This window comes from Macaca fascicularis, chromosome 2, assembly GCF_037993035.2.
Source record: "Macaca fascicularis isolate 582-1 chromosome 2, T2T-MFA8v1.1".
NCBI classification, from domain to species: domain Eukaryota; kingdom Metazoa; phylum Chordata; class Mammalia; order Primates; family Cercopithecidae; genus Macaca; species Macaca fascicularis.
The window spans coordinates 53,030,342-53,093,513 of NC_088376.1; the positions used below are offsets into that span (position 1 = coordinate 53,030,342).

Genomic DNA, 63,172 nt, shown 5'->3' on the forward strand with positions numbered 1-63,172 from the left:
ACAATTATGGCAGAAAGTGAAGGGGAGCAAGCATGTCACATGGTGAGAGCAGGAGCAAGAGAGAGGAGAAAGGTGCCATACACTCTCAAACAATCAGCTCTCCTGTGAACTCAGAGTGAGAACTCACTTATCACCAAGGGGATGGTGCTAAATCATTCACGAAGGAACCTCCCCCATAATCCAATCACCTCCCACCAGGTCCCGTCTCCAACATCGGGGATGACATTTGAACATGAGATTTGGAGAAAACAAACATCCAACAATGTCAGTAAATTAGATCTTCTCTCTGTCTTATGTTTCTTATATTCATTTCTCTTTGCTCCATCCTTTTGTATCTCTGTACTTCATTTTGTATATTTTCTTCTTACCTGTTTCCAGTACACTAATTTTTCTTCAGTTGTGAATAATTGGCTTGATTTTATTTATTTTATCATATTTTATTTTTATGTTTTGCAGTCTCTTATTATTATTATATATAATATATATTATTATTTTATTTTTTATTTTTATTTTTATATTTTATTTTTATTTTTTGCAGGGTCTCCCTATGTTTCGCAGGCTGGTCTCAAACTCCTGGCCTTAAGGGATCTTCCTACCTTGGCCTCCAAAAGTGCTGGGAATAAAGGCATGAGTCACTGTACCCAGCCCATTTTTGTATTTTTTTAGTTTTAAAATTTCTATTTTTTTGTTTAGCTGGCTATACATTTTTTAATTTTGCAATTCTCTAACCATATTTTCATTTTATCTTTCATCTTCTTGAACATATGAAGCATATTTATTTTCTTTTTTTTTTTTTTTTTTTGAGACGGAGTCTCGCTGTGTCTCCCAGGCTGGAGTGCAGTGGCGTGATCTCGGCTCACTGCAAGCTCCGCCTCCCGGGTTCACGCCATTCTCCCGCCTCAGCCTCCCAAGTAGCTGAGACTACAGGCGCCCGCCACCACGCCCGGCTAGTTTTTTGTATTTTTAGTAGAGACGGGGTTTCACCATGTTAGCCAGGATAGTCTCGATCTCCTGACCTCGTGATCCACCCGCCTCGGCCTCCCAAAGTGCTGGGATTACAGGCTTGAGCCACCGCGCCCGGCCTATTTTCTTTATTTTTTTTTTGAAACTGGGTCTCACTCTGTTGCCCAGGCTGGAGTGCAGTGGTGTGATCACAGCTCACTGCAGCCTTGACCTCCCAGGCTCAAGCAATCCTCTCACCTCAGGCTCCCTAGTAGCTGAGACTACAGGTGCATACTAACACAATGGGCTAATTTTTATTTATTTATTTATTTATTTATTTATTTATTTATTTATTTATTTTGAGATGGAGTCTGTCTGGCTCTGTCGCCCAGGCTGAAGTGCAGTGGTACAATCTCGGCTCACTGCAAGCTCCACCTCCTGGGTTCACGCCATTCTACTGCCTCAGCCTCCCAAGTAGCTGGGACTACAGGCACCCGCCACCACACCAGGCTAATTTTTGGTATTTTTTAGTAGAGACGAGGTTTCACCGTGTTAGCCAGAATGGTCTCGATCTCCTGACCCCGTGATCCGCCCGTCTCAGCCTCCCAAAGTGCTGGGATTACAGGTGTGAGCCACCGCGTCTGGCCTTTTTTTTTTTTTTTTTTGTGACAGGATCTCATTATGTCACCCAGGTTGATCTTGATGTCAAACTCCTATGTCAAGTGATCCTCCCACCTAGACCTCACAAAGTGCTGGGATTACAGATGTTAGCCACCATATGCCATCAGTATATTTAATGTCAGTATCTGATAACTCCAATATCTGGAGCTTCCACAAGTCTCTTTCCATTGCCGTTATTTTTACTGATTATTGTTTATGTTGTTCTACCTTCTTGTATGCCCACTTTTCTTTGTTTGTGTGCCAGACATTGCATTTGGAAAATTATTTATTAAAATTATTTGAGACCAAAGTGATATTATATTTTTTTCAGAGAGCATTTTGGCTTGCTCTGCCAAGCATCTGAGATCCTAGCAACACTGAACTATTTGTGTGAAGCCTGCAAGAGGTCTATGAGTGATACTTTATTTCAAGCTCACTCTTAGTTCCAAGGTATAGTCTTTTTGGTCCCAAATCAAAATGTGAATATTCACACAGGCCCTGTCTTGACAAACCGTTTACTCCAACTTTTAGCCCCTTGCTCCTCAAAGTTAACAAAAGTACTGCTCCACCTCTAGGCCTACATCTTTTAAATCAATAAAAATCCCAAGGCAAACACTTCTTCTTTCTGAATTTTCATTTTCTTTCCATTGTTGAGCTAATAGGCTCTCTGATGTAATAAGGATAAATGCCCTAAAACAAATAATATACTTTGGGTATAGCCTATTAAATAAAAACATGATTAATTTTTCCTCACCACTAATACAAAGTTTGATGCGCTTGGAAATTACCACACTCCAATATAGTGGGATTCCAAGAAGACCACTTCTGGTCTAATGAGACTGACCCTTATCTGGACGGGTTTTAAGGTCTCAGGGTCTACCAGTAGATCTGAATACACTCCCTTCCATGATCTACCCAGTATCACCCAATTTATATAATAGAACAAAAGTATTCAGGGTATTTTTCTCTTACATAGAAAGCATTTAGTTGGAGGTGTGCCTAAAGAAAATCTAGTTATACAATATGGTCTGCTCTCGCTTGAATGGTCTCATCTTTCCCGCCTACTGATTAACTCGCAGCTGACGTAATGTTTATTTGAATGAGCAAAATACAGCTTACTATCAACAATTTTATTTGATACAGGAACCATTAATCTTTTATTAGATATAGATGTAGATTTCCATGTGTTCTTTTGGTATTTATAACTAATGCATATGGGAGAACAAAAACAACAAATCAGGCAAGGGAGAGTTGGCTTTAAGTATATATATTTTGGGTGTTATGCATATAAAGGAAAATCAGAATCTGAAGACCCCAAACTCATTATGCTAAAGAGAAAGTTAAGCCTGGAGACTGAGTCATGTAACATTGCCATCTTTTTCTGAATGCATAGCTGTTATTTTACAACCTTGTGTCAAAGCATTATACATTAGCCAGACCCCCACAGAAAGGCAAAATGCCGTAGGCCTAGACTGCCCTTACAAATTGTTATCTGCTGGCTTCAAAACCTTTCAAGATGTAATCCTACCATAAAACAAGGACATGTCAGTTGTATGGATCTGCAATCTAAATCTAGCTCCTAAAATTAAAGTCTATTAGATTTCACACTGATAATGCTTATCTTCTCAGGTACAAAACAAAGACAAGATGAATTATTCTTCTATCTCCCCACCTCTTCCTACATGCCTTTTCCCCTTTAAGAAAATGTGTAAACACTAAGCCTCCTGAAAACCTCTTCAGAGAAACAAAAGCCACAGAGGTCTTCTGTGTCTTGTGTTTCTCCCAGGCACACCCTTAAGCTCTGGCTCAATAAATCTCAATTGACTAAGACTCGTTTCAGTCACTCATTTTGGTTAGTACGCATAAGGTTTAGGAAATACAAATGCTCCTCAGTTTACGATTGGGTTACATCCAGATAAATCCATCATAAGTCAAGGAGCATACTGAATGTGAATCATTTTTGGACTATCATAAAGTCAGAAAGTCGTCAGTTGAAACATCATTCGCTATAAAAGAGTAAATTTGTATTATGTGCACTGATGAAAATGTAGGATTCTGTATCTACTTGCTAATAACACTTTTTAAGGGAAAGCTGCATGCCAGGTAGCCCCATGGATTATGTTCCTATTTAGTGTACTCTCTGGATTTAAATTCATATTGATAAGAATGAATATGAAAGAGAAAGCATATACAATTTAAATTTTTAAAGCTCTGTGTTTTGAAATATACAAAACAACTCCTGGAACTAGCAAGTGAGTTGGACAAGTCACAGGATACAAGATCAAAATGCAAGAGTCATTTGTATTTCTGTATGCTTTAATGAATACCTAGAAATCAAAATTTAAAATACAATACCATTTATAATCACTGAAAAAATACTTAGATATAAATCTAATAAAATATGTACTAGGCTTGCATGCTAAAAATGCAAAATGCTAGTGAAAGCAATTAAAAATTTAAGAATGGAAGGATGTACTATGTTCATGGATTGAAAGATCAACAAAGTAAAAATGTCAATTCTTCTAAATTGAACTATAGTTTTTAAAAAACTACATTTTGGACTACCTATTCTTCACAACTTGATATCAGAGACCCTGAATTGAAATGAAGTATCTACACAGCTGTCTGGCAAAGGAGGGAGGAAAATCAAGAATTTGGCCTAGCACAAGAAGTATTGTGTGCAACCATTCCCGACAGTGGTATTTTCTTCAAGGTATTTGGCGGGGGTTGTCAGTCAGACAAACTTAAAGAGGAGGTGTCTGCAAGTAAAGAGCAGGAGGGGTGGCCCTAGGGCAATAAGAAAGTTTGAGGATAACAAAGAAGAGATTTGGAAGTGAAGAATATACTCAAAAGGCAAAGTAGGGAGAAAGTGGGGAGCGGGGTACTATACATCGAAAAAAATTAAAGGATCCAAAAAGGCAGTACTCAATAAAATTATAGGGCATTTTAACTTCTTACCCACCAGACAGACATAGCTAGTCTCTGCTGTGGTTTTCATAAATCTCTGAATAGCATTTGTTGAGGTGAAAAATAGCTCCATTGAATCCAGAAATATTTGATAATGGGTATTTATTTACCACATAAATCTTAACAGAAAAAATATCCTGTTTCAACCATGTAATTGCTGCCTAATTGTCTTGTCTTTTGTTACCAAGAAAACAGAATACAAATTGTTTGTTTTTAAATTTCTATGGTGTTCTAACAATATTTGCATTACCCACAAAGAAATATTTGGATAAAGACAAAAGTGGAAAAATCTTGGGTTTTGGCAACAGACAGGACTGTATTAGAATTACAGCCTCATCACTCACCAAAGTAAAGACTACCTCCCTGAACCTCAGTCTCTTCAGATGGAGACAGTAAGACCTTCCAGTACTACTGTGGGGATTAAAAACTATATATGGAGAAGCTTTTAGCACAGTGTTGGATATACTGTTTGCATGTAGTCATTGATAAATATTATTACATCATTATTATTTGGTGAATCTTCCATGTAATATAACACTATTTATTATAAAATGTCATTTTGTGTACTTTGGATCTTTCTGGGGACAATCAATCCAGAGGATACTAGTTACTGCTATATCAAAAAAACCCTGTATGAAGCAGGCTTACTTTTATAAGGCTGTCTCCTGGAATGCATCCCAAGGAGAGAGTTATAAGGAGGTCTTGTAGTATTTATTTTGCAAAACAAATTACAAATCCTACGTAGTAATAAACTGTATTAAGATAAAATAGAAAAAGTGTACTACAGATGCTTTTCTCTTTTAGATGCCCAAATATTGTGTATCCATAATATAATTATAAAATAATTAATACATTTGCCCAGAATACTGCAGGAAGTCACAGCAAAAGTCATACATAGTTTCACTCCTCAGAAACCCAGTTTTTTTTCCCCTCTCAAATCCCCAAAACTTACCAAAGTGCTCTGAATCACTGAGATGTTTAATGAATTCACATTCCCAAATTTTTGTGGGATTAAATTGTATTGTTTTACTACAAATCTTTGAGGTGACAAGAAATGAATAAATTCCTCAAAAGAAGTAATCATGGAGGTCCTTCCACCACTAAGTTCAATATTACACTTCTAGGCATTCATCTGTTGATTATGTAGGGTCCCCTTTTTTAACTGAACCCCAAGTTACTCTCTTTGAAACTCTCCCTCACTCACTTTGTTATTAATACGCCTCAGATTCCCATGTGGTTCAGGAACCCAATGAACCCTGGAACGTTTGGCCATACTGAGACTGCTTGTCATGTTCTAATATGAATGGAAACGTTTTATATTATAATCTTAAAAAGAGAACAGCAGGGAAAGTTTAGAAAGAAGAAGTTCTCAGGGAAAGTCAGGGAAATCAAATTAGCTGGGAAGATTTAATTTTCACAAAAATATTGTCTTTACCCAGAGTTCTTCTGAGGTCTGCTCCATAAATGAACTATGTCTGTGGAAGAAAAGTGCAGTGGAATCTGACTACAGAAAAAGCCTGTTATTTTTAAGAGTTAAGAAAAGAAATCATAACTCCAGCTCTTTTCATAATCATAAATAGTGATTGCCCAGACCTATAAAACTTTACAACGGAAGACACCTCAGAGATGATAAGACCCAGTCCCTTCATTTTACTGATAATGAAACTGAAGCCTGAAGGTATTAGTGGATTTTCTCATGGTCATACAGATCCAAGCTGAAGATGAAAACCCAGGACTCCTCATGGGAGGCTCGTGTGGGCCAGGCTCTTTATACCATCCTAGCCACCACCTTAGGTCACCATATATTTTCAAATATTTCTTTTCATAGTAATCTCCTCTTGTGTGTCCGGTAACAATTTTATCAGGACTCTGGACATATTACCCCAAAATATGACCAGAGGAGACCAGAATATGCCACCCAAAAATATACTTTTAAGACCTATTTTGAGCTAGTTATCCTGAGAGACACCAGACACAGGAATAGCTCTGAAAAGCTGCCCTTTTATAATAGAAATGTTTATCAATAAAGGAAACCTACATTAGTAAAAGTATCTGCATCAGGAAGAAGGCTGCTTTTAAAGACAACATTTTTACCTGAGAAACATCTTGTCTGTGTAACAAGACAATCTTTATTTACCATACATTTCCTCCACTCACCGCCCCCCACGACCCCAATAACTTGTCTCCATCACCCCAGATGTCCCCAGTCTTTATTCCTTTCCATAGCTCAGGATGCTATGCAAGCTTCAATCACCTGGCCGTTCTTTGAGTCTCATATTGTGGGGGACTCTTGTGCTTATACACGTAATTAAATATGTTTTTTTTCTCCTGTTAATATGTCTTACGTTAATGCATAGCCTGGTCAAAGAATCTGAAAAGGTGAAGGGAGGCCATTTTTCCCTCTGCTACGACCTCAAACTTAACACAAGAGGACCTTCCTGGTTACATTTGTCATTTCCATTCCCAGTGCCTAGACTAGTGCCTGGCACTACGTAGACCATCTGTTTACCTGAAAGAATCATAGAGACTTGAATACAAGGTCTACTCTCAGAGGAAGAGCTGTCTATTATAGGCCTGTAGATCAAACTTTGTCAAAGTAACTTTGTAACCCATTGTCCCTGTGGTGGATTAACGACGGCCACAAATTCTTTGACAATACTCCCATCAAGAGTAGATCTAAGTTTCCTTGCCCTAGAACCTAGATGGGCCCTGTAACTGCTTTGGCCAATAAAATACAGCAGAAGTAATGCAGTACCTATTTCCAGACCCAGGTTTGAGAAACTGGAAATTTCTATCCCTTTGGAACTCTTTCTCTCTGGGTACCCTGAGCTACCAGGTAACATCTGACCAGCCTAAGACCATCGTGCCAGAGAAGCCACGTGTAAGTGCTCCAGTTGACAGACTCCACTGAGCCATGTTTCATAGGCTTCCCTGCCAAGGCACCAGACATGTGAGTAAAGCTGTCTCGGACCTTCCAGACCAGCCCATTCACCAGCTGAATACCACCCAGTGATCTCAGTCAATGACAGAGGGAGCAGAAAACTTGCCCACGAACACTGCCTGAATTCCTGAGCCACCAAACCAAGAGATATGGTGAAATGATTGCTGCCTGCAGCTGTAAGTTTTGGAGTAATTTGTTATGTAGTTAACAGATAACCAGAATAGGCCCCAACAACAACAAAACAAAAACAAACAAACAAAAGTCTATGCCCTTATGGAAGGTCTCAATTAATAATGTGTTTGGCTGCAAATAACAGAAAACCCTGTTTAATGGCTTAACCAGATAACAGACCTCCAGAGCTGGGCAGCCTAGAATTCGTACAGCTTCCCCACACTACCCCCGGAGACTCGATCTCCTTCTGTCTTCCTGCCTACATCCTCAGGGGATGACTACCCTGCCTGTAGCCAGGCAGTAGTGTTGAAGACAGTGAAAAGAGGGAAGGGCAAGGCAGTGCTTCTTTTGAAAAGCTTTTCAAGAGGTTTCAGTCAACCCTGACTTTCCTTTACATTTCACTGGCAAGATTTGGGTCACAAGGGCCACCTCTAGCTGCAAAGGAGTCTGAGAAGACAGGTACTTTTAGCACAGCACATCGTCATCTGCATGGTAACTGGGATTCTGTCAAAAAGGAAGAATGGCTGTTACCTAAGCAATTAGTGTCTGCTGCAGGAATTCTTCCTGTCCTGGGACCTCAAGCTGAGCAGTGGCTGTTTGCTGCTTAGCTCCTGCTTGCTGAGTTCCTACAGAGAAATGGTTCAGAGCATAAATCTCGCTGGAAGGGTAAGAAAGGGGGCTTATCTTGAAGTTGAATTTTCATGGAAAATGTGTTTTTTTGCTTAATTGTATGTTCACTGGGGATGGCTTAGGGAAGCCTATAGAAGTTCTTTTAGAGGGGAGCACCTCCTCTTCCCCCACCAAGTACCCCTTGGAACTGACATTGTCTTCTTGGGCGGGGAATCACCAACAGTCATAGTTACTCTAAGGAATAATTTGAAATTTGCTCTTCACAAATATAAAAGGCCTTAATAACTAGGTCAAAGCATAACAATCATTGCTGTATATCTTTGCATGACAAATGAACAAAGATGCAAAAATTTCAATAGCACCCATATATACAAAAACTCATTACAAAAATGGATGCTTGTCAAGTTTGGAACAAGAATAAAAAAAAAAAAAAACTCATCTGAAATCCAAATACCTCACAAGCACTTGAACGTGTAACATGGCCTAAATGTTAATGAAGCAATTCGGCTCACTCAGCAGGATGAACACAAAAGAAACCCTTTTCAAGACACAGCTGTCAACAATTACACTTGGTGGGGTGAAGCTGGCTGATATTCAGCATCTTAAAACTCATGGAAATGTGGAGCCTATTTGACCAAAAACCATTCCAGACTCCAGGCAAGACAGTAAACCCCTGTTTATTTGGCAGTCCAGAGAAAGGAGAATGAGATATTCTGGTTAGCTGGGCATTCCCACCCAGCTCAGAAATAGATAACAAGGGTTTTTTTGTTTTGTTTTTTGTTTTTGTTTTTGTTTTCAAGATTCAAAGTGATACAGAAAGCACGTAAGGATGATATGGGAGTTAACCTACCCTTTCATTGATGCGGAGGTTTGGATGGCATGTGGAGGGTCTGGCAGGGCCTCAAGGATTTCCTAATTGTCAGGGAGAACTTTTTTTTAAATTTTAACTTCCTGGTTATCTATGTTTTTGTAAAGAGAAGTTCATTTCACTCTATTATGACTGTTAAAAGAAGAGAGCCTCCATTCTGGCTGAGGAGTGCTCCTTCGAGAATTACTCCTCTTACCCCAGTGCATGCCCACACGAAACTAGCAGACAGATTTGTACATAGTGGCTCTTTGACCACAGAGAGTCAGACCAGCATTAAGTCCTCACCAAAGCGAGGTAATCAGATTCTCCTTATTGGAAGGTTGGGGGGTCCGAATTCAGAGAAGCCCTATATGTACCAGTTTCGTTGAGCAGAGAATATGTGAATTTAGTATGCAAAGTGACCATTTTTTACCTTGTGCAAAGAGAAGGAAAGAGTCAGATGGAGAAAAAGAAAAGTAGGAGGTGAGTGTGCTGAGTGAAGAACAGAAGAGAAACCACACAACCCGAGAAGGAGACTTCCCAGAGTGGCCACCTGGGTTTCCAATAGCCTCTAGTTCCTAGTTCTTGCTTCCCATGACGCATGACCTATACTTCTTGTCCTGTTTCCCTGGGGCTCCCATGTATCCTTCCTGTTTGACATACACTGGTTTGAATGATTTGGCAACTGCTATCAGTTGTTTCTCCAATCTTTATTCTCCCCTTCTTCCTACTGGTTGAAACCCAGTTTTATTCAGAGCAGGTAAAAAGACCACAAAATTGGAAGTCACTGGAATTTCCAAGAAGTTTCTTAAAGAGGGTAGACTAAGTTAGAAGGCATGCTGTTTTGCCCTTTCTCTTTCCTTCTCATTATGTGGAAAGCAGGCATGATTGCTGGAGTTCCAGCATCCACTTGTGATCATATGGCAACCATGAGGAGTGAAGCCAGTGCTAAGGATGATGGAGCAGAAGAACAAAAGGAGCTAGGCCCCTGGCAACAAGGTAAAGCTTTCTTGTGAACCCAAGACTGTCACCTTCTACCTGTTATGTTAAGTGCAGAAAAACAGACTTCTAATTTGCTAGGGTCACTAGGGTTTTGATTAGTAGCAGCCAGATGCAATTCTAAATGACACCAATGGCTGTTAGTTCCTTGCAGCCAATCCTGAACACAGTTTCACATATCTTATTACAAATTCTACCAAATATTCCCATGGATGTTGTGAGCTGCATCGTGTGCTATCCATATGAAACACTCTTCAAAGAACCAAAGGGAGATAACGCAATTTCTGTACCATCTGCATCTTCTTAGTTCAGTGCTGGTGGATGTGACCCAGGAGGCTTGTGTTGGGTTAGTCCTCCTCCTCCTCATCCTCCTCGTCCTTCTCATCCTCCTCCTCCTCCCCCCTCTTCCTCATCTTCCTCCTTCTCCCATTTTCTTTCTCTTTACAAGGAGGGAGGGCAGATCCACATGACCAGTGGTATGCCAGGCCTAGTTTAACTTCTTGAGTTATCGCCAACATCTAGAGAAACAACACTTTTCATCCTGAGGCTACTGAGCATAGTGTATTTATACAGGAAGTACAGATTACAAACTAATTTTGCTCTAATTCCCCACTTCACATTGAAAGACCCACCTTAAACTGACTTCAAAATCTCAATAAATGTCCCAACTGCCTTTCCTACTCTGAGACTCCATCAGGCTCTGTCAAGGTAGCATTCTTTTTTGTTTTTCTTTTTGTTTATTTGTTTTGAGACGGAGTCTCACTCTGTTGCCCAGGCTGGAGTGCAGTGGCTCAGTCTCGGTTCACTGCAACCTCTGCCTCCTGGGATCAAGTGATTCGCGTGCCTCAGCCTCCCAAGCACCTGGAATTACAGGTGCATGCCACCACACCTTGCTGATTTTTTAATTTTTAGTAGAGACAGGGTTACACCATATTGGCTAGGCTGATTTAAATCTCATGGTCTCAAGCGATCCACCCACCTCAGCCTCCCAGAGTGCTGGAATTACAAGCGTAAGCCACTGTGCCTGGCCAAGGTAGCATTCTCTTTTACCATAGTAAGCAACAAACTCAAGCTTTATCGACAAGTTGTTTTGGGGCTATTGTGTGAAGCAGCATTCAAAAAGATAAAGACTAAAAGGGAATAGGCAAAAATTAAATCCATTATTGAGTGACAACAATGTGACTTTTTTCTATAAAAGGCATTGACTTGGATACAACTGGGAAAAATAATGTTAGATAACTATATGAAATTGTTAATTTTCTTAAGTACAATTATGGCATTTGAATGAATGCCCTCATTCCTCTTAGGAGCAGTGTGCTTAAGCATTTAGGGGTGAAGTGTCATGTCTGCAACTTACTTTCAAATCAACAAGAAAATATATATATAAATATTTTCAAGAATGTAGAAAGAAAGAACTCGAATATGGCACATTTGCACACATATGGAGAGAAGGAGAGTGAACAAATTTGACATATATAGGGGGAAAGAGAGAGATAATGCAACTATAGCAATATGTGAACAATTATTGAAAACTAGGTGGAGGATATATGGGCTTTTACTGTTTCACCTTTTCCTTTTGTGTGAAAATATTGAGGGAATAAAACAGTTGAGGAAAAAAAAGGTTGAGAGGGAGAAAATAGCCTCATTCTCCAAATGGAGATCAAGTAATTTTGTTATTTATTTTAGAGACAAAAACGATTAACCTTTTCTCCAAATAGAGACTAAATAACTTTGTTATTTATTTCTCTAGCCTTTTCTCATGAGTGGAGACATTTCGAGTTAATCACCAAGGATACAAACTGTAATAATTTCAACTTTAACCAGAAGGAATTTTTTTTTAATGACCCTTCTCAGAACTGGTATGTAGTTACTCAAACTGTGTCCCGTTGACATAGGCAACTTTGTGAAGATCACCCCAGGAGCTGTCAAGAAGGATGACTAATGCATCCCAGTTTGCCCAGTGCTGGTCCCCTGTCCAGCATTGACAGTCCTGCCTCTACGGTTGGTCTCTGCATATGCACTGCAGAGGGCCCTGGCTGTGTTTTACAATGTTGAACAATGGTGCAAAATTTAGCCCCAAAAGTGACATCAATAGCAGGGACATTCCTCAGGAACCATGACTTAGCCTTTATTGGACACAAACTGAAGAAGCCTCCTCAAAACCTCCAATATATGGAGAACAAAAGGCCAACACCGGTAGCCCCACCGGTGAAACTTCTTGTTGATACTGCTGCCTTTCAGTATCTTTCAAAGAGGAATGAGTTCTCCTCTTAGTACTTATAAACAATTCCATCTTCCCTCATCCTTACCTGCCTCCAGCCCTGGGAATAATGTAGGAGACCTGGAGAAGTTAAGCCATTTGCCCAAGGTCCCAGAGCTTTTAAGGGCAGGGGCAGGATTTGATACCAGGTTTGTCTGAGTTCCTACTTCTAATCACTTCATTCCCTTCCAGCTCATTCATAAGCAATGAGTTCACCTTGCTAGTTTTACCCTCCCAAGGAGAGTCTGAATTTTTACAGGAATTTATAAAGACAGGTCCTTTTTTGGGACCCCAAAAAAGGAATGTGGCATTTCCAGCAGTACAGAGCCATGGGAATCTCCATGTCACTGTCAGATGGGCATCCCGCCCATGGCACAGTTCCTGTGACAGAATGGTTGACAGCCGCACTTTACTGTGAGATGATGGGTTTAGAAGCTGGCTGTGCCTCCAAAAGCAGTGATCTTGGACAAGACATTGAAACCTCCCCAAGCCATAGTTTCCCCATCTGTAAAAGGGGGATAATAATAGTACCTATATCATAAGGTTGTTGTGAATTTAAACCAAATAGATAGTCCACTTAGCATGGAGCCTGGACCACTGTAAGGGGATCTGTAGAAGAACACTCTTTCTAAGATGTCTGCAATACTGAGTGCACACTATGGGTTCCATTTTCTTCATAAGATAAACTAACATGTTTAATTTTCTTTATAAGTTAAACTAATGCATTTAATGTACATGCACCTTATTGGAGCCAAGTCCCACATGGTTTAAACTGAGAGTAGGGTAATATTTTTAACATTCCAATATTTTTAAATGAGAGTTTTAAAATTCAGTCTTTGAGTCTTTTGAAAGAACCTAAGCATGATCAAATATAATTCTGAATAATCTTTCTAGTATCCTGTTGTCTCTCCTCTCTGTTTTAATGAACCTCGGAGTCCCCCAGCCTTTCAGTAGCTCACCCCAAACCCTGCTCTCATCCCCAACCCAGGAGCTCTGAGTCATTCTCTCCCAGCTGCTGACCATGCAGATGTTGACAATCCCTGTTCTCCTCCCTTTCCCAGCCTCCTCCCCATTCCCTTCCTGCTCCTCCTCCTCCAGTTTCTTCAGCTCCACCCTCCATTGTCCATCCTCTGATTTTACAGGGTAAGAATCTAAGAGTTATATATATTTCTGAGAAACATACTGAAGTATGTGGATCTGTTTTCAAATACTTTGGAGAATAAAAGGGATAAATGAAATATATGTGGCAAAATCTTGACAGTTGTTAAATCTGGATAGTGAGAAGTTGTGTGATTTTTCTTTTTAACTATTCTCTATGCTTTTGTGGAAGTCAGAAAATTTTCACAATAAAAAAAATAAGTCTTAGAATCAGTGTGGCAGAAAGACTCTCCACAAAGTGGGAGGTGAGAAAGGGGAGACGCAGGAGAGAAGCAAGCAGTTGGCTGGTTCAGTAGATGCTTAAGAAGCAGGGGAAGGAAGGACATTTGCCACCATTTCAACATGAATATATTTTGCCTGAAAGGATCTGGAAAACCTCCCAAACTATAACCTGTGGTTCCACCTGCTGAGTGAGTTTGGGGAAAAGGGAGAAGCTCTGACTTTTTACTTAGTACACTAATATGATAGTATTTATTTAAAAAAAAAAAAAAGCAACTAAAAGCTTTTGCACTGTATCATGAAGTCTGTCTCCTGTAACTTCTACACACTTGGTCTAGTCCACCATCAGTCAAGAACTCTTCAAATAATTGAAGATTATTATGGAATCCTGTGTTGAATGAGGAGCATTTAATGGACACATGAGGTCCAAGGACCTTGCTTTTAAGTTCTACTTAATAACATACGCTTTGCATGTTGTACAGGTTCAATAAATGCTTTAATGTAATCATTGCCCTTTTCAGGGGATATTTTTCTAACTTGGTTGTTACCTTTTAAAAATGTGATTCTAAAAATTGAATAGAACAGTTTATATCAATGGTTTTTAACTTGGCGTGGCAGGGGGCAGGGGCGGGGATTTTGCCTCCCAGAGAACATTAGGTGATGTCTGGAGACATTCTTGATGGTCATGACCTGAATGGTGGGGAGGGTAAAGTCTCCTAGTGGACAGAGGCCAGGGATCCTAGAAGGTGCAGGACAGTCCCCACAATGAAGAATTATCTGCGAAGTGTCATTAGTACCAAGGGTGAGGAACTGTGCTCTATGTTCCTCTCTGTCCACAGTCCAGTAAAACCATTGTATTTTAAGATCAGGACACTTTCTAAAATGCAATCCATTTTGCTGCCCATTTTCTTGACTCTATCACATTCTTGCTTCATATCACACTTGATGCTGAACACAAACTTCCCCGACGAGGAATGACCCTGGTCCCCTCCACCACCCTACACATATAACATGGATTCTTTGAACTAAAATGAAAGCTTCGTTTCTTTCCTTAAATACCACCTTCCACCTGGGATATAAGTTTTTCCTTCATGCTTTCAAGCCATAATTAATCAGATAAGCAGTCTAATGGTACCGTGTTAAAACTGACAGAAAAGTATTGACTAGAAAAGGGCCAAGGTTAGGGGTTTTGTGGCATATCAAAAATGACCCTCAGCAGATGGACAGACATGAGTCACTCCATTGCATGCACTATGTCCAACCAGAATTGACAGGAAAACTGCCATTCAAGTGAGGGACCATCTCACTGGCAATGGTATCTGCTGTAGACAGAATTGTGTTCCTCCAAAATTTCATATGTTGAAGCCCTAACCCCCAGTGTCATGGTATTTGGAGATGGGGCATTTGGGAGATAATTAGGTTTAGAAAGGGGCGTGAGAGATTAGTGCCCTTATAAGAAACTAACGGGCAGCAAAATGAATTGCATTTTAGAGAGTGTCCTGATCTTAGTGCCCACTAAGAGGCCAAAGAACTTGCTTCCTCTCTCTTGCTGCTGTGTGAGGATACAGGAAGGAGGTGATCATCTGCAAGTCAGGAAGGGAGCCCTCAACAAGAACTAAATCTGCTGGTACTTTGATCTTGGACTTCCCAGTCTCCAGAACTGCGAGAAATAAATGTCTGTTGTTTAAGCCACCCTTTCTATGGTATTTTTTTAATAGTAGCTAAGCTGATTAAGACAGTAGTCTTTGGCACTCTGGAAACATTTTCCTGTTTCTGCCATTTGTAGATCTAATAACCCTATCAAAATGTGCAACCTAAGATTTCTTCACAGGGCACTTCTCACTCATTTAAATTTCAGGAAATGTCCTCTCCATGGCTACCTTGTCTGTTTGTAGTATCTCATTGAATCCATGCTACTGTTGATATAAGACACACCATTATTTTGTATGCTATGAAAGAAAAAGAGATGCTTCCCAATGTCTTAATATTAAGAGATGTACAAAAAAATCTCAATTTTAAAGTTGTTGAAATTTTTTATGTGCATTTTGGAATAGAGGAACATAATGGCCCTGAGTACAAGTTGTGGTTCTAGGAGGGAGATAGAACCAAATATTTTTAGATAATTGTATTTGTCATAAGCCTGAAACTCCTAGTCCTACTCTAGTTCACGTTTAGAGTTACCCTTTCCTCGGTGGTGTGAATGGGGGCAGAGAGATCACTCTGATATTCCCATCTGCTGGGGAAAGGATTGCTGTTGGGCCATGAAAGTAGTGCCCAGTGAAGTTTCAACACGCTACTCATCTTGCTTTCTGGACAGACAGATGCTATGAGAGTTGTCTGTGTCTGATTAATGAATTTAATGAAATAGGGCCCTTCTCATTCCCGGCTTAAAGCAGAGGGTTCTCTTGTAAGTAGCTTGTAGCTTGTAGCTACAAGAAAGAGTATGGAAATAGGGAGCAGAGGTGATTCATGATGAATGGGAACCAGCACAGAGCTCTTATATATTGTAAACCTCCCAGAACAATCCACACCAGAAACTGAGCTCAGAAGCTGCATTATCCCCCAGATTCTCTCAGGCAGGAACTAACACTCAGATCCAGAATTCAAATTAACAGGAGCTCGGCCGGGCGCGGTGGCTCAAGCCTGTAATCCCAGCACTTTGGGAGGCCTAGACGGGTGGATCACGAGGTCGGGAGATCGAGACCATCATGGCTAACACGGTGAAACCCCGTCTCTACTAAGAAATACAAAAAAAAAAAAAATAGCCGGGTGAGGTGGCGGGCACCTGTAGTCCCAGCTACTCGGGAGGCTGAGGCAGGAGAATGACGTGAACCCGGGTGGCGGAGCTTGCAGTGAGCCAAGATCCGGCCACTGCACTCCAGCCTGGGCAACAGAGCGAGACTCTGTCTCAAAAAAAAAAAAAAATTAACAGGAGCTCAGAGGTTCTCTGTCCTGGATGGAAGCACATCTTGAGAATGAATTAATTCTGCTGCTACTGGGGAAGCAATGAGCCTTCCTGCTCAGTTTTCTTCTGACACGTAGTTAAAAACCAATTCATGATTCTGAGGCCTTATGTGGTGAGGAAGCCTCTGCATTGGCTGGTGAGCTGTTCTATTCTCAGCTTCCCCGCAGGGGCTGTAGGAAGCTGGGATTCCCAGGAGGAAAACCCTCCTGCGGCTTTGCTGCAATTGGAGCCTCAGGAAGCAGGTTAATTTTTGAGCATTCTCCTAGAGTCTCTCACAAAAGAATTTAGTTGGTGCTGTTTTGAGAGGCCCAGGCAGGACCCAAGGATCTTTCTTCCCTGCTGCTCAGGCCCCCTCAGGTTGCATGGGCAAGGTCCTCCCACCTGCAGCAAGTGGGAACAGTCTCACTTCTGAGCCCTCATTTTGGGTGGCAGCGGCCTCTTGCTTTCTGAGAAGCACACTGCACCTCACCATTTCATCCCCAGGGCAGCAGAAGAAATCAGCATCATGAAAGCCTCATGTCTTCTAAACTCCCAACTTCACCTTGACACTAACAACACTGGCAGCTGCAAAAATCCGTGGTCAGGAGCTTCCTCCTGCTTCCAGGGCTCTGGTGTGCACGTGCAATCTCACAGCTTTGCCCCCACACACATCTCTGCTGGGAAGCTGCCCATGGCACAAGGCAAGGGGACCCTCTGCGGTAGATTGTTCCTTTGTCATCACCACTTAGCGGTTTTTGTATCTTTAATTTCATTATAATCTTGTCATCTTACCAAACAAGCCAAAACCTGCAATAGAAGCATTTTAAATGTTTAACAACGTCTCCCTTCTCAATGTAACAACCTCCAAAGATAAATCTAGGAGACCATTCAAGGTAGGCAGGCAGGGAGGAGGGCACCACAGTCATAATAGCACTTGAATGTCACACTGCAGTTGACCAGCAGCATCGTTTGCTGGGGGTCATTTTGGAAACTTGGAGGAGAACTTTGAATTTTATCATGACAGGAAAGGGGGTTCCTGGCCTTTAGTGGATGGGCTCCTGTTCCAAACAAAAATTTTCCCGCATTGTGGATGACGTGTGAATGTAACAATAGATGTTCACGTGAATGACAGGCCTTTATATGTACACAAAACCCAGCTTGAGCACAAAATAGTTTTCGCAAGTTTTTAACTGACATTTTTGGAAATATAGCTAACATGTAAATGCACAGAAGGTTGTACTTTGTTTTGTACAGAATTTTACTCGGGGGTATGCACTATTTTGGAAAACTCACACAGTGAGTTTGAGATCCTGAGTCAGTTGGTTTGTGTGCCTGTGACCTTCCCTGTTGTTCAATGTGCAACCACAAACATCTGAGTCCTTCATGTCTTCTAGTGTGACTGTGCCTCACACTTACATGTTGAAATATGTATTTATATATATAAATATATATGTATTTCAGAATACATATATATTCGACTTCCCTTTTACTTCTTATAATATAGTTAAGACACTATACTGGTGTTTTAAAAGTATGTGTAGAAGTAGATTGAAGCAGAAATGCTACCTTGTAAGTAGCTATAAAAGAACAAGTCTGGAAATAAGGGAGTAGAGGTGATTTATGATGAATGGGAACCAGCACAGAGTTCAAATATATTGCAAACCTTCCAGACCAATTCACACCAGGAACTGAATTACCGCTTAAGCAAACTCAATCTTGAATTTTATCTTGAGATAGAAAAGAGGGTATCCATTTTCTATTGTATAGAACAAATCACTGCAAATTTAGTGGTTTAAAAACCACACAAATTCATTATCTCCAGTTCCTGGGGTCCAGCATCCAGCACAGCTTTAGCTGGGTCCTCTGCTCAGGACTCCCAAGGCTAAATTAGTTAAGGTGTTCACTGGCTGTGTCCTTATCTGGAGATTAACCAGGAAAAGATCTTCTTCCAAGTTCACTCAGGTTATTGGCAACGTTTAGTTCCCTATGGTTGTAGGACTGAGGGTCCCGATTCCTTCCTGGCTGTCACCAGGGTCTGCTCTCAGCATCTGGGAGATGCCTGCCTGCACGTCCTTCCAGGGGGCTCCTTCTGTAGACACTCCCACAACATGGCAGTTTGTTTTATCCCGGCCAGAGGAAAGCATCTAATACTTCACTTTCTTACAAAGGTCAGGCCCGCTCAGAATCATGTCCTTTTTCACTCACAGTCAGTTGATCAATAACTAATCATGGGAGTGGCACTGTGCCTCTCATATTCATGTTCCTGCCTATGCTCAAGGGGAGGGGATTAGGGGATTATATGGGGCGAGTACCTGGGGTGGGGTCAGAATCTTAAGGGCCGTCTTAGGATCCTGCTCACCATAAGCTGCAAACAAACATCTATTATCAACAAGGTCACTGAATCTCACAGGACTGAGGAGCAATGCATGCTACCAAAGGAGTTTTTCACATACATTTATCTTACTTAAGCCACAAAGCCACCTCTTAAGATAGGTAATTAATTTTTTTTTAATTTATTTATTATTATTATTATACTTTAAGTTCTAGGGTACATGTGCATAACGTGCAGGTTTGCTACATATGTATACTTGTGCCATGTTGCTGTGCTGCACCCATCAACTCGTCAGCACCCATCAACTCGTCATTTACATCAGGTACAACTCCCAGTGCAATCCCTCCCCCCTCCCGCCTCCCCATGATAGGCCCCGGTGTGTGATGTTCCCCTTCCCGAGTCCAAGTGATCTCATTGTTCAGTTCCCACCTATGAGTGAGAACATGCGGTGTTTGGTTGTCTGTTCTTGTGATAGTTTGCTGAGAATGATGGTTTCCAGCTGCATCCATGTCCCTACAAAGGACACAAACTCATCCTTTTTTATGGCTGCATAGTATTCCATGGTGTATATGTGCCACATTTTCTTAATCCAGTCTGTCACTGATGGACATTTGGGTTGATTCCAAGTCTTTGCTATTGTGAATAGTGCCGCAATAAACATACGTGTGCATGTGTCTTTATAGCAGCATGATTTATAATCCTTTGGGTATATACCCAGTAATGGGATGGTTGGGTCATATGGTACATCTAGTTCTAGATCCTTGAGGAATCGCCATACTGTTTTCCATAATGGTTGAACTAGTTTACAATCCCAGCAACAGTGTAAAAGTTTTCCTATTTCTCCACATCCTCTCCAGCACCTGTTATTTCCTGATTTATTAATGATCGCCATTCTAACTGGTGTGAGATGGTATCTCATTGTGGTTTTGATTTGCATTTCTCTGATGGCTAGTGATGATGAGCATTTTTTCATGTGTGGTAATTAATTTTTTATCTACCTTCCGCCTAGCCTGTGTGGATTACCGCTTAGGCAAACTTAAAAAATGCTTAGGGCACCAGCACAGCAGGCGCACCAAAAAAGAAAAAGAGAAAATCTGTTTCAATAAACTCATCTGGAATTTGCAAAATCTAAAGATTTCAGGGGAATAAAGCTATTATAATGCTAGAGTATGTGGACACTTTTGGTTTTAATATTTTAGCATTTTTAATTTTTAATTTAAACAAATCTCCTCATTGCTTATTAATTCACCCCACCCTTCCATTTTACAGCTATTCATTTAGCAATTACTATGTGCCTGGCATTATTTTAAGAATTTTACACAAAATAATCCAATTCTAACAAAAACCCAATGGGGTAAGTTGTATTGTTCCCACCTTGCAGGTGAGGAAGACAAAGAGTGGGCTCAGTAACTCGCCCGAGTCACACAGACAGAGTCAAAGAAGGAAGTGGACCCAGACAGTCCAGAGCCCATGCTCATACACACTTCACTTCACTATCCTGAATGAAAAAGCCAAGACTCCAGGAGGGCTGCAGCTTTGTCCAAGGTGTCATGACTCGCCCACAGCCACCCTCTTGGCAAATGACCCACTAAACTCCACCTGCGGCTCCTCCACCTCGAGCCTGTGCCTGTATATCTTCCTTTCGGAGCTTTCTTTCTTTTTATTCTTTTGGTTTCAATTTAAAAAATTATAGTCAAATATACATATCGTGGATTTTTGCCATTTTAACCATTTTAAGTGTCTGTTCAGTGGTGTTAATTATATTCACAGTGTTGTGCAATCATTACCACTATCCATTTCCAAAAAAATGTTTTATCAACACAAGCAGAAATGCTGTACCCATTAAGCAGTAATTATCCATTCCCACCTTCTTCAACCCCTGGTAACCACTAATCTACTTTCTGTCTCTATGAATTTGCCTGTTCTAGGTATTTCATATAAGTGGAATCATATAATATTTGTCCTTTTGTGACTGACTTATTTCACTTAGTATAATGTCTTCAAAGTTTACTCATATTGTAGCATCTATCAGAACTTTATTTGTTTTATGGCTGAATAATATTCCATTGTATGGTATATCACATTTTGTTTATCCATTTATCTGTTGATGGACACAGGTTCTTTCCTTCCATTTTTTGACTATTGCAAATAATGCTGCAATGAACATTGGCACACAAGTATCTGTTTGAGTCTGCCTTTCGTTCTTTCTTTCTTGCTTGCTGGCTTGCTTGCTTGCTTTCTTGCTTGCTTTGTTGCAAGACAGGGACTTGCTCTGTCACTGGGGCTGGAGTGCAGTGGCCCTATCATATCTCACTGCAGCCTCAACCTCCTGGACTCTTAAGCAATCCTCCCACCTCAGTCTTCTGAGTAGCTAGGACTTCAGGTGCACAACACCACGCTGTGCTAATTTTTTGTTTTTTAGTTTTTTTGTAGAGATGAGGTCTTGCTATGCTGCCCAAGCTGGTCTCAAATTCCTGGGCTCAAGAAATGCTCCTGCCTCGGCCTTCCAAAGTGTTGGAATTACAAGCATGAGCCACTGTGCCCTGCCCATTTGGGTTTCTGTTTTCAGTTCTTTGGGGTATATACCTAGATGTGGAATTGCTGGGTTATATACAAATTCTTTTTCTTTTTTTTTTTTTTCAGACAGAGTCTCACTCTGTGGCCCAGGCTGGAGTACAGTGGCATGATCCCAACTCACTGCAACCTCTGCTTCCCAGGTTCAAGCCGTTCTCGTGCCTCAGCTTCCCAAGTAGCCGGGATCACAGGCATGCACCACCATGCCTGGCTAATTTTTTTTGTATATTTAGTAGAGATTGGATTTCACCATGTTGGCCAGCGTGGTCTCAAACTCCTGGCTTCCCACAGTGGCTGTACCACTTTACATTCCCACCAGCAATTATAAGAGTTCTGATTTCTCCACATCCTTGACAACATGTTATTTTTTGACTTATTGATAACAGTCATCTTAATGGATATGAAACACCATCTCATTGCAGTTTCCATTTACATTTTCTTCCTCTTTTTACTTTATTTTTATTTTTATTTATTTATTTATTTATTTATTTTTGAGATGGAGTCTCCCTCTGTCGTTCAGGCTGGAGTTCAAGGGCTGGATCTTGGCTTACCACAACCTCCACCTCCCAAGTCCAAGCAATTCTTCTGCCTCAGCCTCCCAAATAGATGGGATTACAGGCATGTGCCACCACACCTGGCTAATTTTTTTTGTATTTTTAGTAGAGACAGGGTTTCAGCACCTTGGCCAGGCTGGTCTCGAACTCCTGACCTCAAGTGATCTGCCTGCCTTGGCCTCCCAAAATGCTGGGATTACAGGCCTGAGCCACTGCACCTGGCCTACATTTTCTTAATGACTAATGATGTTGAGCATCTTTTCATGTGCTTAATCACCATTTGTGTATCTTCTATGGAGAAATGTCTATTTAAGTCCTTTTCTCATTTTTTGATTGGGTTGTTTATCTTTTTGCTGTTGAATTGCAGGAGTTCCATATCCTGGGGGTTTCTTCACTGGTAATTTCCAATCCCCAACCACACAACTGTCAGAAAGTCTTAAAGATCCAGGTAGAGACAAACAGTCCTTTTGTAGGAGCCAGGAGGCTGGATGCAGAAGATGGTGATAGATGAGGAGGGAACGGAAAGGCATCTAACACTCACCTACCCCTGCCCTAAATCTAGGTACCCTCTTCCATTAAAGAAAAACCCACATTCTGCTTGTGGATGCTCATTACTCTTATCCACAGAAGATCTGTTAACCTACCCACCACAGGCATGGAGGCCACTCACCTTCATCCCCAACCACAGCTGCAGCACTGTGGCAGGAATTCAAGGAAGGAGGAGCATGTGGTGTGGGAGAAGGAAGGAAAGAGGACCTGCACTAGGAGAGGATGTTTCCCCTCAGACAAGCTCCATGGGTGAGGAGGCAAAGCCTGCAAGGAGGAGACAGCTTATAGGAGAAATGACAGTGATGTGGGGAGTGGGAGATAGGAGGAGGGAGGAGGGAGGGTTGGGTGAGAAAAAAATCAGGAAAGGATGAGACGGGGAATATCAGAAAGGGGCAGGCAGCTGTAGGCAGATCACTGGGTGCCCCCATACTAAGGAGAGAGCTGCAGACCTCTGTTTCAATGAGTCACAATCTCACTTTGCCCCAGGCCGTCTCTCACACTCCCCTCCTCTCTGGCTTGTGGTCAGCAATAAGCATTCTTCCTTCATTGTCCATTCATCAGGCTACAGATGGGAGGCTAAGAGGAGAACACAAACTCTTATTTGTACCACAGAAAAAGGGGGAGCCAGGAGGCCTGACCCTAATTCTCAGCAGTTAGGGACACACCGGAACAGCAGTGACAGAGAGAGGGCAAGTTTAGCGAGATCCATGCAACACCTGCCTTGTGGAGGGGAAGCAGGGCTGACAGTGGCGTGGTGTTGAGCTAAGTTTAGCTGCGTGTGTGATCTCTGCCAACACTCAGGGATGTGGGAGGGGTTGGGGCAGGCCTCAACAAGCCGTTCCAGGGACCTCTTACTTCCTTAAAGCCTACCAACACTCACGGAGGGACTCCAACATCAACACAGTGACTGGCTTTTGAGCAGTCTTTTCCAAACAGCTGTTGTGCAATTTACCATGTGGCATTATAGACCAGGCTACCCCGCTGAGCCTGAAAATGAAATCTTGGTCCAGATCCTCCCGCCTGCAGCACCCTGTGGTGAAAGGGGTGTCTCTGCCATCACAAAGAATGAAAATGGGCTACAGCCAGGCAGTGTGAGGGAGCTGGGGACAGCAGACTGGCTCCCGACCATCCTGGTCACCTAACAGCCTTTTCTCTGACAGCAGTAAAACAGGAGCCTTTAAAGAAATGAACCAGTGTTGATGAGAAAAAGCTTAGGTTTCTGTAATGAAATCAGATGTCCTTTTAGTAAAAGAGCTTCGACATGCAGATTAAGTTAAAGGAAACAAGCATAACCCTTATATCGATGTTCCCATGTATGCAGCCCCATGGGGATGATGCTGTGGTAATGTGACTAATTTTGTAGCTGCCTTGACAGGTGTGTAGAATAATAATAATGAGAATGATTCCTGTACTGTCTCGGTTCACTATACAAGTCATTACCCTGTGAGGAACAGGTCCGCCACTCAGAAGACAGTGGGATGCCCTAAACTGGAGACTCTCAGGATGGAGAAACGGGGTTTGGCTGCTGAAGAGAGGGTGGTGGTCAGACTGGTGGGGAAGCACATGCCCATCAGGGAGGCAGTGTTGGGAGGAGGTCCAGCAAGAGGCCACAGGAGGGAGGCCACAGACAGAGGTACAGTGTTTCTGCCCTGGCAATCCTGTGGGTCACCCAGGCACTAGCTGTCCTCTGGGAGGATTACAGCGGCCACAGGGTTCCAGGCAAGAGGCCAGAAGGAAAGAACCTCTGTGCATACAGATGGTGCCTGTTTCCTGCTGACTTCCCAGTGCCCAGCATGGAATCTAGCATAGTAGGCCTCAATGTAGACATGTTTAATGGAGGAGTGACTGAGCAAATATGAAGGTGATGCTAGCAAGAATCAAGCAATGCTCCTCTCTAGAGGGATGGGGAAACCGGCTCAGGATCCAGATACAGCCTCAGAGAAAGGGAACAAGTGCAGGTGTTTGGGGAGGTGGGGAAGTGGCTTATGTGATGGCCAGCAGTGACCCTCGCCTTCTGGCATTCATGCCCTTGGGAAATCTCCTCCCCTTGAATATGGTCTGAACTTAGTGGCCTGTTTGTAAGAAACAGACTATGAGAGAAGTAATGAGATACCACGCAAAAGATTAGGTTACACATGTAGTGGCTTTCACCTTGGAGACTTTTCCTTCTCTCTTACTTGCTCACTCTGAGCGAAGCCAGCTGCCATGTGACAAGCTGCCCTATGGAGACTCCTGTGGGAGGAGACTAACGGAAGGCTCCAGCCAAAGCCAGCCAGGGCCTGAGGTCCCCAGTCCAACAGCCCACAAGGAACTAAATCCTGTCAACAGCCACGTGAGTGAGCCTAGAAGACAGTCCTTCCTCAATCAAGTCTTCAGGTGAGACAGCAACCCCACTGACCACAGCTTGACTGCAATCTCTTGAGAGGTCTTAAGCTGGAGACACCCAGCTGGGCCACACTTGATTCCTGACCCATAGAAACTATGAGATAGTAAACATCTGTTAATTTTGAGATGCTAAATTCTGTGGTAATATTTACATAGTAGGGCTTTATAAACAAATGAGAGGTATGAAGCTACAGTCAATTGAACATGGAAGCAGCCCACTCACAAAACTAAGTTCATGCTGACTCACCATGGCACTAAGCCAGTGCTTCTGAAATTCTGCAGAATTCTCCACCTGCAAATATAGAGGAACACGTAAGGATGGAAAGATGCAGGTTATTCCAACAGGAGAACTTTAAAATCCACATGAGTGTCATTCCTTTCAAAGTGGTCATCTTGACTGAGAGTACATTTATTCTAGTAACACTATTGTTCCAACCACACCTGGAACGACTCTTAGATATTCTGGTCTGAGTAGCAAACAGGTCATTGGTAACAATTCAGTAGTAACAGAAACTGTAAAACAGGAACACTAAGACATCAACTTTCTTTCTTTCTTTCTTTCTTTTTGAGATGGAGTCTCGCTCTGTTGCCCAGGCTGGAGTGCAGTGGCATGGTCTCTGCTCACTGCAGTCTCCACCTCCTGGGTTCAAGTGATTCTCCTGCCTCAGCCTCCCGAGTAGCTGGGATTACAGGCACACACCACTACACCCAGCTGATTTTTGTATTTTTAGTAGAGACAGGGTTTCACCATGTTGGCCAGGCTGCTCTCAAACTCCTGACCTCAGGTGATCCCCCTGCCTCAGCCTCCCGAAGTGCTGGGATTCCAGGCATGAGCCACCGCGCCTGGCCTAAGACATCTACTTTCTGTAGCTGTGGCTAACCCCAGTGAGCTCCGAGAGAGTGTGGCCCAAGGTACAAAGTCAGCAGAGGGCGTACGATACCTATGGAGCTGTGGCTTGAGATTACCTTCTGCTATACTCCCTGAGGAGCTAGTTGAGTGTGTGTGAGTGGAGAAACCCCTTGGGCCCAAACTAGAAGAGAGTTTCCCAGCCATGGACTGTACGCAGCAGTACACATGGGGTGTTCCAATAGGTTACTAGTGTACCCCTAATACCCTGATTTCCAGACTGGAAAGCCTGGGGCATTATATGCCGGAGTTGGTTGTTGCCCACTGGTGAGTTAAGGGCAGTGAAGGAGGTGTCCCCCAACCCTCAACCTGGGCAGCTTCATGGCTGTAGAGTACAGCACTGCCTGTCTAGATCAGGGATCTAGGCAGTTGCCAGAGGAGTCTGGCTCCAGGGACCCAAGGTGTGACCAACAGAGAACGAGGGGACAGAAAATCTCCAGGCTTCCTAATCTCTGTCTTGTGTTCCTGGGATACTTCTGGCTGTTTGCTGCAAGGCAAGCACTCTGATGGTACATGCTCCTTCTGCAAATTAGAGAGTCCCTTATTTTGAAATGCTTAACCTGAAAATATTCCATTGGATTCAAAATCCATTCCCTTGTCACAGGAAATGTCAACATTCCCTTTGTCAATGAAACAAGAAGAAAAGTTGAACTCTCTTTTGTTACAATTTCAAATGTTGTAACTTTTTGAAAGGTTGTAAAACTGGTCTTAAAATTGGTATCCCCTTCTGATACAAAGTCAGTGATGGTGACTATCAACACTTTGAAGAACTTATCATTTAAGGGTCTTGAGGAATTGTTACAAATCGTTACAGTTTTACAGTTGTAAAACTTGTCTTAAAATTCATATCCCCTTCTGATACAAAGCCAGTGATGGTGACATACAAATTATGTCCATGGAAGCAAACTCAAGCTTCTCATTAAAAGTGTTAGAAGATTTTCTTTGGAAGTTTCATACAAATTCAATAGTCACCTTTATATAGGAAAATATAATGAAGTTTTTCTCCAACTCCCCTACAGATACCTCCAAATGTCTTTCAGTTCTAGCTTTTTACACAAATGTCGCCTTTTCTGTGTAATTATGATATGCAAAATGTTGGGAAGGAATGGGAAGGTATAAAAGTTTCACTTCCCCAGGCTGCCCCAGGCATCTCTAACCACATCAGCTGCTTGGGACCAAGGTAGCTAAGAGGGCATCCAACAGGCAGCTGGGGGGTTCAACCTCTTCCCCCACCAAACAGACAGCTCCAGCCCCTAACACCGAGGCCACTTGCAATTTGTCCCTCACTGCTTTTCCTGGCACCACAGCCTCCAATGGAGGTGGGGAGTCTTCATCCTCTGAGGGTGGATTAATTTCCAGAAGAGCTTTGCATCACCCACAGCTAAATTCAAATGAATAAACACATTTTAATATAGCTAACAACATTTGGCGTCCCAAAGAGGCATGACATAAATTGATTTTTTTTTATCATTATTTTTCCTAAATGGACTCTGGGGGCAAATTTCCTCAGTCAAATGCTTTGGGTTTGCTTGTAATAATCCCGTTGGTCCCCGTGGTTTGTAGAAAAAGTGTCAATTAGATTTACGAGGCCTAAGATGCTTAATTAAAACATTCTCATTGCTTTATAGCTGTGCCCCCTCGGATACACGAAACAAGTTCTCTCAATAGAGGCTTCCAAGAGGACAACTAAATCAGTTTTACTGTTGTTTCTCATGAAATTCTAACAATGAAGCTTATGGTTCATTAATGGCCTCAGCCATTTAAGGGTTTATCTTCATAAGGGAGTAAAAATGGTATCTTAATGGTGTCAGCCAAGAGTCATCACAAAACATTGACAACACTCCCTGCTATTAATTCACTACTATTCCATTTCAAGCTAAAGGTAGTGTGCTCAACCCTCAGCAGGCCGGCACAATTCTTAAGAGAAAGAGTAAAGAAGGAACAATGGGGGCAGGGCCCCATCGCAAAGGCAAGGCTGGGAATGCGCTGCCTCTTTCCAGAACTCCAGGGAAACGTCAAGATTTTCTTACTGCTTTGCTGGCTCCTTGTTTGATTTTTCCAGTTTGTTTAAAATATATGTTTATTCACTCTTAATTATGAAAGCAACATATGCTTGTTCCCCCCAAAATCGGAGCAGTGTAAAGTAAAAGAGGAAAGTCCTCCACCCATTTACTTTTTAATATTAAATTTAATTAAAATTTGATCTCCCCTCTGTTTTACTCCACATTTCTGGTTTTTCTCATGCTCTCTGTCTATCCTGCTCCCCGAGGCCTCCTGGTTGTGCACTCGGGCTCTCAGCCCAGGTTCCTTTTGTGGGTTCAGCAGAGCCTCAGGGGCTCAGCGGCCGGCGGCTCCCCGCGGCACTGGCTCCCTCTTGTGGCTCTCTGCGGTCACTGCATACCCGCTGAAGGACAGTCTCTTCCAGCGAGCCCTGGCCCGGGGAGAGCAAATCCGGGGACAGCGAGAGGGACAATCCTAACGCTGCCCGGAGTCAGTAAAGATTCTCCCTCTAACCCAGGAGCCGGCCGCAGGGAGCATTTCGGGTCTCCTCATACATGTTAGGGTTCCTCTGACCATTGTCGTTCCCTAGATTTCTCAGGTGTTTCCTTGTTTGAGGATTTCCAAGAAGCATCAAGAGTGTAGCCTTTAGGGTCCAGGGAGCGGGGGCGAGAGGGACGGAGAAAGTGTAAGAGAGTGTGTGTGTGTGATGGGGAGTGTGTGTGAGAGAGAGATGGGAGAGTGTGTATGTGTGTTAGAGAGAGAGATGGGGAGACTGTGTGTGAGAGAGATGGGAGAGTGTGTGTGAGAGAGATGGGAGAGTGTGTGTGTGAGAGATGGGAGAGTGTGTGTGAGAGAGATGGGAGAGTGTGTGTGAGAGAGATGGGAGAGTGTGTGTGAGAGAGATGGGAGAGTGTGTGTGTGAGAGATGGGAGAGTGTGTGTGTGTGTTAGAGAGAGAGATGGGAGAGTGTGTGTGTGAGAGATGGGAGAGTGTGTGTGTGAGAGATGGGAGAGTGTGTGTGAGAGAGATGGGAGAGTGTGTGTGTGATGGGGAGTGTGTGTGAGAGAGAGATGGGAGAGTGTGTATGTGTGTTAGAGAGAGAGATGGGAGAGTGTGTGTGAGAGAGATGGGAGAGTGTGTGTGAGAGAGATGGGAGAGTGTGTGTGAGAGAGATGAGAGAGTGTGTGTGAGAGAGATGGGAGAGTGTGTGTGAGAGAGATGGGAGAGTGTGTGTGTGAGAGATGGGAGAGTGTGTGTGTGTGTTAGAGAGAGAGATGGGAGAGTGTGTGTGAGAGAGATGGGGAGAGTGTGTGTGAGAGAGATGGGGAGAGTGTGTGTGAGAGAGATGGGAGAGTGTGTGAGAGAGAGATGGGAGAGTGTGTGTGAGAGAGATGGGAGAGTGTGTGTGAGAGAGATGGGAGAGTGTGTGTGAGAGAGATGAGAGAGTGTGTGTGAGAGAGATGGGAGAGTGTGTGTGAGAGAGATGGGAGAGTGTGTGTGTGAGAGATGGGAGAGTGTGTGTGTGTGTTAGAGAGAGAGATGGGAGAGTGTGTGTGAGAGAGATGGGGAGAGTGTGTGTGAGAGAGATGGGGAGAGTGTGTGTGAGAGAGATGGGAGAGTGTGTGTGAGAGAGATGGGGAGAGTGTGTGTGAGAGAGATGGGGAGAGTGTGTGTGTGAGAGATGGGAGAGTGTGTGTGAGAGAGATGGGAGAGTGTGTGTGAGAGAGATGGGAGAGTGTGTGTGAGAGAGATGAGAGAGTGTGTGTGAGAGAGATGGGAGAGTGTGTGTGAGAGAGATGGGAGAGTGTGTGTGTGAGAGATGGGAGAGTGTGTGTGTGAGAGATGGGAGAGTGTGTGTGTGTGTATGTGTGTGAGAGAGAGATGGGGAGTGTGTGTGTGTTGGGGAGAATATGTGTGTGTGAGTGTGTATGTGTGTGAGAGAAAGAGATGGGGAGAGCGTGTGTGAGAGAAATGGGAGAGAGTGTGTGTGTGTACGAGAGAGATGAGAGAGTGTGTGCAAGTGAGAGATGGGAGAGTGTGTGTGCGTGTGTGTATGAGAGAGAGATGGGGGGAGTGTGTGTGAGAGAGAAATGGGAGAGTGTGAGAGAGAGATGGGGAGAGTGTGTGTATATACGAGAGAGACTGTGTGTGTGTGTGAGAGAGACTGTGTGTGTGTGAGAGAGAGACAGTGTGTGTGTGAGAGAGAGACTGTGTGTGTGTAGTGTATGTGTGTGTGTAGTGTGTGTGTGTGTGTAGTGTGTGTGTGTGTGTGTAGTGTATGTGTGTGTGTAGTGTACGTGTGTGTGTAGTGTATGTGTGTGTGTAGTGTACGTGTGTGTGTAGTGTATGTGTGTGTGAGAGAGACTGCGTGTGTGTGTAGTGTATGTGTGTGTAGTGTACGTGTGTGTGTAGTGTATGTGTGTGTGAGAGAGACTGTGTGTGTGTAGTGTATGTGTGTGTAGTGTATGTGTGTGTGTAGTGTATGTGTGTGTGTAGTGTACGTGTGTGTGTAGTGTGTGTGTGTGTGTAGTGTACGTGTGTGTGTAGTGTATGTGTGTGTGAGAGAGACTGCGTGTGTGTGTAGTGTATGTGTGTGTGTAGTGTACGTGTGTGTAGTGTATGTGTGTGTGAGAGAGACTGTGTGTGTGTGTAGTGTATGTGTGTGTGTAGTGTATGTGTGTGTGAGAGAGACTGTGTGTATGTGTAGTGTATGTGTGTGTAGTGTATGTGTGTGTAGTGTATGTGTGTGTGAGAGAGACTGTGTGTGTGTAGTGTATGTGTGTGTGTAGTGTATGTGTGTGTGAGAGAGACTGTGTGTGTGTGTAGTGTATGTGTGTGTGTAGTGTATGTGTGTGTAGTGTATGTGTGTGTGTAGTGTATGTGTGTGTAGTGTATGTGTGTGTGAGAGAGACTGTGTGTGTGTGTAGTGTGTGTGTGTGTGTAGTGTATGTGTGTGTGAGACTGTGTGTGTGTGTAGTGTATGTGTGTGTGTAGTGTATGTGTGTGTAGTGTATGTGTGTGTGAGAGAGACAGTGTGTGTGTGTAGTGTATGTGTGTGTGTAGTGTATGTGTGTGTGAGAGAGACTGTGTGTGTGTGTAGTGTATGTGTGTGTGTAGTGTATGTGTGTGTAGTGTATGTGTGTGTGAGAGAGACTGTGTGTGTGTGTAGTGTATGTGTGTGTGTAGTGTATGTGTGTGTGAGAGAGACTGTGTGTGTGTGTAGTGTATGTGTGTGTGTAGTGTATGTGTGTGTGAGAGAGACAGTGTGTGTGTGTAGTGTATGTGTGTGTGTAGTGTATGTGTGTGTGTAGTGTATGTGTGTGTGTGAGAGAGACTGTGTGTGTGTGTAGTGTATGTGTGTGTGTAGTGTGTGTGTGTGTGTAGTGTATGTGTGTGTGTGAGAGAGACTGTGTGTGTGTGTAGTGTATGTGTGTGTGTAGTGTGTGTGTGTGTGTAGTGTATGTGTGTGTGTGAGAGAGACTGTGTGTGTGTGTAGTGTATGTGTGTGTGTAGTGTATGTGTGTGTGTGTAGTGTATGTGTGTGTGTAGTGTGTGTGTGTGAGAGACTGTGTGTGTGTAGTGTGTGTGTAGTGTGTGTGTGTGTAGTGTATGTGTGTGTGCATCTGTGTTGGCGTGTGTTGTGTGCAAGTGTACTTGGGAGGAGAGACAAGAAAGAAGAGTTGATAGCGGCTGCCTCACGGCTTCCCAAGTCCTCTGGGGGGATTTAAAAATTCATTTGCTTAACAAACAGATATGAAGCATTCAGAATATGCCAGCACTGGCTATGCCAGAATGAACCAGATACGCTCCTGCTACTAAGGTGCTCCTTTACAATTAATGGAAGAGACCGCGTTTGAGAAATGCTGGCCCGGGAAGCAGCGCTGAATGACAGAGTATCAGAAGATCTGAGACTGAGCTCCTCCACCGCCACCCAGTATGGTGACCTTTGAGCAGGACACTTAACCTTCCTGAGTCCAATTTTCTTATCTGTAAAATGAAGACAAAAGTACTCACCCTCGTCTGTCTTCACTGGGCTGTTAGGAGGGTCAGCTAGTCTGATACATGTGAAAGTGCTCTGAAAATCACATGCAAATGCAAACTGATACTGTATTTTCAATGTAATTTGAGGGATCCTAGCAAAAAACATACCTCAAAATGACTCTCTTACAGCATGTGACTGAAATTCTCACCCAAAGACTCACACGGTGAGGAATCTTCTTAACTGGAATAAGGCATTGTTACCTGGAGAGCACAGTATTAATCCACAGGAGGTAGTCTGCGGATTAAGCCCTCCATAGGCCACTCCTCCTGGGCAGGGGAGTCTCCCAGCTCTCCAGCTGAAACTCTGCTTCCTGAACATTGCACTTGCGCAACAGCTCCAGCACCAAGATGGCACGGCCTCTACCCTCTCTTTCCCTAAGAGATTTTCCAAGCGCTGTCCCCATGTGGGCTGGGTGTGCTCTGGATTGTTTTTTTTCGTAGCTACTACCACTGGAGGGGTTCAGGGAAGATGATCCTTAGCTCAGTCAAAGGATGATACAAGATTATCCTTGTATCTTGTATGGTACAAGATCGTAGTGGAGGCTGACAATGCCAGGTCCATATCTCCTTGCACTTGCCTCTGAATACCAATGGTTCCTTGTGTGAACACATAATTTTTCTCTGCTGAGGGCTGTTTTGGGCTGCCAGCAAATTAATGCCCCCATAAGCAGCCCTTAAGCAATGACAGATGAGGTGCAGCTGGATAAATACACCAACTTCCTCATCCCTCAGGGCAGTGAGTAACTCTGAGGAAGGCTACCCAGTTCCCCAGTGGGTCTAAGCCCCGCTACCCCCACTTGCCTGAAAACATACTCTTTATTGGCTTGCTACCTTCTCTGTCTCTACTAATGCTTCTTGGGTCCCCTTGCAAATAAACTACTTGCATTCAAATCCTTGCATTGTGATCTAATTGGAGAGAACCCACCCTCAGACAGCTGGTGCTAGAAGTGGTCCTGGGAAGCAGACCCTCGGGATGGGATTGTGGAATTGGATCACTCGCCAGCCAAATGGTCACAAGACCCCATAGTTGGTGTTGAGTGGAGTTTTGAAAGATTCCGTAAAATTCTCGTCATACTCATTTTGCAGTTGAGTTCTGTAAGATCCTCATATGCAGTGAACTGAGATGGAGTCCTCTGGAAGGAGACACATCAGCTTATGCAATAGCTCTGGCACTTGAGCAATATGGTAGCAAAAGTCTGTAGAGATGGTTAGTTGTCTTTAGCTGTAATTGGAACTGTGAAAGAAGAAAATGACAGGTTCAGATCAGCCAACCATCAACTTAGAACATAGTATGGAAGCCAGAAGGCTTCCAGGGAGGCATTTTAAAAACCTTCATCTCCTGCAGCTGGAAGGCAGATAAGGGAAAAAAAAAAATAGGTCCAGACCCTCTTTTTCAGAGTGTTCTAGCAGTAAAGGAAGTTGAATTCACAGCCCTGGCATATCTCCTATGGGAAGCGAGGTCCCTGATAAGAAAGGAATAGGGCCCTGATACCCAAGATGGGGAGCCTGGGGTGATGTTCCTGAGAACCTGAACCCCCCGATTCCCAGGAACCACTGGACTGGCAGAAGTTAGCCCCTCTTAATTGCTAGAGGAGATGATTAAACAAAGACCACCCCTGACTCAGTTGTCTTCACAGACAATGTTTACTGTCCTGAAGATCTGCTCCTGCCTCTCCCCTTTGCTGCTAGATCAATTATGATCAAGTCTCAGTAAGGTTCAGGCAGGGAAGCAGCATCCCTGCAAGGGAGGAAAGCCACAGGACCTGGCTAATAAACACTGGCAGGGACTGGGAGAACATGAATGGGAATGGATCTTGACAGTGTTGAGTCAGGGTTGGCAGGGACAGAAAACAAGGCTGGATAAGGAAGAGCTTATTGACTGAGGAGTAATATCCTGGTAAAAGCAAAGAGGATTCTCCCTTTGCTAAAGTAATAAGGCATCCACTAGTCAGGGAGGCATCAGTGTTCCTGAGAAGCTCTGCAGTGGCCCTTTTGCGGGAGACGCTGCCTTCAAATGGGCTTCATAGTCAATGGGAATGATACCACTCTGGAATACCAAAGGCCAGGTGGAGGCACTGAACCATCAGAGGCAAGGTGGAAGTAATTGTCATAATGGGACTCACAGCAGAAAGACAGCCCTGAGCCTTGACCTGCAGGGACCCCTCGGGGTGGCTGATAGACCATGGGGTGTCTGCGGGTGAGATCACAGGCAGCCAGTGAGGGCCTAGCTTGACTTATGTCACCGAAAAGATCAAGAGCAAGTGGGCAGAAGGCTGATGTCAGCTGCTACAATAAAAGTCACAATCCCTCACCCAGTGTCTGCATGTGAGTCAGCTCTAAGATCCAGGACTCATTGATTGAAGGGGAGGCCAGGTGCCTTTGAGGAAGGATGCTGCAACACACCACACCAAATATCTGTGGTAGCTCTTCCCCTAATCCTCCCCAGAGACTCCCTTAGCCATTTACCTGAGTAATTCTACACCCAACAAAAAAGAACGCCTAGATCTTTCAGGGATTATTAGACATAGGATCTGAGTGGACATGAATGATAGTTGACCCAAGCACCACTGTGGCCCCGTTAGAGTGGAACATACAGAACCTTGTGATAAATGGCCCACGTCAGTCTCAAAATGGGCCTCATGGGTCCATGGACCACACAGTGGTCATTCCCCCACCCCAAAGGTATGCTGGCAAACCAGCTCTCCAAAAAGAAAGAGGAAAAAAAAGTAGGGGAAGAAAAAAGCCCTGATTTTCACATATAGCACTGGGCAATTTCAAGTCCCCAACATGAAGTCATTGAACCTGAAGTAGGAAAAAGCAGCCCTAGTCCCGAGTGTAGAAAGAATATGTATCTATTGAACGACCAGCAGAAATCACTTGGGAGTTCGTCAGAAATGCAGAATCTCGGGCTCATCCCAGGGTATGAATCAGAACTTGCATTTTAACAAGATCCCAGGAAAGTCATATGCACTTAAAGGATGAGAAGCCCCTGCTAACAGATCCCCAGAGAGCCTCCAGTTTCTTAGGTCTAAAGATTTTACAGCAGAGAGCATTTCTATTTTAAATGAATGAAGCTGTGACTTTCTCCAATGTAGTTATCACTATCCCCATCACTGTCGTCATCACTGACTGTCATCATTACCATCCCCGAGCAGGATCCATTAGATACCTGCTTATTTCATGGACCATTTTTTATTTAAAACAAAACAGAACAAACAAACAAAACAGCCCATACTGAGCTGACAGTGTCTTCCCCTAGCTGAGAGCATTTTGACAGATATTTTTTCAAAGTAATTAGAGGGTTTTTTTTGTTTGTGTTTTTTGGTTTTTTTGGCTGGTTTCATCCTTTGGCAGGGTTCTACAACTTATTTGCTTTCACTTAGTTTATATCACCGTCCCTGGCAATCTCCACTTTCCCCGACTCCGCAGTTGACTCCTCGTCTACCCCAACGCAGCTCTTCCCTCCCTGCCCCTCCACCTTACTCGAAGGTTTCTGCTATTGTCAGAACAGCCAAAGACAACAATGCTTCAACTGGCAGGAAACAGTCTTCACCCTCTCAGGATTTCCTATTATGTGATGTGCAGCCTTTTCCAGAAACACAATTGCATCTAAAAAAAGAAACTGCCTGGGTTTACCTTCATCTCAACACAATGAGTCCATGGCCACCGTAGCCTTGAACGAGGGCCAAACACTCCGAAGCACAGAGACTCAGAATCAACGGAGGTGAAGGAAGCTGCTTCCCAGGGACTTCCAAGCAAGGGTAGGCAGCTGTTTGCTTATTCCCCATTCTTTTGTTATGTTGTTTGATTTTTCCAGTGAAGCTTGGGTAAGAGGAAGGACAGAGGAAGAGAGGGGCCACAGACCAAAAGGAAGGAATGGAGGGGAAGGGGCTCAGGATGATCAGGAGGTGGGAGTCATAACTGTGGGGTGGAGGGCATGACTTGAGAGAAAAGGAAAAGTAGCAGGTGAGTTGTTGAAGGAGGAAGGATGAACTGGAGAAGGAAGAAAGGAGAGCGGAGGTTTCACCATGATTTTTAGCCGTCTCTACATAGCTGGAATGATCGGGACCTCATAGCTGGCTCATGGTTTTCTGAAGTGGAGAATGAAGACAGTTTCAATGTCAGTGCCAAGTCTGGCAGTTATTTATTTCCTTCTTTACACCCCATCCCCCACCCCACCCTCAATACCATAACTGCCTCTGGGAAGAGAAGTTTTCACCTCTATTCTCATTCCCTTCTCTGTGTAGGGAGAGTGCAGGAGAGTGGATGATGGAGGAGGTAAAAACAGTATCTTCAGAACTAGAGAGGATTTAGGTGACTGTCCCAGTAATCTGAGACCAGAGAAAATAAAATGCAATTAAGTTGTGGGGAAGTAAATGCAGTTAAATAGTATTAGGCAGCTGTTTGAGAAGAAATCCAGGCCTGAAAATAAAGATCTGGATTGGATACTGGAGGGAAGTGATCCTGTAAGAGAGATGGGAAGTTTTCAATGGTGATGCTAGGAGGAGACAATGTGAAGAACATTTCTAATGCCCTGGAAGTTCAGGGAAAAAACAGAGAACTGGTGAGAATCCAGGAGGCATGTGAGTTTGATGTTACCTAAAGAGGAATTTGCAGAAGGCAGCATGTCCTTCTGGGCCTCCAACTCCCACAATTCAGAGGTGAGCAGCCTCAGGCTCTAACCCCAGCTCTTCATTCCTTGCCTCACCTCTCTAAACCTTAGTTGGGTTTCCCATCTGTAAAACCCAGACAATAACACCCATCTCATAAGGTGTTTGTGAGGATTACATGAGATGTAAATGAGAAGTTCCACTTCCCATACATTCTCTTCAGGAAATTTATGGGCAGAGTCAAGATTCAGGAGGTGGTAAGAAAATAGTTTCGACCTGAAGTTAGGCATTGGACCAGAGTGAAAAGGAGATGCCAAGAGGCCAGAAGTAGAGTTCAGATCAGACCTGGAACTAAGATAGGGTGAATTTAAAAAGTGCTCAGACCCTAAGGATCTACACTAGGTAAGAAGAGGGAAAGCGTTGGCAGTGGGGTGGGAGCCAGGTTTTTGTGCACATTTTGCCTTGGGGCCACCAAAGAAGGGATGTGGGAAGTTTCTCCCACTAGAAGCCTTCCAACCTAATGTAGGAAGATGGATAGAATTAGATTATCACCATTTTGCAACCCTAATGAATAATGAACCTAGCCACTGATCATTATGCTAGCTATTAATTTATTGCCTCTCAGCCCCACATCCACCTTTCAGTTACTCGTCTGTGATAATGGACTGGACTCTTCTTCAAGCATTTCTCCTTTACAATGAGATCGATGTGAAGCTTTGTCGGTAGAGGGCGCTGGAGGGACACTGCGGGTGGAAGGGGGCTTTTCTTCCTGGTTCCTGGGTACTGACCTTTGTTTTTTCTTGCTTCAGCTGCATGGTCTGTCAACAGTGCGCATGTGAGTCACCCAGTGGTGCTCTGCCCTAGTCACATACCCAAAATGTACAGTCCCTCAGTGACCTCAGAGCCCCAGCCTGGGTCCAGTGAACCTCACCTCAGTCCTTGTGATGTGGATTAACATCTGCAGTGGAGTCTCAACTCCTCCTGGGCACTGCTTTCCAGCGTCAGCTGGCCTGCACCCCAGGATATTGTTTCCCTGGGCCCACCCAACATGAGCATTGCACACCAGACCCTCCACCCATTGCACACATGAGGCCTCACCTCCCAAACTTAATGTACGTGCACCCACTGGGTTCTTTCCTCCTGGTCTGGGGGCTGTGGACCGGCTCTGGCTGGACAGCCCAGTGAACTTAACTGCTATCTAGTGGGCCACAAGCTTGCCTACTCCAATAATGTTGGAACCACAGCCTTGGGGAAGAGCCCACCCCTTCCAGGTTTGCTTTTCCTTGAGTACTCTCCTTCAGACATAGGGTACTCTGTAGAAGTCTCTTTATGTCTTCATAGGTACTCTCTCATCTTATTGTATTAGTTCATTCTCACACTGCTAATAAAGACATACCAGAGACTGGGTAATTTATAAAGGAAAGAGGTTTAATTGACTCACAGTTCTGCATTGCTGGGGAGGCCTCAGGATGCTTACAATCACAGTGGAAGGCAAAAGAGAAGTAGGCACCTTCTTCATGGGGTGGCAGGACAGAGTAAGTGCAAGTAGGGGAGATGCCAGATGCTTATAAAACCATCAGATCTCGAGATAACTCACTCACTATCACAAGAACAGTATGGGGGGAACCACCCTTATGATCCAATTACCTCACTTGGTCGCTCCCTTGACACGTGGGGATTATGGGGATCACAATTCAAAATGAGAGTTTGAGTGGGGACACAGCTAAATCATATCACTTATCTTAATTGTTCTTTTTATTAGACTTCCAGTATTTGAATTAATGAATGGCTTCTGTTTCTGTTTCTTGAGTGGACCCACAACAACACAATCAGGAGTGGCTGCTAACTTCACAGCCAGAACTATGTGGCCTTGTTGGAAATGTACAACACAATCTTTCAAGTATTCTTGTCCAGACATCAGCCCTGAGTCTGATCAAGCCTTAGATCTAACTAAAAGTATGCAAGAAATACACGGGGCGTGGAAACATGTTAAATGACACCATGAGTATAATCAGAAAGTCCAGCCTGTGGGAAACTCCATAGGGAAAATAACCAGAATTATTCAACAAATGAGGGAAATAACCTATAAATTCAGAGACTTAAAAGGCACTAATTAAAATCTATGGACCTGCTAAAGGCATCACACTACCTGAATTTAAAACACACTTCAAAACCAAAACAGCATAGTACTGGCATGAAGACAGACACGTAGACCACTGGAACAGAATAGAAAACCCAGGAATAAATTCACATATTTGCAGCCAACTGACTTTCAACAAGGCACCAAACATTCACTGGGGAAAGAACAACCGCTTCAATAAATGGTGCTGGGAAAACCGGATATCCATATGCCAAAAAATGAAACTAGACCTCGATCTCTCACCAGACAAAATTCAAATCAAAATGGATTAAAGACTTAAATGTAAGACATGAAACTATGAAAGTGCTAGAAGAAAACATTGGGGAAACTCTACAGGACAGTGTTCTGGCCAAAGATTTTCTTGGGTAAGATCTCAAAAGCAGAAGCAACCAAAGCAAAAATAGACAAATGGGATTACATCAAGCTAAAAAGCTTTTGCAGAGCAAGGAAACAACCAATGGAGTGAAGACACAACCTACAGAATGAGAGAAAATATTTGAAAACTATTCATTTGACAAGGGGTTAATAACCAGAATATATAAGGAGCTCAAACAACTTAATAGCAGGCCAGGCGCGGTGGCTCAAGCCTGTAATCCCAGCACTTTGGGAGGCCGAGACGGGTGGATCACGAGGTCAGGAGATCGAGACCATCCTGGCGAACACAGTGAAACCCCGTCTCTACTAAAACTACAAAAAATCTAGCCGGGCGAGGTGGTGGGCGCCTGTAGTCCCAGCTACTTGGGAGGCTGAGGCAGGAGAATGGCGGGAACCCGGGAGGCGGAGCTTGCAGTGAGCTGAGATCCGGCCACTGCACTCCAGCCTGGGCGACAGAGCGAGACTCCATCTCAAAAAAAAAAAAAAAAAAAAAAAAAACAACTTAATAGCAAAGATATATATATATATATATAAAATCTTTAAAATGAGTGAATCATCCGAATAGATACTTTTCAAAAAAAAAAAAAACATACAAATGGCAAACAAGTATATGAAAAAAATGCTCAACATCACTAATCATCAGGAAAATGCAAATGAAAACCACAATGGGATATCATTTAACTTCAGTTAAAATAGCCGTTATCAAAAAGATAACAGCTTTTTGATAACAGGAATACAGTTATGGAATACTATTCAGCCATAAAAAGAATAAAATCCTGGCTGGGTGCAATGGGTCACACCTATAATCCCAACTACTCAGGAGGCCGAGGCAGGAGAATTGCTTGACCCTGGAGGCAAAGGTTGCAGTGAGCCAAGATTGTGCCACTGCACTCCAGTCTGGACAACAGAGCGAGACAGAATAAAATCCTGTCACTTGAAACAACATAGATGGAGCTGAAAGTTATTATGTTAAGTGAGATAAGCCAGTCAATAAGCTAAACAGGTGGTTCTTATGGAGGTAGAGCATAGAAAGATTATCAGAGGCTTGGAAGCCTGGGGGTACAGGGGATGAAGAGAGGTTGGTTAATGGGTGAAAAAATACAGTTAGATAGAAGGAATAAGTATTAGTTTTTGATATCACAGCAGGGTGACTATAGTTAACAATAATTTATTGTGTATTTCAAAATAACTAGAAGAGAAGATGTGCAATGTTCCCAACACAAAGAAGTGATAAATATTTGAGGTGATGGATATTCTAAATAACCTGATTTGATCATTACACAGTATATGCGTGTATCAAAATGTCACATGTAGCCTATGAATATGTACAGTTGTTACATATCAATAACAAATGAATAAAATTTATGATCCTTATTTAGATCTTGATTCAAACAATTTTTTAAAAAAAGATTTATGAGGCAATGGAAAAAATGTAAACAGTGGCTGAATATTTGGTGATATCAAGGCAATTATTTTTTAAAATGTAAGAGCTAATGGAGAAAATATGAACACTGAATATTGATATTAAGAGAATTATCTAAGAGATGATAAGATTTTAGATATTTTTAAGAGTTTTAGTCTTTTACATTTACTTAGTAAAATATTAACAAATGAAATAATGTAATGGGGATTTGCTTCAAAATAATCCTTGCCTGGGATAGAAGTAGGTGGGAGAATATATTGGCCATGAGTAGATATATTGAAGCCAGGTGATGAGTACATGGATTTTAAAAAAATTTTGATGCTGTTACAAATTGATTAAAAAAAAAAAAAAAAAAAAAAAAAGAACAACCTAACTGAAAAATGAGCAAAGGGTATAAATAGGCAATTCAAAAAACATGTATAAAAGTGCTCAACCTAGCTAGCAATGAAAAAACAATGAAAGATCAGTAAGAATGTGGGGAAACAGGTATTCCCTCTGGTACTACCATATTGATGGACAATCTGACAAAAATTTTTCAAAACGTAAAATTTGCATTTTCCTAAACCCAACAGTTTAGCTTCTAGATATCTACATTAGAGAAACTGTCAAATATGTAGGCAAAAATATGAGCTTATTGCAGCATTTTTTAGAATAGTGAAACTTTAGAGGCAAACTAAATACCCATCAACGGAGGAGTGGCTCACAAAAAGAAGTAAACAAAACGTGGTGTATTCACACAATGGATCCTTTACAGCAGTTAAAAAGAAACCCTCTGCGGGTCAACGTGGTAAAGAATCCAAGATATTGTTCAGTGGAAAAAGCATGTTGCAGAGTAATGTGTTCCGTTTGATCCCATTTCTGTAAAAATAAAACTAAACTAAAACACGTAGAATAAACCTCTATAAAAATGAGATATTTGTAATATGTATACATAATTTTGTGTGTCTATACATATACCATACACTATGTAATTCTGCTTTATTTTTCATAAGAATATATTCATACTGCTTGTATAATTTTCTTTTACTTTGTGTTTACTGAATTTTGTAACGAATAAATCATTAGTAATCTGTCCAAGAACAATTTCCAAAGCATGGCAGAAGGCCAGCTGTGATGAACCGAGGGCCTTACCTGACCTGACCAGCCTGGCCCTGTTAGTATACTGGTAACCAGACAAGATTTAAGATACAAAAGCCTCAAATATTTAAAAGGATTTTCTCAGAAAAAGTGGGGAGGGTTTCCTCAAATGCTTCTTGTCACCAGATTTTAGGGCCAGAAGGGATTTTAGAGGCCAATTGGTCCAATTGCTGACTTTTAAGGAAGCTAAAATTGAGGTCCAGATAAGCTAGTTTTCCAAGGCCCCCAGACTATTTGGCATTTTTTTTCAAGGTCTCTTGGCCGGGCGCAGTCGCTCACGCCTGTAATCCCAGCACTTTGGGAGGCCGAGGTGGGCAGATCACGAGGTCAGGAGATCGAGACCATCCTGGCCCACACGGTGAAACCCTGTCTCTACTAAAAATACAAAATAAGAAAGAAATTAGCTGGGCATGGTGGTGGGCGCCTATAGTCCCAGCTACTTGGGAGGCTGAGGCAGGTGAATGGCATGAACCCGGGACATGGAGCTCGCAGTAAGCCAAGATCATGCCACTGCACTCCAGCCTGGGTGACAGAGCGAGACTCCATCTCAAATAATTAAAATAATAATAAGTAAAAAATTTTTTAAAATGTCTTGCTAAATTCCAAAAGGGACAGCCAGGAGAGTATGTCCCCTAGACCTCTGAAAGTCTGAGAACTATGAAGAACTAACTAGGGATTTATGTGTTCAAGACAAGCATCTACATGAGAATTCCTGCAAAGTTGCTGACAGCCATGTGTAAGTGACAGGCATCAGCAATCATCCACCACCGGAATCAGGAAAATGAATCATCCCAGGCTTTGTTCTTTGTAGAACAGTGCATTTTCCTCTGGCCTCCACTCTTCTATATCAGGGGATTGTTTCAACTACAGTCACTGGGCTGAAGGACCCACTAAATTTGGCCTGATTCCTGTCTTGGCAGGCTGCCGTGGCAAGGGTGATGGAGAAGTGTTTACAAGTGTCAGATCCCAGGAACATTTTCTTTGTTCTGTCTGACAAAGCCCAGAGTCAGATAGGCAGAGTGGTGAAAAGAGCTCTGGGCAAGCAGTCAGCCAGCCTGGGGTCTGGTCTCGGTTCCATCACGAACCCAGCTGTGTGAGCTTGTGCCAGTCATTTGAGGTTTTCTGAACATGCAAAGTAAATGGGCTAGCTGTGATTCCCTCAGCCCTTGTGTCTGGGAAAATGGTTTTGGAATGAAAGTAGCTTTTGGCCTGAGTACCCATTTCCAGAATATATTCTCTCAAGCAGAGTGAGAAAGAAGTGCAAGGTCATAGCTATGATTGGCATAGAACTGAGGCCAGATACTAACAAAGAAAAAGGTCGACACTGACGTGCCATCTCCAGGGAGAACAAATAGATTCATCCTTGAAGCCAACTACTGTGGTGGCTGCCTGGAGTACTGTGTTAAAAAGGATTTGGGCTAAACCTAAGCTCAGAGTTCTGTGATCCATTAATAATGTCTGCTACAGGTAAGGGAGATAGAATAAGGTAAGAGTACACCAGATTTTTGCTACTCCTGCATCCAATTACCACATTTAGGTTCCTATAGCCATGAACCCATGAACCTAATGCAAAGTAGGAAATTGCATGTGATGAGATCTCGATAAAGAAAATTTCAGGAAGTAGGCTCATTTAGGATATAATTAACAAGTAAGAGAGCAACAAATCAGGATGCCTGAATTCTCTTCTTTGGACCATCACTGGATAATAATCTTGGACAAACTAAGAACATGTTGGAATCCCTACATTCTGGCTCTGTTATGGCCTGAGGCATGGTAAGGAAGGCACTGAAGGGTCTTTGCAAGTGGGGGTGGTATACAGACAAGCCCTGGTGATCCTGTAGCCACCGAAAGTGCTTCTCATGGGCAGTTTGGTGCAGTTTGGTCTTATTTTAATTAATGCTGTAATTTTATGGGATTTTAAAAACATATGGTGAATTATGTATTTTCCACTGTGACATATTAAAAAGGGCAGCAAAAAGTAATCAAAAGAAAATTACCTGTATTCTTATCATTCAGATCCAACATTTTACACCTTGTATTTCCTGGATACAAAGAGAATTTGATGTAAATGTTTTCCTTCATAAGTAGTAAATGTACTTTTTTTCTCTCATGTTAGGGGAAAGTAAATCACAAACCAGAACTGGAATACATAAAAAATTCACAAAAATAATTATTTTTTAATAAAATTAATTTATAACTGCATGTCATTATTACTGAGTGGTGAGCCAGGGCCAGGTTAAGGTAATGCTCCTCATGCTATCATCACCTCTAAGTTTGCATATACAATTGAGGCAAACCAGGGTCTTTTTTGAAATAACATGCAAAAATGAGTAAGGACCAGAAAGTAACAGTAAAAATACATAAACTGTTTTTAAAAAATTGGGTTTAACATTGCTATATCATCTATTCAATAAAATAAAATAAAAATCACTTGCAAATGCAAAAGCAAGCCATATGATTCCTTTCAAAGGGTAGAGGATGGAGCAGTGTTGTATACTGTACTGGTTAAGCCTAGTAGCTCTCAAGTCAGACTGGCTGGAATCCTAGCTTCCCCAGCTAACGAGGATAATAGTGCTACCAACCTCATAGGACGGTTGTGAGGAGTAATTGGATTAGCACGTGTGAGGTTCTTTGGATGGTGCCTAGCACATAATAAAAACTCAATAAATCTTGCTATTAAGATACACCCTTTTGAGCCAAACACGATGAAGATTATTACTGCCTCATGGTCTTACCCTCTTCATCCCAATGTGCCATTTTGACTTCAGTTAGATGAGTCTAACACAAATTCATTTATTTATGTTCAGATATTGCAGGCGATCACTCATGAAAACCCTTTGTGGGAGGTCTTTGGGAGTGGAGAAACCTGAGTTTCTGGGACTTGAAAATCATTTGTCCAATATTATGGAGCTCAAGAGTGGAGAGATCTGAATCTATCGTGTTCCTCCTTGCTCCCTCCGTTTTGTCCCTTTCTTCTCCTTTCTTAGCATCATCTTAGCATCACTGAGGTGCACCCAATCTGCCTTTGCCCATGCTGTTCCTGGGGTGACCCCGGCTCCCCGCTGCTCATCTAAACCCTTGTGTGGTATAAGTGCAATAGGAAAGGAGAGAAAGGAGCAACCAGCACAGGCTGAAATCATGAGGAAACAAAAGGAGGTGTAAGCTGGACCTTGGAGGATGTGTGGGATGTAGGATTTGGCTAAGTGTAAAGTGGAGAAATCGGGCCTGGACTTGAAGAGGAATGGGAAGAGTTGATGGATGCCGGCAGTGACCAAAATAGGCCATTGATCTGTAGAAGGTGGGGTGTTAACTTGGCTACACAAGTCTAGGTCTTATTATGGAAAAACAAATGATGTACCTACCCTCAAGGAATAATCTAACTGGGGACTTAGAAACAAAAAAATAATAATAATTTCTCTTTAATAATTCCTCATGCCCAGGCACAATACTGGGAACAGCACAGTTTCCAAAATTCAATACCAGACTGATTGGCTGCCATTCTTCTTTACTTAGTTGAGAGACTCCAAACCTTTCCATCTGCTGGCTCCTTCTTTGTACACTAAGTCCACATTTTCCATTTGCCTTCAAACGGTTTAACATTTTTGCTGCATTACTGAGGCCATTTTAATTTATCACTTTGTTTTAAAGCACTGCACCATCCAAAAATAGCACAAAATTAGTCATTCTATTCAAGGGTAGATGGTACTGCAGCCTTATATGAGACATGTAATCTGTCACTGATTGGCCCAGTGTGAACACAGGCCTGGTTTTCTGAGTTCTAACAGTCCCGGATGGGAGCTGCTTGTTTTTCTGAAGCAAGTTTTAAGCTTTTTTTTTTTTTTTTTTTTGCCACCAGAGCCACTGAAGAATGCCTGACCAGCCACAGAGAGAAGCTATGCAGCTGGGTTCTGAATTCCTTCCTTGTCTAGAGATCCAGGCAGGCTGAAATATTTTAGAAAGAGTTGACTTACCAAATTTTCTTTCTCCTGGTTTTCCACAATGTCATTTCATGTACCTATTTTTAAAATGTTTAGTTTTACATTGGATTTTGTGTTTTAAGCCTATAAAAAACTTAGTTTAGGATTTCACTGGAACCTGGCAGAATAATTTAAAGGGAGAATTTCTTGAGAAATGGAAATCAGTACTGGTTTTTCCGAAAGTTTTGTTGGGATTATTTGTGATTACTCTTATTTTTAGAGTGAGTGCAGCACCTCCTTCCCCTTGCCTTCTGCCTCCCTTTTGTATGCATAAGACAGCCTCATTCTGGTGGCCTGTCTTGAAAATCACCATAATGGAATATATATGAGGATTAGGCATAGAAATGTCAGGCCTTATTAAATTTCAGTAGTCAGACTCGCTTTTGTGTTTCCCATTACCTCTCCGGTCTTTGAGAGTTTCCAGAGAGGAAGAATTCTCCATGTCCCATAGGAAATGTACCCCCTCCCCCAGTTTTAGCAGAACCTTGCCTGTTGTCAGTCATTACTGGAAGACTATGATGTTTTCCACTTTCATTGACTTTAAAAAAATTCTATTGCAAAGAAGACCTTTGGGTGATTCATGCAATCAAATTCTGTTAGGGAGGAGAAAGTCTAGCTGTCAGTGGTATTAATAAATGCCCGGTGTAAAACCACAGAATCTGGGCATTCATTCCCCCTCTCCCCAAGGAGCTCAGTGAGCTTCGGATGCATTACTTTCCTTTATTCATCCTCACAAGGGAATTCGAAGAGGAAGAGGGGGGCCAGCCTTCTTTAAACAATCTTCCTAGAATTTGTAGCTGCTGTAATGTACATGGTACAGTAGTCCCCCCACCGTAATCCACAGTTTTGCTTTATGTGGTTTCAGTTACCTGCAGGACAGTATTATAAGATATTTTGAGAAAGAGAGAGAGACCACATACACATAAATCTTATTTGAGTATATTGTTATAATCGTTCTATTTTATTTTTGTTTACTGCTGCCAATCTCTTACTGTGCCTAGTGTATAAATTAACCTTTATCATAGGTATGTATAGGAAAAAAATACAGTCTGTATAAAGTTCTGTACTATCTGCAGTTTCAGGCATACCCCTGCAGATAATGGGGGCTACTGTATATACACTGTTTTTCACTCTAGGTTCCTCCAACTAAGTAGAAGTGTGGAGATTTGATAAGGTTTAGAAGGAACCTAAAATAGCTATTAAAGGTAGAACCACCAGATCAGTGCAGCTGTCAGGGTTTGAAGGCACCCCTGCTTTTGGAGCTGGCAAAGACCTAAGGAATCCACCGCAAGGAGAGAAGGAGGAGGCATGGACACACACAGGTGATTTAGGAGCCTGAGGATACACCTCACTCCAAGGCAAGCTCTCCCACCCTCTGCCGCCAAGGAGAGTGCTGGCACATCTCTCTGGCAGTCTTCCACCTGAAAGAGCTAATCTGCCAGGCATCGCACACTCATCTTCCTGTGGGCTGCCAGGAAGAATCTAGGTCAGTGGGAGTTTACAGCTGTAGCAGCAGCCAGACCAGTCATGAACTACGGTGAGTCTACATCTCACCTGGTGGTCAGAGTGACCATGAGCACTCTTAAGAGAAACGGCTCTGATACCAAACCTGTTACTATGCAAAAAGTAAACTCAGACCCTTTGACATCTGTAGTCCCTCTGGAAAATTGGAAATCACACACACACACACACACACACACACACACACACACACACACACACACACCCCTATCCCCAAGCTCTTATTAGCCCCCAACTCACTTTGCTCATCCACTTTGCAGAAAAGATTTAATGAATCCTTTAAGGCTATGTTGCCTCTCCCAGGGATATTTGCATAAAAGAGCCAATGAATAAAACCATCATTTCATATGGGATATTGGCAAATCAAGTGGAGGAGGCATTTAAGGCCTAGTAGATCCCTCACCTAGCCATAGATAATACGAGAAGTGTGGTGGATAACTACTGTACCGACTCAACATGCAGGGCATAGGAACAGCATGCAGACTGGCATGGAGGAGAGCTGAATTCTCAGAGGGCTGCCGCCAACTCAACAGTAAGGGGCTCAGACCCTTCACCTCTGTGGGTGTCAGTGTGCTTCTCTGTAGAATGAAGGGTAGGAAGAAGAACCGGTCCACACCACTCCTTCCACCACCTCCTCTCCTCATCCCTCTTCCTTCTCTTTCACTGTTGGGGCAGCTGTGTGGATATCAGAGTTCAGCTGTACAAGCCAGAGTGGGAGGTTTTGGCTGATTGCCAGTTTTCTTCAGAATTTCTCTACAGGTTGAGTTAGGGAGCAGCAAGCTGGTGGCAAGGGGGGACCAGTGTTTGTTGTGCTTTCCATAAAATGAGATCCATCCCTTCTAAGCCACCCTTTTCTCCAGTACTGACTAGCTGATCTCCAAGATACCTGATAGTCTAGTTTCAGGATTAGCCCTGTGGTCTGATCCACTGGCTACTCCAGATGGACCTGTCTCCAGGCTCTTCTGTGCATTTGGCCTTCCCTCTGGGCAGAAATGCACCAGGGAAAGGACATAACTAAACCGGTTGTATCAGAGCAGCCTGCCTGAGAGAGATCAAGCAGGGCACAGGTAAAAATGTTAATAAAAATTAAAAATAGAACCTGTAGAACAGGTATTGCTCTTTCTCAGTTGGCGAAGGCCTGCTGCCAATATCAGAGTGATACCTACCAATGTGATGAGTGTGGGGAAGGCCACAGAAAGGACTGGCGAATGCTGGTGTGATGTGTGTTGTTTTAACGTTTCTGAAATCCCATTCTTAGTCTGCACACCTTGTCCAAGGCTCCGATGTTATCCAAGTGATTCATCATTTAATGCTGTTGGCTTCAACATGGATTTAATGGTAATTAAACCAAGTGCACACCATGTGGAGATCTATTCACTTGAAGGTCCTTCAGTTCAGGTCACCAGGTATGCCCCAGGGCTCCTGCCACAGCTGATCCGGTGCTAGGTGCTGAGGATACATGGTGAGTTCCTTCCCTCCCCTCAGGGGCAGGTGTCTGGATGGGTAACTTTAATATGATGTCGGATACAGAGAGGGCCAAAGAAGCATGAAGGAAGGCCCTTGACCTCCCGGGTGGTGAGCTGGAGACCTCAGGGAGATAGAGTGAGGTGCAATTTGCAGGATGAAAGAAGTTACCCAGGTGAGCGGGAGGAAGGGAATGGCATTCCCAGTAGAGGGAGCTCTCTTTTTGTATATTGTGGACAGGAAGGAGGTGGGAGGTGGGAGGTGGGAAGAAGGTGGTCAGAAGGAAGAAAAGGGATTGCATTCTGTCTCTTTTCTACCCATCTGCACTCTTATTCCTGCAGAAATAGAAAGAGAAAATCCACATCTAGGGATGGTTTTTATCAGCTTAAAGGAGGTAGAATAAATTTGGAGTACTGTTTCTAATAGCAACAAAACAAACAAATCAGAAAACCCAATCCGCAAACAACCTGAATGTCTATCCGTAGGAAAATGCTTAAACAAACCCAGTACATTCATATATATTATGGAATAATATGTAGTTTTTTAAAAAAAGATAGCTCTATATGTACAGAGAGACATCCAAGAAATATTAGTAAATAAAAAAGCAAGTCATAGGAAAATACATACAGTGTATATGTTCCCATTTATGTAAAGAAATATGTGCATCTTGCGGTGATGTATTTTTGTGCATCTATATACATGCACATATATAAACACATAGGAAAAAAGTCTGAAGATTCTTAACTTCTGGGGAGGGAAGTGGGATTGGAGGATGGCAAAGAAGGACTTTCACTTTCTGCTCAATTCGCTTCCATATTGTTTATATTTTTACCTGAGCATGTATTACTGAGGTAATTTTTTTTTTTTTAGGCGGGGAGAAAGCAATTGAATAGAAACGCAAAGCTCTTCAAAGGAGACCTATAAAGTCATCTTTGTTTTGTTCATTCTTCTCATGTTTCTGCATTAGGGCATTCTCCTAAATTGGGGAGAAACCAAAATGCCCAGAAGTTAAATTCTGCAACTGTCATCACGCAAAATGCCAAATAAGAGAACAAAAGTAAGTTGGATTCTATATTGTTAGGAAGGGATGGTTAATTTGATTGACTCTCAGGAGCTATTTTTCTAGCATTAAGTAACTCTAGGGAGCCCTTTTGTGATCATCTCTGAGTAAATAAAGAAGTGAAATTGTAATCAAATAAATAATGAATCAACTTTAATTCTCTCATAGAGAATATAAGCTAAATTACAATGTGGATTTAAATTGTAATATGTAAGAAGCTCATTATCCCAATGGCAATATTTTCTAAAATGTGTCTTCTTTTTTTTTTTTTTTTTTTGAGACGGATTTTTGCTCTTGTCACCCAGGCTGGCGTGCAATGGCTCAATCTCAGCTCACTGCAACCTCCACCCAGGTTCAAGTGATTCTCCTGCCTCAGCCTCCCAAGTAGCTGAGATTACAGGCGCCTGCTACCATACCCAGCTAATTTTTGTATTTTGAGTAGAGATGAGGTTTCACCATATTGGCCAGACTGGTCTCAAACTCCTGACCTCAGGTGATCCACCTGCCTAGGCCTCCCAAAGTGCTGGGATTACAGCCATAAGCCACCACACCCAGCCTAAAATGTCTCTTCTTACCTAGCTTCCACCTCCAAGCACACATGCCTCTCACACATCCGTGATTTTGTTATCTAGTACGAAGCCAATAACAAAGCAGAACATCTAGCACCAACAAATGTTTAGATGATACACTGTTAGAGCAGCTCCCACCAACAACAGATGGGCTGAGGGGTCATTTCGCTCTTTAGCGTCTCCCCTACTGAAGCCTGCAGAAAATTTCTAAGGTTATCTGGTGCTAGTGAGAGCTGAGCTCAACCCCACTAGACCACAGAGTCCCAGATCATATGTCCCAGATTCAACCTCTGGTTCATGTCAGACCTAGCAAGAGTTTGGGGCCACCTTAACTTTTCAACTTGCCAGGGATAGAAAATGTGGATGGCCTTTCCCACTGTTTATGTGGGTCAGGTCGCTTAACCTGGGTAGTCTCCTATTTCCTCACATCCACAGGGGCGTTCAGTTTCTAGACCAGAGAATATATTTAAACCCCATGTTACCCTTGAGGAAAAAGCTCTAGTAGTAAAGAAGATCCTCTTTTTGAAGAGAAGGGCAAGGCAGTCTCACACCAAAACAAAGCACTCCACATAAGACCCTTTTCTTTTGCCTCAGGAATTCTTTCCTTTTTTTCTTTTTTTTTTTTTTTTTGAGATAGAGTCTCGCTCTATCTCTCAGGCTAGAGTGCAGTGGCACGATCTCAGCTCCCTGCAACCTCCGCCTCCCGGGTTCAAGCGATTCTCCTGCCTCAGCCTCCCAAGTAGCTGGGATTACAGGTGCCACCATGCCCAGCTAATTTTTTTTTTTTTTTTTTTTTTTTTTTTTTTTTTTTAGTGGAGATGGGGTTTCGCCATGTTGCCTAGGTCAGTTTTGAACTCCTGAGCTCAAGCAATCCACCTGCCTCGGCCACCCAAAGTGTTGGGATTACACTGTGCCCAGCCACCTCAGGAATTCTCTAAGTGGAGAATTAGTGGTAGGAATGTTACACCTGATCACTCACAAGTCTCCACATTCAAATTTGTCCAAGGCTTATTACTGGGATCCCTGGACATAATCTAAAGGGTTCACAGACTAGTTGGATTGGGGGAGGAATCACTATTTCCACTAACCTCTCTCTGAAATTTATCAAGTTTTCTATTTTAAATAAGGTAACATTGCTTCTCGGTCTTTTGGCTAAGATCAAGCGTAGTATCTGTTTCTATCAGTTAAATATGGTAACAAACTACAGTAGTCTTATTGGTACCTGTGGCTTAGTCACCAATAGAAATCAAGATAATTTCATATAACATTATAGTTACCCCAGATATCTCAAAATATTTGCCCTGATAGCTATTGCAAAATTATGGAAGTTACTTAACTTGCCATTAGATCTTTTTGTATAATATTTAATAAATAAGAACATATAAAAATCTTTATCATAGATTTAAAAAAATATTTTAATAACTGTATTTCAGTATACCCAGATGCATTATATAGTATACCCAGTGTATTTTCTTTTTATAACCCGATTTTCTTTTACTGTTTTATATAAAGATAGTATTCTGAGCGAGATGCATAAACCTCACCAGTCTGCCAAAGGAATACATGTCCAACAAAGATTAAGAACCTCAACTCTAAGTGAGGTTAGAATGGAGTTTGCAAATGTTGCTCAGGGTCTGTGTCAATGTCACTTTATTTAAACATTCCTGAGATTCAGCCTCCAGCTCACTGAGCTCCTCCTAACCAAATATGTGAAGGAAGAAGCTGCATCTGTATAAACATCATCCAGCTAAAGTGTCAGATTTCCTTCTCTTCTTCACAGTTGTTTGAAGCCAACAGTTAAAGGCATTAGAAGGATCAAATATCCTGTGTGGCTGGAAGAAGAGAAAAGAACTTTGGAATTATAACCCAAGCATTTGGTTTAACTCTGCTACCCTGTTTTCTTTGTTTGAATTAAGTGCAACCAGTAAGAGCTCAAAAAATGAAAGAATAAGTCATAAACCTGTAAGTTACTGGTTTAATTTTCTCAGTAGGGCATTAGGGCATCACCTAATAGCTGCTTAACAGTTTGATAATGAGAGTCATGGCTTCTGATCAGTGCCTAGACATGGCGTGACGAATGCATTTCACTGTGATCTGATCCAGTTACCACTGTGTTGGGAAGGGCTCTGAGGCCATCTCCAGGTCTAAGAAGGGGAAAGGTGCTGTGGTAGATCACTGATGTCTGCTATGGTAAAGGGATGGAGCTGTGTGCATGCCCCATAATTACCCAGAGTTCCAGCCCTAACTGGTGCCAGTGGCCACCTTTACTCGAAACCCAGGCAGAAATATATTCCTGGACGTTCCTTCCATATCTCCACTCTGTGCTGAATAGAAAGGGTAACCTCAGTTCCTGTAACTGTTTTGCCAACTAACTGCATTATATTGATGAACAAGGAGCATGAAACACAAGATATTGTATAAAACTATCTGGGATGCAAAATCATTATAGCACAATTGATGAGAGAGAATTTACTAAAAAGTTAATAAATTGATCAAAGAAATGGGATTCCTGTGCTTCTTCCTATTTATTAGTATTACAAAGTTTGACCTCATGACTTCTGCTTGGAAATACTCAAACTCCCAAATCCAGTGCTTACCGACTCAGTTTCCCTGGCTGTTTCTTTTGTAGGCCCTTATTGGCTGGGGGCAGGGGGAGGTGGTGTTAATGCTACTTCGAACATACAGAGGACTTTCCAAAACACTGTCTCCTGTGATGCCGCCCAGCAGGCAGGAGAGGCTCCATTGTAATAATTATTTCCATTTTGCAGATAAAGAGACTGGGCTCCGGGAATTGACTTTCCCAGAATCCCATTGTCACTTCAGGGCTCTCAAGATGTTGCCTTCCGGAGTTCTGCTTGCTTGTATCAGGTTCTCCTAAAGAAAGAAAGCCATTAAACAAGAAAACAAACCAACATTCTGTAATGGATTCAAAATATACTGTCATTCACCTATTACCTCTTCTACGTTGGCCAGGATGGAGGTGACATTCCTGGTTTTCTTATCTTTCCTCTTGTTTTAGCAGAATTTAAGGAATCTGCTTAACCATTTGTACTTTGTTCTACTGCCAGTCCAATCAATTTCAAAACAATGGATTCCCAAGCCAAGCTTCTAACTACAGCTCACCAGGCATCCTAGTTGGACTGATTTTGCTTTTGTTTTGAGAAATTATGAAATAGACAAGTTGTCTTACATGTAAGTATTGACCATTTGGGAAAAGCTGTTATTTGCCTTCAGCTAAAATATGCAAGAAAAGGAGATGGATGGGTTTGGGGACTTGCCTTAAACTAAACTAATCAAGATGGCAATTCCTGAGTAATTCATGGTTCCTAGTGTTCTTGTTAGATCAGTGGGTGGGATTCTTGGCCTCGTATTTTGCCCCAACTGCTAGTCCAATTCTCTGATCTCTGTTCACCCACACCATAGCCCTGGACTCTGGCTGCAAGAGTAGAAACATTCTGTTGTTTCCTCTAATCTTGTAAATTCATTTGTGCATCAACTATGTGCCAGTCATCCTAAAGAAACTTACAGCCAAGTTAAAGACCGACAAGTTAAAGGGCAATTTTATTTTAAAAAAGAACTCTACAGAGCGCATGTTTGTGAACCGTGGTCTTTGGAATTCAGGGGAAATTTTCTGGAGGAAGGGACATTTAAACTAAGGCCTTAAAGAAGAGTAGGAGAAGGAAAGGGGACGGAGTGAAAGAAGGCATTCAAGGCAGAAGAAAATGTGTGCAAAAGGTAAGTAGACAAAAGAGTGAGTTCAAGTTTAGAGCAGAGAATGTAAGGGATGGTATAGAGGTGAGGAGAGGTGGGAAGAATATGGCTGGGAATGTAAACAAGAGCCAAATCATAAACAACCTAACATGTGAACTAACATTTTTGGGCCACATCCTGAGAGCAATAGGTAGTCACTTTGTTATTAATTTGATCATGATTGCTTTGACTGCTCTGTGGAGAATGGACTTAAAAGGAGCAATATTGCAAGCAGGGAGGCCCACTTCAATCCACAGGAAGCTTTCTGGAAGCCTAAAATATAATGGAGAGAGTAGAAATGGAGAAAAAAGAATTCCAGAATCACCAGGTCAGCATTCCAGTGTAGCAGGTAATTATTTCTAGGTCCTCTTCATTGGATTATCATTTGATGTTTCTGGTTTTCAGCTGTTTCACTTACCCCTGAGTTGTAGGGACTGAGCATAAATGAGCTCCACTCTTAGAAAGAACAATGGTTGACTAAGCATGGAGAAGGGTTCATTTTAGGTCTCAAGTCCAGTTAACCAGTGCCAAGGTTTGTACATATGTTTCGTTATAGACACCAATTCTGATGATCAGGGCTGAGATAGATGTAGGAAGTTTATTTTAGGATGCGCAGGGAAGTAAGGAAGCAGAGGAAGCCATCTTAACACTGGCCAAGCCAAGCTTCATAGAGCACTGAAATATCTCTAAAGGCATCACAGTAACCCCAGCGACTCAAGAGAAGTCTGGCAGCCAGCATTTCTCTGCCTCTGCTTTTGTGCCAACATCTCAACTACTAACTCCCTTGACACCTCATAGCTTTTACTGCCTCATGGCTTCTGCTTACCACTATGTGTGTGTGCGCTGTTTGGTTTTAGTCTCTACTGTCTCTATTGCTGTAGGAGGGTTTTCCCATACCTTGACACCCTGAGCCCCAACCCAAAGACCTGAAATCATCTTCCCTGATAGCTCAAGGCAGAAAACTCCTCGGGAGAATCGTTATTGGTTTTGTTTGGGTTATTCACCTATCCCTGCTCTAATCACTGAGGCCAGGAGGCTGAGGATACATGTGTAGCTAGCAATTTGGGGATCCCATCTCAACCACATGTCATGGGGAAGAGTTCTCCACCAGCAACCTGTGGTGATCCACTAGCAACCTGTGGTGATCCACTAACAACCTCTGGCAACTTTTCTGAGAAGAAAACATATTGTCATTGGCAGGCATTTTGGGCTTCATGGCTTGTGCCGAAGGTAACATTTTTCTAAATATAGGTAACTACGTTAACAACTTCAAGTTTTAACTTTTTCTGCTGGAAAATAAGTTCGTCAGAATGTTAGTTTTAAAATAAATCTTACATCTGTGGAACTTTCATAAGACTTTGTGCAGAAAGGAATAAAACAAAGACAATTATTACACGCTATCTTTTTCTCTATCAAAAGTCTTTTAGAAAAACGACGATACTAGTTATGTTCCTTTGGTTGCAAGCAACAGAAATCAACACTGGCAAATCTAAGCAAAGGAGAATATTGAAAGAGTCAGTCACTGGAACATCTGTGGTCTACTGACTGACTTTAAGCAGGAATAGCATGTCGGAACATACCTTGAGGATGAAAGAGCTCCGGATGCATACAGGTGGTAGAATTATAAAGAAAAGCAAGAAAATCATCCTCACAACAGTCAGGATAATGGTCACCTTAAGAGTGAAGGCAGAATTAGCTGTATAATTTGTGGGACTCAGAACAAACTTAAAATGCAGGGCCACTTGCTCAAAAATTATAAAAAATTTCAAGAAGGCAACTGCAGATGTTAAACCAAGCACGGGACCCTTCTGAGCACGGAGCCCTGTATGATTGCAGGGTCCAAAACCCTTGAAGCTGTCCCTGAGGGAAGAAGATGGTTTTGACTGGTGAAGAGCATATAGAAGACTTTGGTGGATTCATAAACTGGACAATGCTGCTACATAGGCATTTGCTTTTGGTTATTTGCAAATCTTTCATGTCGCTTTTGCATTTTTGTGTTATATTTCACAATTAAAAAAACTAACTGTATCTTCTGTCCTTGTGTCAACCATACAACATTCAATATTCCAAGGAATCTGAGTGGCAAAGTTTAGGTCAAGTACCCTTGTCCTGGCTGTGCAGAGGATAACACTACTACTAATAACAACAAAAATGAGAAGGCAAACAAGAACAGGATGAAGAAGAAGAACAAGTAGAAGAGCTAATACTAGCAGTTGCCACATGTTTTATCTGTTATTTCTAAATTAACTGATCAAATATACTCATAACAACCATATGAAACAAACTTTTCCCTTCAGATTTTGAAGTGGGAAATGGGTAGTGTACTTCGATTTTTTGACTGCTAAGAGCTCTCGCCATGAGAGGAGACCATGCTCTAACAGGAAGCAGGGCTTACTGGGATTGTGAGTAGCCATGAAATAACAAATGTCTACTACACAGAGGGTCAGAGGACTTCACTACAATCTTCCTTGTTTTTTTTTTTTTGGAGACAGAGTCTTGCTTTGTTGCCCAGGCTGGAGTACGGTGGCATGATTTCAGCTCACAGCAACCTCTGCCTCCTAGGTTCAAGTGATTCTCTTGCCTCAGCCTCCCGAGTAGCTGGGACTACAGGCATGCACCACCACACCCACCTAATTTCTGTATTTTTGAAATAGAGATGGAGTTTTGCCATGTTGGTCAGGCTGGTCTTAAACTCCTGACCTCAAGTGATCCACCCACCTCAGCTTCTGAAAGTGCTGGGATTACAGGCGTGAGCCACCATGCCCGGCCTATTCCTTCTTATATGTAATAATCATTTGTTGATTTTCAAAGTTTAATGCCGTAAGCTAGGTAATATATAAGAGAGACAAAATTAAACAAGACAGTGACCTCCCAGGTACTATGTCACTTAAAAAAAAAAAAAAAAACTATGCCACTTAAGAAAAAAAGGGAAAAAGAGGGACTACACCCCTTAAGGAAAGTTCACCTACAAAGAAACAATACATGAAGTGCTTAGTAACTGAAGAAGATGAGTCTAGGACATGTCCAGGGCCATCATGATTACATCACACATCACATTCTCAAGGTAGCTTCAGTCCCTGCAAAGATAGACTCAGAAAACTAAACTCACAGTAATTCTGCCCTCAGATTTAACCTGGCCACAGCCGTCATCACTTATTTGCCAAACTGGAACAGCTGAGGAGCACGACTACACACAGACATTAGATTCACAGATATGCAAGGCTGCCAAATGGGGACTCATGAAGAGGGAGAAATCTGGAAATCCCATTAGCGACAGATGCAGCGCAGCATGCGTGTCTGGGGAGGCACTGGCCCCAGCCCTTGGGGAAAGGCAGATCCATCTTAGACCATGACAGCCACTCCAAACCAACCTGAGGCCAGCGTGAGGGTGAGACGTGGTGCAAAGCAGGGGTGGATAAAGCCAGGCAGTTAGCAGCCATCTACTTGCCCCAGTAGGACAAAGACTGCTTGGTTTCTGAGAGAAATGAGTTCAAGTCCTTGGAGGGCCTCTAATTTGATGTTTGAATGGGAACCAAAATGCGCAAGTTTGAATCCTACCTCTACCTCTTCACCTTGGGTGGGTTCCTTCACCTCTCTTTTCCTTCTCCACAAAATGGAAGTGACACATTCTAGGGTTGTTGTAATAATTAAATAGAAAAATACATATACACTGGCAATAGTAATTATTGTTAATTGTGTCCTATATAAAACGAAGAAGTTGAATGAAAGATTCTCTTTGTTTCTTTCTAATGCTAACATTCTGTGACGATCTTAAAAGTACCCGAGATGAGATATCCCTGGTTCATTCCTTTTGTTCTAAACAGCATCTAAACATTTATGATTTTGGATTTCTATAACAGAACTAGCTGTCTGATTGAAAGTATGACCTGTGTGTCTATTTTTACCTCTATTTTTATGCCTCTTAAAATCTCTGATGATATTTGTGCGCTAGCTCACGTAAAAGACAACTGCTTTCATCTAACCACTTCAACATTTGTAATCAGTGTTGACTAGGGAGGGAAACTTGGAGATTTCACTTGGCTATTTTCACTCAGTCCTACCTTTCACAGAGAGCTCATTCAGGAAGGGATGAATTGAGGCTGAAAGGGGCACACATAAATGTGAATATAGTCACATGACAGGAGAATTCTAGATTTAGAAGTTCAATGTGGGGATTACACTTGCTGAAAATAATCTTAATGTATATTTTAGTGGTAAATTGTTAACATTCTTTCCATATTTCCTGACCTCAGCTATTCCCTTTCCTCCGCTGTGGTTAAGGGTAAAATTCAGGAATGGATAACTTTCAGAGAACCAGGGAGACAGGATTTTGCCTGTGGTCAGGAAAAAAAAAAAGAAAGAAAGAAAGAGAGAAATTTCAGTTGCTTCAAAGCTGGTTTGTGAGAGGTCAGGGGTGGGGAAGGCAGAGGGAGGAGGCCTCTCCAGGGGCCCAGCCGAGGCTCCAGCTCCCTTTTTGTTTTAATCTGGTTTGTGGTCCTGCTGGCCCAGGGAAAACATGGACTTGCACTAATGTAGCCCAGGAAAAATACTGGAAGGAAAAAAGCTTAGACACTTAGTATAAACTACAGAAAATAAAAGCAATAAACTGCACAAGCAGATGAGACTTTCCTGATGGAAGTACTGTGATTTCTCAAAGCCAATAAAAGAGTCCTCAAATACATCCTCAAAGAAACTTGATTGTTTATTGTGGTGTCACATTTATGACCCACATAAGTAGCAGTCAACTAATATCTTTATAAAACTCTGATTTATAGGTATTTTGATTGGGCTTTTCTGCCTACTGGGACCCCAAATGTGACAGGACCACCTCCCTATTTGCATGAGGAATTCTTGTTGTTATTGAGGGCTGTGGATGTCCAGTAACCAAGATGGTTACTGTTGATGACAGTTTTACATATTCCAGTTTTCCAAGGGGCAAAAGTCACATGCATACGACTGAATTCTTGGTAGAAGTTCTTTTCATTTTCTTTATGGTGATAATGAGAGACAAAGAATTTCCTTAGGAAAAGATCTCTAATAAAATTATGAATAAATCACTTGGACTGATCCCAAATGGAGAAATCAATTTGATTTGTAGAAGCTAAACCCTTTAGATTCTTCCGCAACATTTTGGTAAACTCATTTTTTAAACGCAGCAGCAAACCACAAATTGGTCCTATAAATCATGTAGATCACTAGATTTGGGAGACTAGAGGACTAGGAAAAAATGACGACAGTAATCCAGCAAATGTTTAATTTCTATCCCTACCCCCAAAAGGAACAACTACCCTTTCAGAGCCAAGTCCTGACTTCAGGGCTGCCCACAGTCTTGCTCTCTGAAAGCCCTGTAGAAAATTAGAGGGGCGGAAGGCAATCGTTTAAAATAGATCACATTCAGTTTTATTAAAAAACCAAAACAGCTGGGGTATTGATTTGCAAGCTCTGTAATGCCATTGGTATGCCCGACCTGGCCAAGATATTAAAAAGATATTTAAGGAAATGTCAGTAAGTGTCTCAGGCACAAGCTTTGGCATATTCAACCAGCATTGTGGAGCTGTGGGTAATTCGTCTTCCTTTATGTTTTGCTATGCAGCACAGAGGGGAGGGGGACATTTACAAAATGATTTACTGTGACACATCCATTATAATGAAAGCATGTGCCGCTTGCCAGCACTCCTGGCCCATCTTCTCCCTCCCAGATGCTCGGCCATATGTCCCATGCTTGGCGTGAGCGACAGTTGTGTTGGTAGAGAAGGATCTTGGTGTTTTTAACAGAAATCCCAGAAAGCTCTGAGGTTGCTGGCTCAGGTAAGAAAAGCAGCAGGAAAGGGCCCATCGTTTGGGACTAAGTATTTTTAAAGATGCTTCAGTGGTATAACCACAGGATGGAGTGAGATTTACTGTCTCCTCAAGGTCAGGAGGACTGCTGAGAGAGGAGCTCAAGCTTCACTTGGGGAGCTTTCCACCATTGCTGGCCTCCCAGCTCAAGTTCTCTTTCCTTCCTCACCCCTCCCCAAGATAGCTGGCTGCTCTCTGCTCTATCTTCCAACAGCAGCCCATCCCTCAGTTACCAGGACCTTGCATCCACATTCGAGAGGCACACATTACTGCCCTTGGTGAAAGCAGCTGCTATTTTGACCATGTGGACCTCCTGGCTCCCTAACTATTGCAACCCTAGCTTAATTGCCTCTGCTCCTGGAATAAAATCAGCACTTATTGAACACCTACGTATGGATGACATCATGCTAGGCCCTGTGAAAGAAAGAAAGAAATTTAGTATACAGTTGGTTTTGCCTTGAAAAGTTTACCATCTAGTTGTGAATTAGTACTCCCATCTATGTCCCGGCAAACCCTGGGCAAGCTTCTTAACCTCTTTGCGCCTTGATTTCTCCATCTGTAAAAGAGAGAACAATAGTATACAGAACTGATGTAAATAAATTAATATGTATAAGATGCTTAAACTAGTACATGACACATAATAATCACTCAGTAAATGTTAGCTAAATTTGGCCCCTAGTTGGAGGAAAAAAAGAGGGAAAAAAGAGGAATAAAATTATATTTATGTGCTGTACCTTGTAATAAAATTTTATATATGTTCACTGAATTCTCATGATACCATGTAAAGTAGATATTACTGTTACTCTTTAATTTTTAGTAAATTGAGTCTCTGCTAGGTTAATACTTTATCCAGGTGTTCAGTGTTGACAACGCTTACAGTCAAGGCCAAAACTACTTAGTGCCAAAGCCCATGATTTTGAAAAGACAAATAATTTAAAATTTAAATAACGTTTACAAGACACTAGAGGTTGTCTAGCAAAGGTCAATCTCTGATTGATTTCCCAATAAATTGCATGAGAAGACATTGCCTAAGAGTTCACTTTGATATGGAACTGGCAACCACAGGGAGCTCTTCCCACCACTAGACCTGAATGAAGCATTGAGGAGCCATTCTTGGAAGCCAGGGAGGGCAGTGGAATGGAAAAGACTGCCTGGCAGGAGTTGTATCTCTAGGTGGAGGGACACAGCCAACCTGCCGGAACCAGCAGAGAAGGGGCCAGGAACATACTCTGATCTTACCTCCTCCTTCCTCTCTCCTGCCAGTACCCTTGGGTAAGCAAGCCCTTTGCTGCTGTCTAAATAGGTCATCCTCCCTGGGCAGAGAACAGGATGCAGAAGAGTAGAGAGAGGACCTGGGGGTGCAAATGTAAGATATCCAACACAGGAAGTTTGTTATAAGATTAGATAACTTATATGGCACTGTGTCTGCTACACAGAAGATACTGGTCACCTGACTGTTACTATTATTTCTTATTATTTGTCCTGCTTTGGCTGGGTTGGTATTTTATGTGTCCAGCTCAGATCCTCTGGCCTCACCACAAACAAAAGAGTTTTCTAATCCCTGTAGTAGCATGAAAAGTGACTCACTAAAAAGTCAATTCAGTTTCTTGCTTACAATCTTTTGCCTCTATTTTTTTTTAAAGGGAGCTTTAAAATGGGGTTGGGGGTGGGGAACTTGGAAATGATTTTTTTAAACACAAGCTTTGTGATTTGTCTTATTGGAAGTTCTTAACAGAGGAAAGGGGCCTGTTTGTTTAGATTGCTATGCAACAGGAGGCATTGAGTAAATGGTTTCCCAGTTTTTATTATTTTAAACTTCACCCAGGAGAAAATTGATCCAAGTTTAAGAAAGAGAGGAGGAATGGAATATAGACTCTAATGTTTCCAAAATTCTAAATGGCACTGCAAATAATGGAATCCTAAAACAAACATTCCCAAACAGAAAATTATCTTTGTATTTCTCACTTTCAAGGTAAAATCCGTAGAAAATATGTCTTCATCTAGTCAAACAGACTTTTTTCCAGCTAATTTATACATTACATGCTAAATAATGACTGAAAGTTGAAAGTTCATCACTTTCTACCAAATATCAGCAAAAGGTTAAGTTGCTGTAGAATAATTACTTTTTAGCTCCGTTCTTCGCCCACAACATGCAGAAAGCACAACTAGGCAGAAGCCATCATTGACCAAGAGGAAAGAGAGGCAGATGCCTTCTAAAATTCTTTTCCTATCTCAAACTCCGTCACCAGTTTTTACGAAAGCTTCAGATTCCCCCATCAAGCTATTTTTTATTAGGTCAAGAGGTTTGGGGTTGATATTCACGATGGTGCTGGCTCTATCAGGCTGGCAGGCTTAAGGCAGTTTCTGAATTTCCTGTTCAAGTTAGAGGGGAAAATGCACATGCGTCAAGTGCCCTGAACTTGGTGAAATCAGACATCTGGAAGCCAATGGTGGGGAAAGAGAGCAAAGGTTACAAGAAAAATAACACTCAGTAGCAACCAGCAAAACAAACTTTTGTCTGGAGCAACAAGAAGGCACAGCAAACACATCAGCCCATGTGGCACCAGCTCATCTTCTTAAAAACAGTGTCTTAGTGCTTTTCCTAATGTCAGTAGTTCCAAAAACATAAAGAAGTAAATAAAAATAATTAAAATGCCTCTACCCAATAATTAAAATGCCACTACCCTAACACTGTGATATATTTCCTTCTAGTTTTTTACACATACATATTCTATAGGTATATGTACATAAGTAAGATTGCAAAGAAATACGAAGAATATTTTAAAACTAAAAAACAGAATTATTTTATACTTGCAGTTTTATGTGTTGCATTTTAAGTCTACATTATTGTTATACATTTCCTCATATCATTACTTATTGTCAGAATGGCTATTTTTAAAATTAGCTACGTAATAATTCATCCTACAGATGTAGCATAATTTGACCAAGCTCTCGTTGTTGGCATTCATGCTGTTTCCAACTTTTTTACTGTTATGAATAACATTTTGAAGAATATCTTTGTAATTCTGCCTGCAGAATCAGTTCCTAGAAGTGAAATGACTGGGTGAAAAACACTCACTTAAAACATAAAGCCCAATCTGTCATCTAGAAAAGTTATGTCAAGCCTTGGTCTTGTGAGTAGTTTAGCAAAATATCTATTTTATTACACCCTATCGATCCTGAGAATTGCCATCTCTAAAACTCTTGGCCTATTTGAGAGGTGGAAA

General features: G+C 42.3%; 1 long non-coding RNA gene and 1 pseudogene across 1 annotated transcript; one reads left to right on the plus strand and one right to left on the minus strand.

The window, feature by feature from the left end:
• The first annotated feature begins 51,489 nt into the window (after positions 1 to 51,489).
• LOC123572130 (U2 spliceosomal RNA) lies at positions 51,490 to 51,628 on the plus strand (annotated as a pseudogene).
• A 692-nt stretch (positions 51,629 to 52,320) lies between these two features.
• Positions 52,321 to 60,507, minus strand: LOC123571879 (uncharacterized). The gene is made up of 2 exons (XR_006696175.3): positions 60,416 to 60,507; positions 52,321 to 53,231 (listed from the first exon to the last, which is right to left on the minus strand). It is a non-coding gene; the product is annotated as an uncharacterized lncRNA (long non-coding RNA).
• Between the last annotated feature and the right edge of the window lie 2,665 nt (positions 60,508 to 63,172).